At 48.7% G+C, this 69,948-nt stretch overlaps 3 protein-coding genes and 1 non-coding gene across 7 annotated transcripts in view; 3 read left to right on the top strand and 1 right to left on the bottom strand.

Moving 5' to 3' along the window:
- Positions 1-6,193, top strand: part of Lrp10 (LDL receptor related protein 10) — a 6,448-nt gene extending 255 nt beyond the window's left edge. Inside the window, exons 2-7 of one of the 2 annotated variants that reach the window (XM_057786809.1) lie at positions 169-213; positions 1,355-1,490; positions 3,159-3,349; positions 3,643-4,660; positions 4,933-5,062; positions 5,150-6,193. In XM_057786809.1, the coding sequence (XP_057642792.1) occupies positions 169-213; positions 1,355-1,490; positions 3,159-3,349; positions 3,643-4,660; positions 4,933-5,062; positions 5,150-5,737 (2,108 nt within the window). In that variant the 3' untranslated portion in view covers positions 5,738-6,193. Of the gene's footprint in view, positions 1-167; positions 214-1,354; positions 1,491-3,158; positions 3,350-3,642; positions 4,661-4,932; positions 5,063-5,149 lie in introns of both variants that reach the window. The other variant, XM_057786810.1, reaches the window with a different exon arrangement.
- A 5,984-nt stretch (positions 6,194-12,177) lies between these two features.
- Rem2 (RRAD and GEM like GTPase 2) lies at positions 12,178-16,241 on the top strand. 2 transcript variants are annotated; one of them, XM_057786403.1, is made up of 5 exons: positions 12,178-12,323; positions 13,383-13,724; positions 13,887-13,960; positions 14,731-14,938; positions 15,283-16,241. In XM_057786403.1, the coding sequence occupies exons 1-5, from the start codon at positions 12,221-12,223 to the stop codon at positions 15,576-15,578; spliced, it is 1,023 nt and encodes a 340-aa protein (XP_057642386.1). In that variant the 5' UTR covers positions 12,178-12,220; the 3' UTR covers positions 15,579-16,241. The 2 variants fall into 2 exon arrangements, with proteins under 2 accessions (XP_057642386.1, XP_057642385.1); XM_057786402.1 differs by having other exon boundaries at positions 13,380-13,724.
- A 27,173-nt stretch (positions 16,242-43,414) lies between these two features.
- Prmt5 (protein arginine methyltransferase 5) lies at positions 43,415-54,546 on the bottom strand. Of its 2 annotated transcripts, none has more exons than XM_057786666.1 (17): positions 53,481-53,596; positions 52,748-52,866; positions 52,371-52,456; positions 51,449-51,583; positions 50,915-51,027; positions 50,743-50,792; positions 49,488-49,651; positions 48,192-48,353; positions 47,751-47,828; positions 47,598-47,656; positions 47,393-47,515; positions 47,133-47,308; positions 46,328-46,437; positions 45,894-45,987; positions 45,609-45,725; positions 45,319-45,383; positions 43,415-44,461 (listed from the first exon to the last, which is right to left on the bottom strand). In XM_057786666.1, exons 1-17 carry the CDS (start codon positions 53,588-53,590, stop codon positions 44,309-44,311), a joined length of 1,914 nt encoding a protein of 637 aa, XP_057642649.1. In that variant the 5' UTR covers positions 53,591-53,596; the 3' UTR covers positions 43,415-44,308. The 2 variants fall into 2 exon arrangements, with proteins under 2 accessions (XP_057642649.1, XP_057642650.1); XM_057786667.1 differs by lacking the exon at positions 53,481-53,596 and adding an exon at positions 54,529-54,546 and having other exon boundaries at positions 43,416-44,461.
- On the top strand, positions 53,938-54,010 carry Trnar-acg (transfer RNA arginine (anticodon ACG)). Its single transcript has one exon. It is a non-coding gene; the product is annotated as a tRNA-Arg (tRNA).
- Positions 54,547-69,948: the final 15,402 nt, after the last annotated feature.

Raw genomic sequence — 69,948 nt, 5'->3', positions numbered from 1 at the left:
CACAGCCGGGGAAGGCGACCTTTCAGCGAGGTCACGCACCTCCTTCCGGCTCCTCTACCTCTCTCTTCCTATAAACTACCCGGAAGTCTCAGCTGGGCCTCCCTCTGGAGTTGCCCAGGTGAAGAAAACTTGTGACTCACTCTGCTGCCTCTCTCTATCTCCCTCTAGGAGGTGCTCTGGCCCGTCCAGACCGGATCACTTTCCCAAGTCCTGGTGAGTAGAGGGAGCGCCTAGTGTTTCCTACTGTTCTGGGACTTAGGAATGAAGATGAACCCCCGAATTCTGAAATAGACTGTAATTTTAGAATGGGAACCATCCATTGTTTTACAAGAGGGGAAATTGAGGCCCAACGCACCTGAGTACACACCTGGTAGTTGTTATGAACCATCTCAATTTTTACGTGTAATTTCCGTGTTTTGTCTCCATAGTTAGAGTAGGGTCTTCCTGAGAGTAGAAACAGTATTTCTTCTGCCTACGGCCCCGTGGCTGGCACAAAGGCTACCTCAACATTACTTACGGTATTGACATTTAACACGAAGTATAAAAAGCAATGGGGAGGGCTGGAGAGATGGCTCAGAGATTAAGAGCACTGACTGCTCTTCCAAAGGTTCTGAGTTCAATTCCCAGCAACCACATGGTGGCTCACAACCATGTGTAATGGGGTCTGGTGCCCTCTTCTGACCTGCAGGGGTACACACAGACAGAATATTGTATACATAATAAATAAATATTAAAAAAAAAAAAAAAGCAATGGGGAGCCGGGCGGTGGCGCACGCCTTTAATCCCAGCACTCGGGAGGCAGAGGCAGGCGGATCTCTGTGAGTTCGAGGCCAGCCTGGTCTACAAGAGCTAGTTCCAGGACAGGCACCAAAAACTTCAGAGAAACCCTGTCTCGAAAAAAAAAAAAAAAAAAAAAAGCAATGGGGGTGACCCACTCCTGTAATTCCCAGCACTCAGAGACAGAGGCAGGAGGATCAGTACAAGGGCAGTCTCAGCCACATAGTGACTTTGAGGATAGCCTAGGCTACATGAAATTTTGTCTTTAAAAAAAAAAAAAAGGGAACGGGCGGTGGTGATGCACACCTTTAATCCCAGAGGCAGAGACAGGTGGATCTCTGTGAGTTCGAGGCCAGCCTGGTCTACAAGAGCTAGTTCAGGAAAGGCTCCAAAGCTACAGAGAAACTGTCTTGAAAAACAAAACAAACAAAAAGAATGGAGAGGAAGAGAGGGATCATTGGGCTGTAACTGATGGGCAAAGCGAGCTCTCTACCTTCCTGAGGCATCCGGAGGGAGGGAGCCTGGGGAGGGCCCAGTGTGAAAGAACTCTACCAGAGTCCCCACCTTCTCCCTCCAGCTTGTGAGACCCCTCCAGCAGTGCTCTTGGAAGTACAGGGCACTTTGCAGAGACCTCTGGGCAGGGACAGCCGCAGCTCCCCTGCCAACTGCACCTGGGTTATCCTGGGCAGCAAGGAACAGACAGTAACTGTCAGGTAAGAAAGAAGACAAATCCCCATCTCTCTCCCCTGCCCCTTCTGTCTCCCTCGGAAAAGATCACTGCTCGATGGTGTTTGCATCCTTGTCAGCAGAAGACCAGATCTGGGTTTGGTCTGCTGCTAAAGCTTGGCTCCTGGGTCAGCCGTGGCCAATTGAAGCTGGACTGTCGTGAGACGTTTAGCTTGGGCACTGGCAATCTCCAAAAGACTCTAGAAATTATTCTGGGCTCAACTAGGCTTGTGATGAGTCCTTTGATCCATAGCATAGCCTACTTGGCCTTTCTCTGGACCGTGTTTCTAGCTCATTGGTGGAACACTTGTATAGGGTGTGCAGGGGTTCAGTCCCTACCAAAACGACCCTTCCCCAGGTCTGCCTTTCTGCATCGCCCTGCTCCATCCGCACTCTGACTTTCCCCTCTGTCCTACCCTCACCTTTCTCCTGTGCTTCTCGTCTCTTCCCTCATCCCTCCTGTTTTCCCTTCTTTCCTCCCCTTGTATCTCTTTTCTTTCCATTTGTTGTTTTTGAGACAGAATCTCACTATGTAGCCTAGGCTATCCCTAATCTTGTGCTACATCTCATCCTTCCAAGATTTGGGGTTTCCTGTGCAGTCACCATGCCCAGTATTTTTTTTTTCTTTTTTCTTTCTTTTTTTCCTTTTTTTTTTTTTTTTTTTGTTGTTGTTCTTGTTTTGTTTATTTGGCTTACAGAACTAGGATACAGCTCAGGGTTTCACACCCTCGAGGTGGGCCCTCTCTCTTTTTTTTTTTTAATATTTATTTATTTATTATGTATACTATATTCTGTCTGTATGTATGTCTGCAGGCCAGAAGAGGACATTAGACCTTATTATAGATGGTTGTGAGCCACCATGTGGTTGCCGGGAATTGAACTCAGGACCTTTGGAAGAGCAGGCGGTGCTCTTAACCACTGAGCCATCTCTCCAGCCCCCATGGGCACTCTATCTCTAAACAACAGTCTCAGCCCCTTACTCCAAATCTACTAACGTTCTAAGTCTCCTCACTGGGGCCCATGTCAACTGGCGGTGTGCCTCAGATCCTGGCAGTGGTGGTGCGTGTCTTTAATCTCCACACTTGGGTGGCAGAGTCAGGCAGATCTCTGAGTTCAAGGCCAGCCTGATCTACAGAGCTAATTCTAGGACAACCAGAGCTACACAGAGAAAAATCGTGTCTTGGGGGAAAAGGAATATATCCAGAAAGGTGCATGAAGAAGAGAACAATCTAAAGAAGGTGCTGCAACCCAGGACGGCCATGGAGTGCTCAGATCTTAACCTCTCAGCTTGTGAAGCTGAGCTGCTGTGGTTAATTGAACTACAGTATGACGTTGTGTCAGCCAGCTGCTGGGCACTGTACTTGGATAGTGCTGTTGCAGCAGCTGGAGAGAGGTCTTGTCTTATTACTTACTACTTTAACAAGCCTGGTCAGTTCCTGAGCGTAGTCAGTTCTTTCAGGAGGTTCTAGGAGGGGTTGGAACTTTTCCTGTTGATTATATTTACTGCCAAGGGCTCGAATGATTTCATTTGGATCTTTGAATCATGGCTAAGCAAGTGTTTGTGCTTCTTGGGCTGCCAGGGTCCTGTCGTCAAGAGGGGAGGGAACTAGCAAAAATCTAAAACCTCTCATGTCTTGCTCTCTTCTCCCTTATAGGTTCCAGAAGCTGCATCTGGCCTGTGGCTCAGAACACTTAGTCCTGCACTCCCCTCTCCAGCCACCAGTGTCGCTGTGCGAGGCTCCTGCTAGCCCTTTGCAGCTTCCAGGGGGCAATGCCACCATCACTTACAGCTATGCTGGAGCCAGAGCACCCATGGGCCAGGGCTTCTTGCTGTCTTATAGTCAAGGTAGGCTAAACGGGAAAGTGCCCTGGGACCATTAGAAGTGGGCATCCCATGCTGGGCGGTGGTGGCGCATGCCTTTAACCCCAGCACTTGGGAAGCAGAAGCAGATGGATCTCTGTGAGTTCGATGCCAGCCTGGTCTACAAGAGCTAGTTCCAGGACAGGCTCCAAAGCTACAGAGAAACCCCGTCTGTAAAACCCAACAAAAAAAAAAAAAAAGAAGAAGTGGGCATCCCAGGGAAGAGGCCAGGATCCCAGGAGTTCTGGTGCTTCCCAGTCTCTTTGATGCCTCTGCAGATTGGCTCCTGTGCCTGCAGGGAGAGTTCCAGTGCTTGAACCACCGCTGTATACCAGCCGCCCAGCGCTGTGATGGGATCGATGCCTGTGGCGATGGCTCTGATGAGGCAGGTTGCAGCTCAGATCCATTCCCTAACCTGAACCCGGCCCCTGCCCCAACTCCACCCTGCAATCTTACCTTGGAGGACTTCTACGGGGTCTTCTCCTCCCCTGGATATTCACACCTGGCCTCAGTCTCCCACCCCCAGTCCTGCCTGTGGCTGCTGGACCCCCACGATGGCAGGAGGCTGGCAGTGCGCTTCACGGCCCTGGACTTGGGTTATGGAGATGCAGTGCATGTATATGATGGTGCCGGGCCCCCCGAGACCTCTCGACTGCTACGCAGTCTCACCCACTTCAGCAATGGCAAGGCTGTCACCGTGGAGACTCTGTCTGGTCAGGCAGTTGTATCCTACCACACAGTTGCTTGGAGCAATGGTCGGGGCTTTAATGCTACCTACCATGTTCGGGGATACTGTTTGCCTTGGGACAGACCCTGTGGCTTGGGCTCAGGCCTGGGGGCCAGCGAAAGTCTAGGTGAGCGCTGCTATAGTGAGGCCCAGCGCTGTGATGGCTCCTGGGACTGTGCCGATGGCACAGATGAGGAGGGTTGCCCTGGCTGCCCACCTGGGCACTTCCCCTGTGGAGCTGCTGGCACCCCCGGTGCCACAGCCTGCTACCTGCCTGCTGACCGCTGCAACTACCAGACGTTCTGTGCCGATGGAGCTGATGAGAGGCGCTGCCGGCACTGCCAGCCGGGCAACTTCCGATGCCGGGACGAGAAGTGTGTGTATGAGACATGGGTGTGTGACGGGCAGCCCGACTGTACTGACGGCAGCGATGAGTGGGACTGCTCCTACGCCCTGCCCCGCAAGGTCATCACAGCAGCTGTGATTGGCAGCTTAGTGTGTGGCCTCTTGCTGGTCATCGCCCTGGGCTGCACCTGCAAACTCTATGCCATTCGCACCCAGGAGTACAGGTCAGTCAGAGTGAGGCTGGCTGTGGCGGAGTGGGGACGGAGGGTGAGTGGGACCCGTGCTGTTCCCGGAGACTGAGCAGGTCCGCCTTGTGGAGTGGTTCCTATGACCAGTTCGTGAGGGTAGTCTCAAGGAAGGAAGGGACATGACTTAGGACAAACCATAGCATAACTCCATCTGGCCTGGCCGGGGTTTGGAGGGAAGAGGCCTTCTAGGCTGAGCACACTGCCCTCCCTGGGAGGACTAGTGACTGAGCGGTCCTCCTTTCTTCCAGCATCTTTGCCCCCCTCTCCCGGATGGAGGCTGAGATCGTGCAGCAGCAAGCACCTCCTTCCTACGGGCAGCTTATTGCCCAGGGAGCCATCCCACCTGTAGAAGACTTCCCCACAGAGAACCCGAATGATGTAAGTAACTCCTCCAAGCCTGGACCTATGATGCCAGCCTTGTACCCTACTGTGACTCCAGCCGTTTGACCCCTCCTGTCCTTGCAGAACTCTGTGCTGGGGAACCTACGTTCTCTGCTCCAGATCTTGCGCCAAGATATTAGTCCAGGAGGTCCTTCAGGAGGCCGCCGTCGCCAGCGGGGCCGCTCAGTGCGTCGTCTGGTTCGCCGTCTCCGGCGTTGGGGCCTGCTTCCTCGAACCAGTACCCCAGCTCGGGCCCCTGAGACCAGATCCCAGGTCACAGCGTCTGCTGCTCCCTCTGAGGCCCTGGACGACAGCACAAGCCAGCCCTGTGAGGCTGGGGCAGTAGGAGGGCAGGATGGGGAACAGGCCCCTCCACTACCCACCAAGGCCCCCATCCCAACCCCAAGCACACTTCCGGCCCCTGCAACCGTCTCTGAGCCCCCAGGACCGCTACCCTCAGTGCCTCTAGAACCCTCACTGTTGTCTGGAGTTGTCCAGGTCCTACGAGGCCGCCTCCTACCCAGCCTGTGGTCCCCAGGACCCACTTGGACCCCAGCTGGACCTCACCCAACAGTCCTGGCCCCAGAGGATGAGGATGATGTATTGTTAATGCCACTGGCTGAGCCAGAGGTCTGGGTAGTTGAGACAGAGGATGAACCACTGCTTGCCTGAGGGGACCTGGCTGCCTTGGGGCTCCAGACACAATGCTATGATCCTTTGGAAGTGTCTCAGCTTCTGCACTCATGTGTCTTACACAGGAAGTTAGGTGTCCCTCAGGTGGGGAGGAAGCCCCCTGAGAGCCTCTTCTGTGTGTGACTAGAAAGAGACTCAATCACTACCCTCTACCCATCCTCCTGTCCAGGTGGCTGTGTTGGGAAAGCTTCCCGGAGGATCGTAGGCTTGGACACTCCATCCTTTCCACCTCCCCACCCAAAAGTGGCCTTAATACCAGACTGCAGTTGCCTAGAGATCTTCTAGCCCCCAAGGGGAGGATGTGGCCAGGGTGATGGGTTTGCCAGCCTCCATCTTTGTGGTGCCTGGCCCACTTAGAGAACACAAGTGCTTTTGTCCACTCGCTGCATCATTGCCCAGGAAATCAAGGAAAAAATAAAAATAAAAAAATCATAAATTTCAGCCTTGGTAAATTAGCCATGAGCTCCATCCTGCCTCTGCCCATCTCTCCCTCGCACTTGCTCCTCCTCCAGAGGCTGTGGATCATCCTTCTACCTTTGCCCTCTTCTATTTGTTTTTCAACGGCCTGCCTTTCGTTTCCGTGCTACTTAGGAGGCAGCGTGATTCAAGACCGGTGAGGACTAACCGTCTCCACCTTCAGCCTCTGGCCCAGCCCTACACTGACCGCTGTGAGGCTCGGCAGTAAGCCTGACCTCACTGCAGGCCAGAAGCTGGAGCCAGCTGAGCGCGGAAGTCAAGAAAGGGTCCATTTATGGGATACTCTAACACAGAGCACAGCAGCGGTCTGTTCCCTGACAAAACCCAGGAGCCATTTGTGCTCCAGCCAGGCAGGGGGTCTTCCTGGAGGAGGGTCCAAGATGAGTTCTCAACCATGCTGCCAGCAGTAAGCTAAATTCTAAGCAGGACAAACAAATTAAACATGGAGGCTAGACCCAGCCTCCACGGAGCCCAAGCTGTTGGGGACAGTAGATGAGGGGATAAGAGGGTGGGTGTTGGAGCCCTGCCTCTGGTAAGCAAGCTGCCCCAGAGTTTCCCCTCTTAGGACCCTCAACAACTGGGATCAGGGATGCCCTAAACTTTGACCTCATCCTCAGCAGAGATAGCTGTCATCTGTTCTGCGGCAGCCACCTCAGACCCTGCTGACTGATACCTTAATTCCTTGGCCTCCTTCAAATCCTTCCTGGGTATTCGCAATGCAAAACTGGACGGAGATTAAGGTGAGGGTGATCACTTAGGATGCACCCACACATTGACTAGAACCCATGAAAGCAGAGTCCATGCGGGAGGCCTGTAGATCAGGTACCTGGAAGAAGTGTACCCTGTTCCGGTACAAGCAGGAACTGACCTTGTGCAGACAATATAGGAAGATAGGAAATAGATCCAGTCACTAAGTTCTCTTTTTAATAATTTTTTATGTATATGAGTGCCCTATTGACTTTATACAAGAAGGCATCAGATCCCACTATAGATAGTTGTGAACACCATATATATGGCTGCTGGGAATTAAACTCAGGACTTCTGAAAGAGCAGCCAATGTTCCTGACCACTGAGCCATCTCTCCAGCAGACACACACCCCACCTTTTTTTTTTCTTTAAAAAAAAAAAAAGACTATCTCAGACCCACCAAGAGCTGGAATCACAGGCAAGTAATCATACCAGGTATATAGAGTACTGGGGATTGAAGCCTGGGCTTCATACCTGCTAGGTCTGATTGGTGGTTAATCTGTGTTACTGTTACTGTAGCAAACAACAGAGACAACCAATTTACAAAAAAAAGGTAAGAGTGTGCACACATATAACCTTAGCTCATGCAAAGGAGGCAAAGGCAGAATCATCACGCGTTCAGGTTGGAGAGATGGCTCAGTGGTTAAGAACACTGGCTGCTCTTCCAGAGGACCTAGGTTCAATTCCCAGCACCCACATGGCAGTTCACAACTGTCTATGACTCCAGATCTGACACCTTTATACAGATATATATGTAGGCAAAACACCAATGCACATGAAAAAAAAAAAAAAGAAACATCATGCTTTCAACGCCAGTGTAAGCTAATGCAACAAGACCTCACCCAGTTATTTTGTCTTGCAGTAGCCTGGAGAGTTTGCTCTATGATGCTTCCTAATGAGAGGAGCACCACGTCATGGCCGAAACTCAAGGCATAGAAAAGTCACTCACCAATGTGAACTGTAGGGCCAAGGAGGAGACCAGGGAGCCACATCTCCCTTGGAGGCTGTCCTAGTTAGGGTTCCTATTGCTGTGATGAAACACCATGACCAAAAGCAAGTTAAGAAGGACAGGACAGGGTTTATTCAGTTTACACTTCCACATCACCGTTCATCACTGAAAGAAATCAGGAAGCCAGGCAGCAGTGGCACATGCAGCAGCCATGGGGTGGGCTGAGGGGGAGTGCTGCTTACTAACTTGCTTTTCATGGTTTGATCAACCTACTTTCTTTTTTTTTTTTCTTAAACTTTTAATATTTATTTATTATGTATACAATATTCTGTCTGTGTGTATACCTGCAGGCCAGAAGAGGGCAGCAGACTCCATTACAAATGGTTGTGAGCCACCATATGGTTGCTGGGAATTGAACTCAGGACCTTTGGAAGGGCAGGCAATGCTCTTAACCTCTGAGCCATCTCTCCAGCCCCCCTGCTTTTTTTTTTTTTTTTTTTTTTTTTTTTTTTGGTTTTTTCGAGACAGGGTTTCTCTGTGGTTTTGGAGCCTGTCCTGGAACTAGCTCTGTAGACCAGGCTGGTCTCGAACTCACAGAGATCCGCCTGCCTCTGCCTCCCGAGTGCTGGGATTAAAGGCGTGCGCCACCATCGCCCGGCCCTACTTTCTTATAGAACCCAGAACCACCGGTCCAGGGATGGCACCACCCATAATAGGCTGGGCCCTCCCCCATCAATCACTAAGAAAATGTTCTATGCTAGGTGTCGATGGCAACACCTGTAATCCTAGCATTCAGGAGGCAGATGCAGGCAGGAGTTCTAGGCCAACCTGGTCTACAGAGTGAGCTCCAGAACAGCCAATGCTACACAAACCCCGTCTCAACATCCCCCCCCTCAAAAAAAAAAAAAGAAAAGAAAAGGAAAATGTCCTACAGCTGGACCTCCAAGACTGGTTTGAGGAGGCGGCAGAGTCCCAGTGGGACACTCACCAGGTATGCAACTTTTGACTCCCCGTTACGGAGTACCAGAAAAATGAATGCGAGCACCCAAGTGTGTCTGTGGTAAGTAAAGCTTGCGTCTTTAGGAGGTCTTCTGAATTTAATGTTGAGATAGGGTCTCACCGGCTAGGCCCAACTCCATGATCCTGCCTCAGCCTCCAAAGCAGTGTTTTCCAACCTGTGGGTCATGACCCCCTTGAGTTGAATGACCTTTCAGAGGCGTTGCCTAAGAGCATTAGAAAACACAAAATACATTACTATTCACAACTACCAAAATTACTGTTATGAAGTAGCAATGAAAATAATTTGGGGGGCTGGAGAGATGGCTCAGAGGTTAAGAGCACTGGCTGGCCGGGCAGTGGTGGCGCACGCCTTTAATCCCAGCACTCGGGAGGCAGAGGCAGGCGGATCTCTGGGAGTTCGAGGTCAGCCTGGTCTACAAGAGCTAGTTCCAGGACAGGCTTCAAAGCTACAGAGAAACCCTGTCTCAAAAAACCAAAAAAAAAAAAAAAGCACTGGCTGCTCTTCCAGAGGTCCTGAGTTCAATTCCCAGCAACCACATGGTGGCTCACAGCCATCTGTAGTGGGATCCCATGCCTTCTGCTGTGCAAGCAGACATGCAGGCAGAGCACTCATACACATAAAATAAACCTTAAAAATTAAAAAACTAATCTTATGGCAGGGGTAAGCACAGCATGGGGAGCCGTACTGCAGCGCCAGCAGCAGCATAGGAAGGCCAAGAGCCACTGTCCTGGCCGTACAGGCACAGCGCTGCCCAGTGACTTTAAAACCAGAGCTGGAGAAGCAGCTCAATGGTGTCAGGCTTATCTCACAGTTAAGACATCCTAGGGTTGATTCCCAGAACTGCAATATATATATATATATATATATGATAAGCTGAGCTGGTGAGATGGCTGAGCGGGTAGAGGTGCTTACTACCAAGCCTGACAACCGGAGTTCAATCCCCAGAATGCACAATGGAAGGAGAGAGCAGCTCCCAAGTTGTCCTCTGATCTCTACATGAATGCAGCTGTATATGTATATCCATAGACATACACAAAAAGTGAAGAAAAGAAAAACATCCAGGCATGGTGGCACCTGTGTCTAACCCTGACAGGAGGCATGCGCGCGCGCGCACACACACACACACACACACATACACACACGGTGGGGGTGGGGGGTGGAGAGGTTGTTCAGAGGTTAAAAGCACCAGAGGACCTGAGTTTGACACCCTCTTCTGGGCCTCTGCAGTCGCCTAAGTACATGTGGTGCACACACTCTGGAATGTAAGACTTTCCAAAGGGCTGCAGATCCCTGGCTCAGAAACCCATGGCTACCAAGGTCAGGACTCCAAGTGTGCCTCCATCACAGAATATACTTCGTAGACGAAAGTTGTGGATAAAATAATTGTCACGTCAGTTTCAGTTGTCAAAATGATACACCTGGAGCCGGGCAGTGGTGGTGGCTCACGCCTTTAATCCCTCTGGAGGCAGAGGCAGGTGAATCCCTGTGAGTTTGAGGTCAGCCTGGTTCACAGAGCGAGTTCCAGGACAGGCTCCAAAGCTACACAGAGAAACCCTGTCTCAAAAAAACCAAAACAAACTAACAAAAATGATACACCTGGAAAGAGGAACCCTAACCTGAGGGATTGCCTGACATTTTGGTCTGTGGCCACATCTGTGGGGTCCGAGCCCACTATAGGCAGTGCTTTCCTGGGCAGGGGCGCCGGACTATATAAGAAAGTTAGCTGAGCAGTCCAGTAAGCAGCTTTCCTCCATGAATTCTGTCCAAGCTCCTGGCTGTGTTCCTGCCTTGGCTTCCCCTGATGATGCCCTGTAACCTGTTAGCCAAATAAACTCTTTCCTCCCTGGGTTGTTTTGGGGTTCTATCACAGCAACAGCGAAGCAAGCTAGAACAAGAAGTTGATTGGGTGCTCTACAGAGTTAAGTGCGCACTGTGGTAGCTCCCTCAGATCCTGCCCTGGGGCTGATCTCCAGATTAGTGGCACTATAGTATTCTCAGGATTGCTCCTCGCTTCTTCCAAGGAAAACTTCACTGAGAATGCCAAAATATATCGCCAATAAAAGAAGGTTGCAAGGAGGCATTGGAGAGATGACTAGTGGCCAAGAGCACTGACTGCCCTTTCAGAGGACCCAGGTTCAATTCCCAGCACCCACATGGCAGCTCATAAGTGCCTGTAACTCCAGTTCCGGGGAATCCAACACGTCACACAGACATACATGCAGCCAAGACATGAGTGCACATGAAATAAAAATAAATTATTTTAAAAGGCTGCAGATATTACAGAGAAGGCAAGCAGCTTTATGTAGAATTGGGGGTGGGAGTTGTCTTGTCATTGAGAAGATAGGATGGGAAACCTAGTGACACTTGTCTGAGTGCTTTGGGGACAGGCCATTCACCAAACCACTCTAAACCTTTGTCATGAAAAGGAAGACAGTTAACAGAAGAGCACTTGGCAAAATAGGGCGAAGCAAGGAGGTGATTGGGTGCTTAAGGGGATGCAGAACCCGAATGGGAGGAAGAGTCAAGGAGTTGCCTTGTTCCCATAGATGCTGGCTGTCCTCCAGTCTGCTTTGTTTCCACTTCTGCTGTTGGCTAACACTGGCTGCACAGACCTAGCAGAGAGAAGGTGAAGGCAAACCGAAGCTGCACAAAGAGCTTCGTCGGAGCTCTCCTCTGCCTGAGGACTTCCGTAGCTCTTACTCCAGAAGAGGCAGAGTGGAGGAGGCAGACAGAAAGAGGGTGCCATGCCCCAGCTTCCTCCTCTATCAAGTTAGCCTTTAGTCAGTCTGGCACCCTCTTTTTCGCCACTAAGCACCCACCCTTAAGCTGGACAGCGAGATGGGGGCTGGAAACAACAGACAATGTGTATAGTGTTGGACCCTGAAGCAAAAGTCCTCTGGCTCCCAGGGTCCCTGCCCCCTGCCACTCTCAGCTCCGTTACCCACAGCCCCCTTCCTCCACGCCGCCCTCTGAAATCTGCTCTTCTGCCCCTATGGCTGCTCTGTTCTGCTTTAACCAGGCTGTGCCTGTGCGCTGAGTCTGCTCCCAGAGGGAAGCGACACAAAGAAAACGGAGGGGGACAGAAGGAGGGAATCCCGCTTACATCACTCCTCATTAGCATATGTGACCTCATCAGGAGGCGGGACAATTTCCCCAGGTGTCTGGGGAGGGAGGGGAAGGGGGGCGGTATTTAAAGGGAAGAGCTGACTGTGCTGCTGAGTGAGGGACCGGTGCAGGGAGCCGCGGGGCTGCACTCGCACAAGGTCTGATGCACACGGACCTTGACACCAACATGGACACGGACACAGAAACCACAGCACTTTGTTCTTCCAGCAGCCGCCAGGCCTCCCCATCAGGGACACCCACACCAGGTGAGGGCTAATCGGAGTAGAACGTGGCTGAAGCGATGGGTGCGGGAGCTGAAGCTTTGTGGGAAGGTCAGTGCCAAGGTTCATTGAGAAGGGAAGACTCAATGCAGCCAAGGAGCCCCCTGCACTTTTGAGATCTGGACGGCCAAGGGGGAGGGGGAAAGCTGCCCAGGTGCCCCTCCCCCAACACGCCCAGGGCTTTGCTAGAGAAACTAGTACTTGGCCCCTAGGTTAACCTCATCCTTGATGAAGCAGAGCCGGCCAGGAGGGAAGGGGAAAGGAAAGGAGCAGCCCGCAAACCTAGGAATCACCAGTGGCGGGGGCTTCCCTGGGGACCTGTTGTAAGGGTTTCTTCTAGCTCCATCTTTGGCTGCCTGCCAAATATTGATCCTGTGCTATTTATAGCCTCGCTGCATCCCCCTTTGTTGTGTCTGTTGTTGTTCCGCTAGTTACCCCAACCCTTGGGTTGCCATCCTCCTCACGGGCACACTCTCTCCACCTCTACCTCCTCACAAACACAATATTCTCTCCCACTCACTGGGACAGGCAAAAATCCAGGAGGATTCTCCCTCACACACAAACATGCGCTGGGGATGCCCATCTACCTGCGGGGACAGAGGAAACAGCACACTCTCCTTCTCCAGCACCCAGCCCCTCCAACAAGGCCCCTGGAAAGTTTCTGATTCTGCCCACACCTGCCAGCAGCTCCGTTTGAGGACTGCGGTGCAGGAAGCAATAGGAGGGAGGGCCCAGCCGTGGAAGGATGGATTGCTTTGCAGTTCCACCTGGTCCAGAGGCCTAGCCAGGGTGTGCCTACTCCAGGGCATGGTGTGAGTGGTGTGTAACCCTGTGCACAGAGCCTTCCCCACGCGGCATACCTTTTGAACAGGCTGTGGTCGGAATCTACAAGGGGAAACCATCATGCCAGCTCCCTGAGAGTTCCTCACTTTGGGTTTTCTAGGTAATTTTGGCACAAGAGACTGGAGTAATGACTCTCAGTTCTTCTGGGATCCTGGTCTTTATCTGAAGAAGCAAATAAACTTTTCTGTTCCTCTCTAGCAGCAGACACTACACTTTTGAAACAGAAGCCAGAGAAACTCTTGGCAGAGCTGGACCGAGGTGGGCCACCTCCTGTCCCTGGGGCCCCCAGACGAAGAGGAAGTATGCCTGTACCCTACAAACACCAGCTGCGGCGGGGACAAGCTGTCGATGAACTTGACTGGCCACCTCAGGCCTCCTCCTCTGGCTCCTCTGAGTCCTTGGGCTCGGGGGACACAGCCCCCGCCCCAAAGGATGGTGTCTTTAAGGTCATGCTCGTGGGGGAGAGTGGCGTGGGCAAGAGCACCCTAGCAGGCACTTTTGGAGGTCTCCAGGGAGACAGTGCTCACGAGATGGAGAACTCAGGTATTTGGGGGCACCTCGAAGGGCTGAAAGTGTTTTTGGTTTGAACAGACCCCGGAGGGGATTCCCTGCTGTTGGGAGCTACGGTGTTCCTGGTTACCATGCCTCACAGGTTTCGTTCCTGGTTACCATGCCTCACAGGTTTCGTTCCTTCTTTCCCAACAGAGGACACTTACGAGAGACGAATCACGGTGGACAAAGAAGAAGTAACTTTAATTGTTTACGACATCTGGGAGCAGGTGAGGCTGCAGGGACTGGGGAAGGGCATTACCTATCCCAGCTCCAACATGGATGACTGTATATCTTAGCACTGGCCTGTCTCCTGGAGCAAATGCCCACCCTGGGATGCTTATCACAGCTCGTGGTTGTGACACCTACCTTTACAATCTGAATTTGACAAACTCTTCAGTGTCCAGTCAGGGTAAACACCCAGAAACTGACCCATTCGTAAATAGAGCAGCCTGGAAGTCTGATACGACAGGAAGAAGGGCTCCGCGGAATCAGTAAAGGGAGGAGAATGGGGGGCTTCTGAGTGCTTGAACGTGTTTCTGTGGAGAAAGAAAAGGCGAGGTTCTGCCGCTTTTAAAACTTTTAGCTCCTTAGTTTGGGGAACAAGGTCTCACAGTGTAGCCCACACTGGCCTGGAAGGCACAACTCCTCCTCCTGCCTCAGCCTGCTGGGTGACGGATTATAGGTTTGTAACATGCTAGGAATCAAACTCAGGCCTTTGTGCACACTAGGCCAGCACTGTACCAGTGTGCTACACCTCAAGCCTTTACATATTCTTCTACTCTGAGATCCCATTTCCCCAGTTCTCCCACGTGGGACTCACATTCACTAATTTCTCCATCCTCCCCAAGGCCCCTGGGTATCAAAATTCTGCCATTTAACTAGCTCCCAGTACTAGGCAAGTGGCTTCCCTCACATTCGGATTCCTCTTTGCTGAGATGCAGGTGCCAGTCTCTATGCCTCCAGCTCTAGCATCTCATGGCTCTCTGCTCATCTGCAGGGGGATGCAGGAGGGTGGCTGCAGGACCACTGCCTTCAGACGGGGGATGCCTTTCTCATCGTCTTCTCAGTCACAGATCGACGAAGCTTCTCCAAAGTTCCTGAAACCCTTCTTCGTCTCCGGGCCGGAAGGCCCCACCACGACCTACCCATCATCCTTGTTGGAAACAAGAGTGACCTGGCCCGCTCCCGGGAAGTGTCACTGGAGGGTGTGTATCCTGGACCCGTTCCATACTTAAAATCTCAAGAGATGATTCTCCAGGTCATCCTTCCCCAGGAGGCCTTTTACCCGCACTGGTGCACAAGTTCTTGCATTTAGTCCTTGAGTCAGGGAAGAGGCCCACTACCCAGCTCCTGGGGTCCTTCACTAGCCTTCATTGCTCCAAACACCTTGCTCACCCTTTGGCGCCTCTGTCATTGGATCCCAACCCAGTTCTCAGTTGGAATTTGGCGGTCCCACCCCCATCTCCCGCCCCACCTGTGCAGGCTCACCCTAGCCTCGGGCAAAGCTGCCCGTAGGGCGGCGGGCGTCTGAGCTGTTTCCTTCCTGCAGAGGGTCGCCATCTGGCCGGGACGCTGAGCTGCAAGCACATCGAGACCTCGGCCGCACTGCATCACAACACTCGTGAGCTTTTCGAGGGCGCTGTGCGCCAGATCAGGCTGCGGCGGGGCCGGGGCCATGCCGGGGGTCAGAGACCCGAGCCTGGCAGCCCCGACGGCCCCGCGCCGCCCACGCGCCGCGAGAGCCTCACCAAGAAGGCTAAGCGCTTCCTCGCAAACCTGGTGCCACGCAACGCCAAGTTCCTCAAGCAACGCTCCAGGTCGTGTCACGACCTTTCCGTGCTCTGAGCCACGGTCGCCATGGCCACTGCGGTCGCCATGGTCACCATGCCCTCCGCTCGCCCCCTCACCCTTACTCCTGTCCGTCTAGGAAACCAAATATTCCCAGGATGCCCTGGTGTGAGCGGGAGGCGGGGCCGGGTGGCTGGTCTGTCCACCGCCTCCACCGCCCGGTCTGAACTGCCTAGCACCCACAGCGCCTCAAGACCTGCAAGTCAGGGAAGAAATTCGTGCTGCAAGGTATTTTTTATTATTATTATTAATTCGCAGGAGGCCACCTCTCCTGGCAAGAGACTCCAAAAACAAGAACTGGAAAAGTGCTTTGTAGCACTTTTACCAAGGAGCTGACCTCTTACTCTGAACATGCCTTACCTTTAAGCAAACTTTAAAGGTAAAAACCCAGAGATGACTCTTCCAGAGATAACTGAAAATGTTCTCTTATCCGCCACCCAGATCTACTTTGCCGTTAAGAAGCTGTTAAAGGAAAGAGCCTGGAAGTTATTCTTGAGATTGGACTCTGATTTACTATTCTACTATGGCACGTCCCCTCCCTTTCAGGTTATTGAAGTTAAGGTACAGGCAGACTCTTTGCCTTTAGATGCCCCAAAGTAGAGTTGAGTGCTGGCAATCCCTTTGGCCAGGGCCTAGGAGGCACCGGCGAGGGACCCTTCTTTCCAATAAAATTCTTTTCTATTGCACTGTGTTGATCTTGGCTTTCTGTTCTGGTGGTTCCCAGAGAAGGAGATATGAGGGGGAAGCTTCAGTTACAGGCAGTAAAACTGGGAGGACTGGACATCTTTAAGAAAGGTCTGGAGTAGACTTGGTCCTGGGGCAGGCCCTCAACACTGTGACAACAGGCCTGGAGAGAAACACCTTATTAAAAGATAACCAGAGCCCCACGCTCCAGCTCTGGGTTCCAACTCTATCCTACCCCATCCTACAGGGAGCTACCAGAGTCACCCAGCTTTGACTTGGGTTGGTTCAGGGTATAGACAGGGTCCCCCAGGGATGCCCATTAGCTGGGGCATGCTAGGGTGGGCTTGTGCCTTCCCTGGCAGGGCCCTACAGCTCCAGCTGTCACCTGTAAAGCCCGTGTGAGAACTGAAGCTGTCACTGCCTCCCCTGGGGACACCCACGCCTGCTGCTGCCTGAGCCATGAGTTTGAACAAAGAGAGCAGAGGCAGCAGCTCTCCTCACCTCTAGACATTTAGTTCAGCTACTTGAATGCTGGCAAGCCAGGCCTCCAACCCACCCCAGGCAGCATCCTAGAACCTGGTAGAAAGAGGTGAGGAGCCCTTCTTAAGTCCTTGTAGTTAGGGAACAGAGCAGCCCAGCAAAGGATGAGATGAGAATACGAATAATGAAGTTATCCTAGGAACAGATTTAACTTTGTTAATTCTTTAAAGACCTTCTAAGGTGTGGCTGTCTGTTTACAGTGAAGGGAACAGTTTCAGCAGCTTGCCTGCAATTGCCCTGCAAACATTAGGGCGCGGTCTCTACCTGTTAGCTGCTTTGATTCTAGCTTTAAATCTGCAGTTCAACAGCAGAGACGACACGGGGACGCAATGGGCAGAGCCATGGGATGGCCGTGGTGAAAGTCAGGGGTATCGCCTGGCTATAGCAATGGTGCAGCGAGAAGACCTGGAACTCTGGAGACCGTAAATAGAGGAAGTTCAGATTTTAAACTGCAGGCAAACACACGGGGCCAATAAGGGACCAGATGGTTGTGCATTTGGGTTGAAACCTCAGGGACATGAAGAGGAGGGTAAGAGATGAGCATGGAAAGATTTGGAGCCCAACCACAAAGGACCTTAAATGTCAGCAAAGGAGTTTGTGCTTAACTTCAGGAAGTGAGTCCCTGAAGGTCTCTGCATGTGTAGCATGTTAGCCATGGTCCTTGGAGAATACGAGGCTGGGAGAGTTGTGCACGGACGGGGATAGCAGTGAACGGTAAGAACCGTGGAACTGACTTCAGGGGCTAGAAACAGTGATCCACATGGAGGTGATGCTGGGCCACGTCAGGGCCAGAAACAGGGATACACATGGAGGTGATGCTGGGCCATGTCAGGGCTAGAAACAGTGATCCACATGGAGGTGATGCTGGGCCATGTCAGGGCCAGAAACAGGGATACACATGGAGGTGATGCTGGGCCACGTTAGGGCTAGAAACAGGGATACACATGGAGGTGATGCTGGGCCACACTAGGACTAGAAACAGTGATTCACATGGAGGTGATACTGGGCCACGTCAGGGCTAGAAACAGTGATCCACATGGAGGTGATGCTGGGCCACGCTAGGGCTAGAAACGGATACACATGGAGGTGATGCTGGGCCACGCTGGGGCTAGAAACAGTGATCCACATGGAGGTGATGCTGGGCCACGCTGGGGCTAGAAACGGATACACATGGAGGTGATGCTGGGCCACGCTGGGGCTAGAAACAGTGATCCACATGGAGGTGATGCTGGGCCACGCTAGGCGGTGTCAGTAGAAATCACAACTAGCATGGGCTGGAAGGTCCAACATTATGGTACTTAGTCCAGCACTCAGGAGACCGAACAGGAGGATCATGAGTTTAAGTCAAGCCTGATCTACACAAAGCCAAGGGTTGCCTAGTATCCCAATCCTCCTGCCTCTACCTCCAAGTATATCAATCACAGGTGTCAACTACCATGCCTGGCTTTATTAGGTACTGTGGATTGAACCTGAGGCTTCATGCATGCTAGGAAAACATTCTCTCATCTGCATCCCCAGCCTTGGTTTACTTTTTAATTGGTTCCTTTTTAATTGGAACTGGAGAAACGGCTCAGTAGTTAAGAGCACCAGCTGCTCTTCCAAAGGACCCAGGTTTGATTCCCAACACCCACATGGCAGCTCACAGCTGTCTGTAGCTCCTGTTTCAGGGATTGGACACCCTTGTCTGATCTCTGTGGGGAGCAGGCATGCAAGTGGTACAAAGGCAAAACACTCAGGCACATAAAATAATAAACTAATAAAATTTATTATTTTTTTTATCTGTCTGCTGGGGTATAAGCAAACCATGGCATGCATGTGGAGAACAGCTCATATAGCTGGTTTTCTCCTTCTACCATAAGGGTCCTGGGGACGACTGGGCCTGTCAGGCTGTGGCAAGTGCCTTTACCCACGGAGCCATCTCAGCAGACCCTAGTTTTGCTTTGAGACAGGGTCTCTCACTGCAGCCCAGGATGCTCTGTACTTCCAGGAATCCTCTTGTCTCAGCCTCCTGTAACAGCAAGTACGAACCACCACATCTAGTTTTGAATTTTTTTAAAAAAAAAATATTTTATTCTTATTTTCTGTGAAAGGGTGTTTTGCCCAAATGTATGTCAGTGCATCGTGTGCATGTAATGCCTGTGGAGGCCACAAGAGGGCACTAGATGCCCTGGAACTGGAGTTTAGACAGTTATGAGCCACCATGTGAGTGCTAAGGACAGCACCAAGGTTCTCTGGAAGGGCAGTCAGTGCTCTTAACTGCTGAGCCCTCTCACCAGACCAACCCCTGGCTTTGGATTTTCAACCATAGGGTTTATTGCTTGTTCAAAGACCAAATAAGGGTGGACCAAAACCAGGCATGAACTGCATGCCTGTGGTCCCTGGACTTGAAAGGTATTCCTCTCTCAACAAACAAACAGATAATAATAATAATTTAACATAAACTGTCTGGATGAGTGTGGCGGGACATGCATTTAGTCCCAGCACTCAGGAGGTAGAGGCAGGCAGATCTCAGTTCAAGGCCAGCCTGGTCTACAGAGCAAGTTCCAGGACAGCCAGGGCTACATAGAGAGACCTTCTCTAAAACAAAAAAAGGAAAGAAAAGAAAGAAAGAAAGAAAGAAAGAAAGAAAGAAAGAAAGAAAGAAAGAAAGAAAGAAAGAAAGGAAGGAAGGAAGGAAGGAAGGAAGGAAGAGATAAATAACTTATTAAATAATATAAAAATAAAGTGAACTGTGAATGTTACAGAGAAAAGAGGACCATGAGGAGTCCTGAGTAGATGAGAAGGCAGAGAAGCTGTTGCCCACATGTGGTAGAGGGACTAGGATTGGGCACACAGGAAGAGCATCGCTAGTCAGATGTCAGCAAAGGATAAGGAACAACAAAGGCCTGGTACTTTCATGAGAGAGATGCTTCAAGCATGAATATTGCATACTGAAGGCGATGGCAGGACCTCCCCCAGGAGGAGAGCCACATAGTACAAACCTCCCTCCCTCCAACTCAGCCGGTCCCATCAGCCAGACCCATCTGTGTGTTCCCTCCAGACGCCTACGGGAAAGAGCTCAGAACAGATAGAAGCTAAAGCCAGGCTCCCACCAGACTTGGGAGAGGTAAGGTCTTCTCTGAGAGCCCAGCCATCATCCTGTTGCCCAAGGCAAAGTAGAGTTGTTGGCCTGGGCTGACACAAGCTGTCAGCAACTGGTCTTGGGGCCCATTTGCCTGTGGCCAAGTTAGATGCCCACAGAGCTCTCAACCAGGGTAGTCAGGTCTTGAAGTCCATGCTTGCTTCCCATTCCCTACCATTCCTGTAGCTCTGTCCATAAGGCTTCCTCAATGTCCTTGTATGCTTTCCCTTGAGGGGCCAAAGAAAGAGGACAATTCTTTGGTCAAGGAAGGTGTCTTTTCATTTCAGACTTTTGCTACAGTTGCGACTTGAGGCTCTGATTCTTCAAACCCCTTCTAGGGACTAGAAGAGGGGTTCTCCTTTCTGGAAGGATGCCAGCATTGTAGGGGAGAAGTCCTCTGGGAATCCCAGGAAGCCCACACATCTTCTTTGTCAATCTAGCAGTTTCAATCCACACCAGTCTTCAGTATGTTTTTCTGGGAATTTAATATTTCAACCACAAGTGTTTGAAGACATTTTGTTCCCCTCAAGTAGTAAGCATATGCAATATGCCATGCACTGTGCTGGGAAGACAGACACGTGCACGACACTATCTCAGAGCCTCAAGGAGCTTTCAGGTAAAGCTGGAAACGTGGGCACGGTGGTGGCCATGCTATAAACAGGTCAAAAACAGCAGCCACTAGACCACACTTGTAATAGTGGGCTGTGCTTTGTGCTCTAGGTATTCTAGAATTAGGAACTAGACCTAAAAGGATATTCAGGATGTGGGTCTACAGAGTGAGTTCCATGACAGCTAGGGCTGTATAGTGTCTCAAACACACACAGACACACACAGTACAGACTAACAAGAGAAAAACATTCGTTGTAAAATATACAAGTGCCAGGCGTGGTAGCCCATACCTTTAATGCCAGCACTCGGGAGGCAGAAGCAGACGGATCTCTGAGTTCAGAGTCAGCCTGGTCTACAGAATGAGTTTCAGGACAGCCAGGGCTGTTACACAGAGAAACCCTGTCTGGATAAAAACAAAACAAAAACAAAAGAACATAAGAAAGCACATAGAGGAGCTCCCTTCATCCCTGTGCAGAAGGCAATAAGATCTGGGTAGGTGGTCGTGCCAGGTTGTCCAGAATTCTAAGAAACAGGCAGGGGCATCTTCCTTCCCGGTATTTTTTTTTTTTTTTTTTTTTTGGTTTTTCAAGACAGGGTTTCTCTGTAGCTTTGGAGCCTGTCCTGGAACTAGCTCTTGTAGACCAGGCTGGCCTCGAACTCCCAGAGATCCACCTGCCTCTGCCTCCCGAGTGCTAGGATTAAAGGCGTGCGCCACCACCGCCCGGCTCTTCCCGGTATTTTTGTCCTGGCCCACTGATAGATTGCCCAAGGTCTTTCCTTTCCACATATTTGTTTTTTTCTTTTGAACATAGGGTCTGAGACATGCTAGGCAAGCACTCTGCTACTAACCTGGATGTCCCTGTTTGTTATGAAGAAAAATATTAAACAATAAAGTTTATTTTTATTACATTTATTTATTTATTTGGGTGGTTTGTTTTTTGTTTGTTTGTTTTTTGAGACAGGGTTTCTCTGTAGCTTTGGAGCCTGTCTTGGAACTAGCTCTTGTAGCTGGCCTCGAACTCACAGAGAGCCGCCTGCCTCTGCCTCCCTAGTGTTGGGATTAAAGGTGTGTGCCACCACCGCCCGGATACTCTTATTACATTTATTTACATGTGTGTGGGGGTTGTGGGTGGGGCTGTGTGTATGCATGCACACATACATGCCATGGCACACCTGTGGAGGTCAGAGGATAACTTGTGGGAATCTGTTCTCTCTTTCTACCATGTGGTTCCCTAGGATAGAACTCAGTCCTCAGGCTTGGTAGCAAACACCTACTTGCTGGACCATCTGGTTGCCCTATATGTCTCGTTTTAATTTCTAAAGTTTTATTTCTAAGTTTTCAAAATTTAGACCGGGTCTAACTAACACTTACCTTGTAGCCCAGGCAAACTTTGACTTTGCAAAAATTCTGTCTCATCCTCCAATCCCTGGGATTATGGTTTATACCATCAGCCTGACTTCACCCATTTGAATACAAATGTCAGGTAGCCATAGCTTGCTGGCTTTGTTAAAACTCAAGCTTTAAATATGAATTCAGAGCCGGGCGGTGGTGGCGCACGCCTTTAATCCCAGCACTCGGGAGGCAGAGGCAGGCGGATCTCTGTGAGTTCGAGACCAGCCTGGTCTACAAGAGCTAGTTCCAGGACAGGCTCCAAAACCACAGAGAAACTCTGTCTCGAAAAACAAAAAACAAAAAAAAAATATGAACTCAGTTCAGCCTTGCAGGCTTCTCAGTTAGCACTCAGGATATTGCCTTCTTTACGCTTCTCAACTTCATCTATACCACTGTGAGTATAACATGAAGAAGGGAAGGGGCCTATTGGAAGGGTAGCGATGAGCAATAAATACAAGCGCAGTGGGGAGGGTGGCGTCGAAAGGAATGAGGCAGAGACAGGTGGATATGTGGGATTTGCTGGCCAGCCAGACTTATTAGTAAGCTCCAGGCCAGTGAGCAGCCCTGCTCAAAGGTCAAGATGGGAGGCACTGAAGAAACAACAGCTGTGCTGTGGTTGACCTTTGGCCTGCACATATGGACACACACACACTCTCACGCACATGCGCACACACATGCACACACATTCACACGCACGCATATGTACACATAGAGACTCACACAGATGCACACATGCATGCACAGATGCACACACGCACACATTCACATGCACAGACACACACACATGCACAGACACACAGAGAATCACACGTACACACACACAGACGCACACAGATGCACACACACATGCACAGACGCACATGTACACACACACGTGCGCACACACATGGCTGGGGATATAACTCAGCTGGTACAGCACTTGCCTAGCTGCTGTGGGACAATGGTCTTTTATCCTGTCACTTGTATTATTTTTAATAAAAAGCTGATTGGCCAATAGCCAGGCAGGAAGTAAAGGAGGGGCAACAAGAGCTCTGGGAAGAAGGTTCTGCAGTCTGCAGTCATGACCCAGCCTCAGAGGAAGCAATATGTTACTGCCTCGCTGAAAAGGGTACCAAGCCACATGGCTAACTCAGACAAGAATTATGAGCTAGGAGAGATGGCTCAGTGGTTAAGAGCATTGCCTGCTCTTCCAAAGGTCCTGAGTTCAATTCCCAGCAACCACATGGTGGCTCACAACCATCTGTAAAGAGATCTGGCGCCCTCTTCTGGCCTTCAGGCATATATGCAGACAGAATATTGTATACATAATAAATAAATAAATATTTTAAAAAAAAAGAAAAGAATTATGAGCTAATGTGAGTTATAAAAATTAGATAATAAGAAGCCTGAGCTAATGGGCCAATCAGTTCATAACTAATGTAGACCTCTGTGTGATTCTTTGGGACTTAATGGCTGCAGGACCAAGTGGGACAGAAAACCTTGGTCAACACCTACCATGCACTGACCCTGGGTTTCACAGAAGCACTAGGAGGGTAAAAAGAAAAAAAAGAAAAGAAAACAAGTAAAAGAGCAGAGATCTTAGCTGGGCGGTGGTGGCACACGCCTTTAATCCCAGTGTTTGTGTGGGGGGTGTGTGTGTGTGTGTGTGTGTGTGTGTGTCAGCAAGGCAGTCACATCTTGCTTGCTCTGTGTCTGGATCATGACTGCAGACTGCAGAATCCTCTTCCCAGAATTCTCTTCTTCTCATTGCCTCGCCTCTAATTCCTGCATGGTCGCCCCACCTATACTTCCTGCCTGAGCCAATCAGCATTTTATTAAACAAGTACAAGAAACAAATGTTTGCAGGATAAAATCACTGTCCCACAGCAATTTGTAGAAGGAGGCCACTTGTTTGTCCCAGCCGCCCAGAACCGAAATAACCACACAGAAACTGTATTAATTAAATTACTGCTTGGCCCATTAGCGCTAGCTTCTTACTGCATATCACCACGAGGCCATGGCCTACCAGCAAAGTTTCAGCACGTCTATCTATCTCCAGCGGCTCCACGACGTCTCCTTGACTCCACCCTTCTTTCTCCCAGCATTCAGTCCAGTCCTCCCTGCCTACCTAAGTTCTGCCCTATCAACAGGCCAAGGCAGTTTCATTATTCATTAATGGTAATCACAGCACACAGAGGGGACTCCCACATCATCCCAGCACTCGGGAAGCAGAGGCAGGCAGATCTCTGTGAGTTCGAGGCCAGCCTGATCTCCAGAGCTAGTTCCAAGACAGCCAGGGCTGTTACACAGAGAAACTCTAATTCTAAAAACCAAAACAAATAGAAAAAATTTGCCAGGGTAGGACCAGGCTCTGGGAACTTACAGGCAGCGCTGTATGTTTGTGGAAGGTGCGCAGGCTCCTAGAAAAGGACGGTAATAGTACTCTAGACTTCTTCCTTCATGGTCAACCAAAGCAGACACGAGATATGAGGTGGGCTTTACCTTGAGTTTTCAAAGCCTTCCTTGTGATCTGCCTGTACAGAGTTTCAGGCATAGAATGGTCAGGTTAGTGGGATTTGTTTTTTTATCAATTAGTCTGGCTGTACACATACAGAACTTGAGATTGTAACCGAAACTCATTAATTTCATATTCCCCATCCACCCTTCTCTCCTTGTAAATTTTGAGTATTCTCTTTTTTGTTTTGTATTGTTTTGTTGAGACAGGGTTTCTCTGTGAAACAGTCCTGGAACTCACTCTATAGACCAGGCTGGCCTCGAACTCACAGAGATCCGCCTGCCTTTGCCTCCCAAGTGCTGGGATTAAAGGCGTGCGCCACCACCACCCAGATATTTTGCGTATTTTATGAAGGGAGAATGATGTTCAGTGGGCAGTCAACTGAGCGAGCATCCAGAGGAGGGGACGACGACCGTACCAGACTAGCACATTCTCAACGCTGTGTACTGAGCGTCTCTCTTTATCCTCAGAACAAACACATCGATGAAATAGGCATGACCACATTTCCCTTTAATCTGAGATAAATGAAAGGTTTGAGCTTAGTCAGCTACTGGCGACAGAAGAGGACCCTGAAACATGCAGTTCTGGGTGCCTGCGAATGACCCTGCAGGCGGCGTTTTTCTGCAGGGCTATCATAGGCTAACTGTCTTCACTGTGAGGCTGAAGAGGAAGCTAAACTCCAGCATCCTCTACCTAAACACTGAGCCTTCTGAATGCTCAAGCACTGACTGGGAAGTATACTTTCTAGAACGCTGGCACACATTTGACGAGTGTCTGATTTCCAAGGTCATGGTTTCGCCTTCCTAAGCCAACGCTGACTGGATCCTTTCCAGTCTTCAGGCGGCCTCGTCCATCTACCCATTGCTCTAAAAACAACAGTGCCTAATGGCTCTGCGGTGACCTCAGCCGACTGCCCAGGACTCCCGATCATCTGGAACAGGCAACAGAACACCCAGCTTTAAAAGTGGTTTTGAAGCTGGTGGTGAAGTAAGCCTTTAATCCCAGCACTCAGGAGGCAGAGGCAGGTGGATCTCTATGAGTTCAAGGCCACCCTGGGCTACAGAGCAAGTTTCAGGACAGCTAGAGTAACACAGAGAAACCCTGTCTCGAAAAAAAAATAAAAAATAAAACAGGAAAAAAAAGTCGCAAAAGCAAGCCAGCTCTGGATGCTGCAAACAAGGAGAAAGGAAGACCGGAGCTAGAAGATTCAGACACACAACTCAGACCAAATTCCTTCCTGTATCCAGCTCATCCAGCAAGTGCCTTCACCTGGTTGCCATGGAAATATCAGTCTCTGGTGGATGGCAAGCAGCACTTTAGAAGTATCACAAGCTACCATGGTAACACCAAAAACAGTAGCGATGTATCCTCTCTCCTGGAGGAAAAGGAATGGCTGAAGCTTCTGGGGGAAACAAAGCTAGAAGGGAGTTTTTGGAAAGCCTGCCTCTAACTTTGAGAGGGAATCAGTCCAACAGACATATCCATATCCTGTGCACGTAGCAGAAGACATAATGAAAAAGATGTGTACATCTTAAGCAGACTATAATTATTGAAGAATAATTTGCAGAGAACTGTAAATGCTCACACCTGTAATCCCAAAACTCAGGGGCCGAGGCAGGACTCCTGCTGAATGTTTGAGGCCAGCCTGGGCTGCCATAAAACTGTACCTCAAAAATTCAAAATGGTCCAGTGAGGCGGTCCCCTTGGTAATATCCCTGACAACCAGAGTTTGATGCCCAGTGCCAACATAGTAGTGGAAAGAAAGAACTGACTCCCACAAGTTGTGCTTCTGACCCCCACACGTGTTACCCCATCTTCCAGCACACACACACACACACACACACACACACATACACACAGACAATTATTGGCTGGCAGCTTAGCCCTGTGTTCAGTGGGAGACCATATCTCTATGGAATAAGGCATAGAGTGATAGAACAGGATCCTGGGCCATTCTCTAGTCTCTACACACGTGCACAGGCATGCATAGCCACTTGAACGCATGCACGCACATGCATGCACACACACACACAAACCACAGAAAAGTGCTTATGAGGGGAGCTATAGGTAGTTAATATTTGCTGGGGAAAAGAGAGACATTTTCCTCAGTGGTGTAGCTAAGGTGAGGTACCCGTGCTTCTGTAAATAACCCCTCACCCATCCATAACATAACACTCATTAAACTCATCAGCTCATAAACAAAACAACAAAACTCACCAGCAACTAACCACAGAATGAGGCCCAGGATAGGACAACACTGGGAAGCCATAGTAACTCCAGTTAGGAGTTGTGTTCGTGCAGGACTGGATTTTGATCAGCAGAGGGTGGAGCTTAGTGCGCGAATGCCCATTTATCACGTGCTGAGGTCCTGGATTAATCCACGGCACAGGGCGGGGGAGGAGCTGGGCATTGGTTCAGTAGATAAATGCCTCTGCTGCCATCCCTGAAGATCTGAATTTGAAGTCTGTGGAAGGAGAGAACTGACTCCCCAAGCTCCCCCCCCCGTGCATGCACACACACACACATGCACGCACGCACGCACGCACACACATGCACTCACACACAAAGTCAACCAAGAGCAGTAGACGTAGATAAATGTGACACTGGCCCCGTGGCCACAAGGCTTCTCGAACTCAAGAGATCCACCTGCCTCTGACTCCCTAGTGCTGGGATTAAAGGCGTGCGGCACGAATTACTGGCTAGTTAGAGGATCTTAAACCAGACCGATTGGAATCAAATCTGCCAACAGATTGTGGGGCAAATCGCTGTCTGGTTGTCTCTCTATATCTCTTGCTGGTGAAGTTTTTATTAAATCCACAGAACATTTTAAAGTTAATCTATTCACACCTGTTTCCTTGTTTACACTGTAGAAAAGACAATTTTCCTCAGCCAGTTGTGAAGATTAAGTGAATAAGCACAGTGGTTAGAATTATTCTCTTAGCAGTGCAAGATGGTGCGCACCTTTAATCCCAACAATACTTGGGAAACAGGCAAGTGAATCTCTGTAGTTTGAGGCTAGCCTACTATTCATAGCAAATTCTAGGACAGCCAGGACTGCATAGTGAGACTCTGACTCAAAACAAACAGACAGAAAATACAGCAAGCCAGACGGAGCGGCAAACAGCTGTAAACTCAGCATTTGGGAAGCCAACACTTGTCAATTGCAGCAAGCTGGGAGCCAGCCTGGGCTACACAGTGAATTCTATGCAGGCTTTGGACTACAGTGTGAGGCTCTGTCTATACATGCACATGCTCACACACACAAACACACAGCAGAAGCCCAGCCTAGGGAACCATCCCTGTAATCTCAGAACTCAAGAGGCTGAAAAGATGACTCAGCAGTTAAGAGCACTGGCTGTTCTGGCATAGGACCTGAGTTTGGTGCCCAGCACCCACATGGTGTCTCATAACCATCTTTTTTTGTTTGTTTTTTTTGTTTTGTTTTGTTTTTGTTTTTCGAGACAGGGTTTCTCTGTGGCTTTGGAGCCTGTCCTGGAACTAGCTCTGTAGACCAGGCTGGTCTCGAACTCACAGAGATCCGCCTGCCTCTGCCTCCCAAGTGCTGGGATTAAAGGCGTGCGCCACCATCGCCCGGCTCTCATAACCATCTTTAACTCCAGTTCCAGAGGATCCCTTCTTCTGGCTTCCTCAGGCACCAGGTTCACACATGGTACACAGACATACATGTAGGCAAAGTACCCATACATATAAAATGAAAAACTTTTAAAGAGGCTGGCGTAGGACTGCTATGAGTTTGAGGGCAGTCAAGCTACACAGCAAAATTTTGTCTCAAACAAAAGAACATAGTTTTTAAAGATTTGTCGTGCGTGTGTGTGTGTGTGTGTGTGTGTGTGCTACATGTGTGTGGGGTACCCTAGGAAGTCAGAAAAGGGCATCAGATCCCTTGGAGTTGGAGTTACAAGCAGTTGTGAGCTATGCACCATGGTGCTAGGTAGGCATCAAAGTCAGGTCCCTGGAAGAACAGGAAGTTCTCTTCCGTGCTGAGCCAGCTCTCCAGCCCCGGCACACAGCATACATGTGTAGTGGCTGCCTTAGAGGAGATGTGAACATAGACTATGAGACTGCCCTGGTTAGTCTGGCCAGCCACTTCACACGCCCAGGAAGAGGAAAGTTCAACTGAAGAATTATCTGGATCAGACTGGCCTCTAGTTATGTCTTTGAAGCATTTTCTCAATTGCTAGTTTAGGTAGGAGGGCCCAGCCTGCTGTAGGTCATGCCATCCTTAGATAAATAGGCCTGGCCTGTATAAGAGACGAAGCTGAGCAAACCAGGGAAGCAAACCAGAAAGCCGTGCCTCTGTGGTTTCTGTTTCAAGCGCCTGCCTTATCTCCCCTCAATGGTGGATGACGTCATTGAAGAAATAAAACCCTTCCTCCCCAAGTTGCTTGCGGATAGTGTTTAATCAAAACAATAGTAAGCCAACTTACAACAGCCCAAAGTCAAGTGAGAAGCCTATTTAGAACTGAGAATTCATGGGGAAAAAAATTCTCACCCTGCTGGGAAAGGATCTGGGTCACAGTCCCACCCACCCTTACTCAGGTGGGAGAGCTGGAGGGAGGTTTCTTCCATCTTAGCCTGGACAGAAACTGCTCATTGCCTGCCTCCCCTACTCTAACCACCCCTATGGAGGGATGAGTAACAGCACTGATTCACACGCCATGACACCAGCTGTTCCCGACTAGACATCGCCACCTTATATGGGGTAAAAGTACAGCAAGAGTCGTCCTGAAGCTTTCCTTACACCCTTCTCGTCTTTCTCTCCGCAAGAAGCGCTGAGATGGAGTAATAACAGGATGAAGTAGACGACCCAGTGTTCAGAAAGGACAACTAGCTGGAGATGGGGACATTAGGGAAGTCAAACAGAAATGGGGCAGGAAACATGCCCTGTGAGTCTAATACTTCAGAAGAGTCTAAGTCAGCCTTGGCTCAGGTTCATGGCCCCAGGATGACTAACAGAAAATGGTCCCTGGCACCACTCAAGACACATTAGCTTCCAAATCAATAACTCTAGGGGACTGGGCCATAGCCAGCAGCTCCTACCCCAAAATAGCGTTCTTTTGTTCCCTTCCCATAGGGTAAAGTAGAATATGACTGAGCAGGGGAGGGGGCGGGGAGAAGAATAGCCACAGGTGAGATTGCCGACCAAGAGTCAGGAGCTAACCAAGTCCAGTCAGAGCTAACCTATGTCAGCAGCCAGCTCCTGGTACTTCGTGATTTAGCGCAGAAAGCAATTCCAGAGGCTAACCTCTCCACATAAGCATCACCCCACCCAGAAGCCTGAGAACTGACAAATTAAAAGCTAACGGCAATTATCCATATTTTTAGCATGATAAAGTCTTAGCATTCTGTTGCCATAGAGATCAGTAAAGAATGGAGGAACCCCACAGAGCCCTGCCCCTGAATTCAGGTCCTCTCCTTTAGGTTGGCTCCTAACCCTGCCATGCAAAGCAGAAAGAGGAGGATGCCCCTCTCTTGAGCAGACCTAGTCCTGGAACACTCAATGCTCTGGGCTTTACTGGCTTCCAAATCTGTTATCCCAGGTAGCGCTACACGAAAAGCAAGGGTTGGGGTTAAGTTCCAATTCTCCATCTACAATTAGGTTAGTAGGCAGCTGTAGGGGCTGGAGAGATAGGTAAGAGATCAAGGGTACATACTGTTCTTCCAGAGGACACACCTACACCCCACAAACTTTTTACAAAGAGGAAACAGTTGTAGACATCAATTAAGTATGGGAGCCCTGCTGTACAATGCCCAAGCCTTTTTGGATACTGAGCTGGGATTCTCACTACAGGTCAAAAGTAGGGCCTAAAGGCAATCTGGGTAAGGAGCCTAAACTGAGGGACGTCTCTGGCTCGCAGAGCACCACACTGCCACCTGGTGGAAAGACAAGATTTGTCCTTAGGCCCCGAGGAAGAGACTGGGAAGTGTCAAAGTGTGCAAAGACGGTTAAAATAATGGAGGGAACCAGGAGGTTGAGAATGTAAACCCAGATGCCAATGGGAAACTCCACGTGGGTGTGAAACCTTTGTCCACTCTTCTTCCTAAGGACTAAGCACAACGAAGAGGGTGAAATGGTATTACCAAAGCTTTTTTTTTTTTTTTTTTTGGTTTTTCGAGACAGGGTTTCTCTATGGTTTTGGAGCCTGTCCTGGAACTAGCTCTTGTAGACCAGGCTGGTCTCGAACTCACAGAGATCCGCCTGCCTCTGCCTCCCGAGTGCTGGGATTAAAGGTGTGCGCCACCACCGCCCGGTTTACCAAAGCTTTTAACACCCTAACCATCAAGATTTTAGCGCAGAAGTTAACATCAGATAGGTATCCCAACTAAGACCACACCCAGGTGGACAAGAGCCATCGCAAGGGGAGCCAGTCGGCCTGTTGTGGAAATCTCGCCATGTTTGTATGCATGGATGTGGACCCCTGGTTTAACATACAGTGGGAAGAGCTCACAGAGAAGAAGGGATGGCTTTAGCTGCTAGGATTGAGGCCACCGGAGAGACACAGCAGGTAATGGAGAATGGCAGCCCCACTCAGCCCTCCGACTCTGGGTCAAATGTCGGGCTGATGAAGAAGGGCAAGTGTGCACAGGAAGGAAGACAGATCCCACCTTTCACTAAACTCCTCAGATCCCCCTAGGCACCAATTGCTTGGCAGAAGAGGAAGCCCAGCCTACAGCAGGCTTCTGGATGGATACACAGGTCCATGGTGTCAAAGCACAACCCCGTGTTCCAATATCTTTTCCATTCAGAAGTCCTACAGGCTTTTCTTGATAGCCTATAGGATAAAGGCTAGTTTCCTTAGTTACTGATCATGATCTTAGCAACAGGGGGAAATGAAGAAACGGCTGGGATGTCGTCATCTTTGGAGACGATACGCGGGGACAGACATGTGTAGTGGAGGTGTAGACCCCATTCTCCTCATCCAGACACTGTGTTAAGCAGAGTTCATTCCCAGAGGTGCATGGCTCTTGGTGTCTAAAAGTGGCCCCATGGGACTGGAGAGATGGCTCGGCAGTTAAGACTATATAGACTGCTCTTCCAGAGGATCAGTGTTCGATTCCTAGCACCCCCGTGGCAGCTCAACCCTTTGCAACTCCAGTCCCAGGAGATCTGGCCTCTGTGGGTACTGGGCACACGTGGCACTCAGACAGACATGCAGCCAAAACATCACAGACACAAAATTAAAATAAATAAATCTAAATACTAAATAAATGAAAGAGGTCCCCATTCTTCAGATGGCCTTGCCCTCAGAATGGCTTGGTCCTCAAAATGGAAGGAAAGGCAGTAGGAAAGTCCATAAAAAGGAGCTGTGAAACCCAATGGGACCTTAGGAGGAGGGGTGCCGTCCAGGCGCTGAGAAGCCCAATGGGACCTTAGGAAGTGGGGTGCCGTCTGGGCGCTGTGAAACCCAATTGGACCTTAGGAGGAGGGGTGCCGTCTGGGCGCTGTGAAACCCAAGGGGACCTTAGGAAGTGGGGTGCCGTCCAAGCGCTGAGAAGCCCAAGGGAACCTTAGGAGGTGGGGTGCTGTCCCTGATTGCTGCTTACATGCAGTAAGAAAACTGCTGGATGGGAGCTGAGACAGAGACCATGAGAATGAGAATAACTGGAATAAATGATCCAATCCTGAGGCCCCTGTGTCTGCGCTGTGTATAGGCTGGAGAGCTGGGAGCACTGGGAAGGAACTGCCTGAGTGATGATGTTCAGAGCTGATCAAAGCTAAAACAGAGAGGTAGAGTGAGCACACAGCATCCTTTCTGTCTAGGCCCAACCCTTCTCTCCCTCTCCCAGTTCTAGTAAATCTGCCAGTTAGAGCCACATGGGTAAGCCAGGTGAAGAGACACACACCATTAATCCCAGCACTCAGGAGGCAGAAGCAGGAGGTCTCTGTGGTCATATTTTCTTTGGACCACCAGCTCACAACGATAGAGAAACATTATTAATTCTGAAAGCTTGGCCTTACCTTAGGCTTGTTCCCAACTAGCTCTTAAAACTTAAATTAATCCATTTATATTCATCTATGTCATACCATGTGGTGTTACCTTTCTCCATCCTGTACCTCGTTTCTTCTTCCATCTCTTGTTGGCTATTAAAGCCTTTTCCCCAGAGTCCTCCACCCCCACTCCACCCCTGGAGAGCCCACCTATCCTCTCTCCTGCCTAGCTATTAACCATTCAGCTCTTTATTACACCAATGACAGCAACCCATCTTCACAGTGTGCAAACAGGACATGACGGATCTCCGTGTGTTCGAGGTCATCCTGGTCTATACAGAGTTCCAGGACAGCCAGGGATGCACCGAAAGACCCTGTAAAGAAAGGATCCACTGGGGTCAGCGCCCAGGGGAACTGCTCCACTCAGATATAAACGACAGCAGTGGCAGGAGCTTAGTCCCAGGTCTCCATCTACAACCCCCCCCCCATGTTCCTCACCTGGCGGGAACGCTCTACCTTCCGCCAGTTTGGCCACAAGCTACAAATATCTACCTGCTGACACCAGATCTGGTCCCTGGTCCCCATCAGAAAAGTGATGTCTGTGCCATCATCCACCCTCTTAGTCATTTGGCCAACTGTCACAGGTCGACCAGCAAGTTCAATTGTTGCAGGGCTCCTTGGCACACTCAGGATCAGGAACCATCTCCCTGGCCACACAGATTCTCCAAGCCCATTTAACTTTCCTCAGCCCCAATATCCTCAGCACAACTGCTCACCCAAGCAAATCCTTGCTATGGCACAAACTTTCTGTTCCCAGGAAATGTAGCCTCAATTTTCCATTGCTCCATAATGGTTCCCTGAACAGGACCTGTCTAACTGTTGCACGAATAATAAAAACCCAGAGACAGATACTGGGGTTCAACCTGAACATCAGAAAAGCAAAGCAGACACACTACCAGAGAGTTTTACCTCTATGAAATCTTCAGACTGAAAGAGAGTGAGTTTGTGTCTCATCCTGCCTTATACTCTTCTCTAGTGCTGGGATTAAAGGCGTGCACCACCACCGCCCAGCCTCTATGGCTAATTTAGTGTGGCTGCTGGGGTTAAATGTGTGTGCCATCACTGCCTGGCCTGTATGGCTGACCAGTGTGGCTGTTTTGCATTCTGATCTTCAGGCAAGCTTTATTTATTAAAATACAAAGGAAATATCACTACATCTAACCAATACGGTGACAATCACTTTCCATTCCTCCAGCTCCACTGAGACCCTAAACAATGAAAAAAGACTATCGACCTGCAAGAAATCTAGTCTGCTGGGTTGTTTTCAAAGTAAGTATACAGGGATTGGAGAGGTGACTCAGAAATTAAGAGAGTATTACTTTTCCAGGTGACCCAACCAATTTTCATCACTATTTGTAACTCCACAGGCAGAGTATCTGATGCCTCTGGCCTCCTAGGGCACACACACACACATATATGTCATTTATTCACACAGACACGCACGCACGCACGCGCACGCACACACACACACGCGCGTGATGAAAAGTCAGATCTTTGGGGCCTGGGGAGGTGGCTCAAAGAGTAAGGTTCTTGCAGAGGAACAGAGCTCAGTCCCCTGGTACCCATACAGTGGCTCACTACTGTCTCTAACTCTAGTTCCAGGGATCTGTCTTGATGTTCTCTTCCGACCTCTCAGAGCATCTGGGAAACTGACATACATACAAGCAAAAACCCTCACACGCATAAAATAAATCTGACAAAATAAAATGAAATCTTTTGGGGATGTGGAGGCATGAGCCTTTAATCCAAACACCTGGGAGGCAGATTCAAGCGGATCTCTGTGAGTGAAAGACCAGCCTGGTCTACAGAAGGCCAGCCTGGTCTACAGAAGGCCAGCCTGGTCTACAGAGGGAGCTCCAAGCCAGTCAAGGCTACAGAGTGAGACTATGTCTCAAAAATTAAAACTACAAGCTGGGTGGTGGTGGTGCACACCTTTAATCCCAGTACTCGGGAGGCAGAGGCAGGCTGATCTCTCTGAGTTTGAGGCCAGCCTGGTTTGCAGAACGAGTTCCAGGACAGGTTCCAAAGCTACACAGAGAAACCCTGTCTTGAAAAAACAAACATTAATTAATTAATAGGAGGAAGACACGTGGGGCCTATGGGTAGAGTGCTTGCCTTGAATGCACAATGCACAAAGCCTTGGGTTCAATCTCAGCACTGACATACATAAACGAGAAACAAATTGAAAGCCAAAAAGATCCCCAGGCTTTTAATTTATCTCTAAGGACAATTAAGTTTCAGTACTCAATCAAGTATCAGGAATCTCCCAACTCAAGGTCTCAGACTCAAGGGTGCCAGACCTCAGCTACTACTCGAGCTCAGACAGCACCCGCCCCGACGTGCACACATGTGCTCTCCGATCAAGCGGCTACAGAGAGCTTTTCCTCATTAGTCTGTCACAGCAACAGCAACAGCAACCTAGTGTGTACTGGGACTCCTGCTGATATGTCAAGGTTGCTGACCTAAGAGGCAAAACCAGAAGCCTTTCCACATCCAGGTCACACAGAGAGTTAAACGTACTTGCCACTCTGGAGCAATTAGCCCAACAGACGGCCTTGTTTACTCTGGTATTACCTGTTCCCAGGCTGGCATGTAGTACTGGCGGTTCCAGGTTGGGTGGGATATATGGCTTACCTACCGGATGCTTCTGAGGTGAGCAAGTCTTACAATATCACACAGCCTACCTTGTCTCCCAACCCTTAGACTTGTAAACAGCTGTAGGGATGTACGCTCCCTAGATTAAATCCAGAAAGTAGATCTGGTAGCTGGCAGCCTGTGAACAGAAATGAAAACAGTTCTGCTATGGTGCTGGGGAAAGATGAAAGGTGTCCAGCACTGATCTGTCTCTCTCGTCTCATCTATCATGTTTTTCTAATACAAAGGTCCTGCAGGATGAAGGGACTGCTTCAATGTGTATGTCTGAGTGGATACCAGCTGTGTGCGGTCCCCACAGAGATCAGAAGAGAGCACTGAATTCCTACAGGCAGTTGTGAGCCATCTAACATGGGTACTGGGAATTGAACTCAGGTCCTCTGGAAGAATATCAAGCTGTCTTAACCACTGAGCCATCTCTTGAGCCCCACAATACACCAATCCTATAAAAACGTGTCTTTAAAAAACCACCCCTAAAGTAGGGTGTGGTGGTGGCGCACACCTTTAATCCCAGCTCTTGGGAGGCAGAGGCAGGCGGATCTCTGTGAGTTCGGGACCAGCCTGGTTGCCTAAGTTAGGGTTTCTATTGCTGTGAAGAGAGACCATGGCCACAGTAACTCTTAGAAGAATATTTAATTGGGGTGGCTTACATTTTCAGAGATTTAGTCAATTATTTTCATGGAGCAACATGGTGGCATACTGCTGCGGGATAATCCTTCTGTATGTTGTGAATATGGACTCTTCTCATTGGTCAATAAAGAAGCTACTTTGGCCTATAGCAAGGCAGAATAAGGTCAGGTGGGAAAGCCAAACAGAGATCCAGGGAGAAAGAAGGGCGGGGTTGAAAGAGGCAAGTCAGCCACTGGAGAAGGAAGATGCTGGAAAGCAGGTAAAGCCACAAAGCCACATGGCAAAAAGTAGATTAATAGAAATGGGTTAATTTGAGTTGCAAGAGCTAGTTAGTAATAAGCCTGAAGTATAGACCAAATATTTTGTAATAAATATAAGCTTTTGTGTGATTATTTGGGACCAGGCTCAGTCAGAACAAAAGAAAAACTCTACCTCCATTTACAGCATGCGGGCAGACATGGTGCTGGAGAAGTAGCTGAGAGTCCTACATCTTGACTCAAGAATGTGGCTTAAGTGTATATGAGACCTCAAAGCCCATCTTCAGAGTGACACACTTCCTCAAACGAGGCCACACCCACTCCAATCTCCTAATGGTGCCACTCCCTTTGGGGACCATTTTCTTTCAATTGGTCTCTATAGAGAGTTCAGATTTCGTCTCAAAAAGGGTGGAGGGCTAAAGAGATGACTCAGAGGTTAAGAGCACCCACCTCGGCCCGGCAGTGGTGGCGCACACCTTTAATCCCAGCACTTGGAAGGCAGAGGTAGGTGGATCTCTGTGAGTTCGAGGCCAGCCTGTTCTGCAGAGGGAGTTCCAGGACAACCAGGACTATTTCACAGAGAAACCCTGTCTTAAAAAAACAAAAAGGAAAAAAAGAGCGCCCACCTTATGTTCTAGTTGCTTCTCCAGAGTCACAGCTGTCCCCTCCCCATTTTTTTGACCACACTGGCTGTTTGTCTCCTCAGTAGTGGAGCTCCCCGAGCCATTCCTTGCAAGTCCCTCGAGACGCACGAGTGCTTGGTAAGGTTCGTGGTGCACTGTGACTTTGTGGTAGCCTTGGCTCCCAGCTGCCAGGGTATCTCCCCATTGGGTTTAATGCGATTACAGTACTGCCTTGCAACTGATGCTGCTGGGGGTCAGCAGTGGAGAGTTGTTTGCAAGCTCTGGCCTTTGCCGCTCATCCTGAGAAGAGGGCCAAGGATGTTTCACCACCACTAACCCACTGAGCAGAGAACAAGGATAGGCAAGGAAAAAAGTCAGCGCTCTCAACTACCTAACAAGTTCCCAACTGCCTCACAGAAGAAAACAGCCCCCAAAGGAAGATATCAGAACCGTAAACTTTGATGTTAGCCATCTGCTGTGGAATATTATTGAAGATGTGTCACACTTGTTTATGCTGTGGCACATTTATTTAATGATGCAAAGATGTGTTGTATTCTTTTGTTGCAGATAACTCTGCGAAGCCGTGTTGCTGTGCCCGTTTAAAACACCTGACTGATCTACTGAAGAGCTGAACAGCCAATAGCTAGGCAGAAGAGAGAAACAGGCGGGGCTGCCAGGCAGAGAGAACAAGAAGAACAAGAAGAGGGAGGGGGAAGGAGAAGGAGAGGAAGACTCTGGAGGCTAGTCACCCAGCTAGACAGCCAGACTTGGAGAAAGAAATAAGGAGGAAAGGAAGGAAAAAGGAAAGGAAGGAATGTAGAATATAGAAAAGTTAAAGCCCAGAGACAAAAGATAGAATAAGTTAAGAAAAGAAACAAGCCAAGATAAGGCCAGGCATTCATAAGTAAGAATAAGTCCCTATGTATCTGTGTATTTACTTGGGAGCTGAGTGGCAGGTCCCAAAAATAGCAAAGAGGGGGAAAAAAGACATCTACAGCCATCAGCTACCAATATCCACTCCACTGACATTCTTTCCCAGGAGAGGGAAACACCGGCAGTAGGTCTGGGGTAAAGTGACTTTCTGTTTTCACCAGGTTACTGACAAAGCACACATTGCCACGACCACACATTGTGTTTCCCCCCAAGTCCTCTCCCATTCTAAACGCACGGTCCTTCGGCATGTAGGTGCCTGGCAGGACTTGCTGAGATGGTGCTTTGCTTACTGTTTGTAAAAAATAGTCAGCTGCCCAGCACTCGGGAGGCAGAGGCAGGCGGATCTCTGGGAGTTCAAGGCCAGCCTGGTCTACAAGAGCTAGTTCCAGGACAGGCACCAAAGCTACAGAGAAACCCTGTCTCGAAAAACAAAAACAAAAACAAAACAAAAAAAAAAAGTCAGCTGGGAGGTGGTGGTGTATGCCTTTAATGCCAGAATTTGCAAGGCAGAGGCAGTCAGATCTCTGAGTTGGAGGCCAGCCGGCTCTACAGAGTGATGAGATTCTGGAAAGCCAGGACTATAGAACACAGTGAAACCCTGTCTCCAAAAAAAAAAAATGGGGGGGGGGGAGTCACTGGACATAATATATAACAGGGAAAAGATAAGCACTGCAGCTCAGATGGAAGAGTATTCTGGCAATCTCCAGTCAGAAGTACTGCAGGTCACAGTAAGTGTAGAACTTACAGCCCTGCTCTGGGGAAAGATTTCCCCAGTGTGACAGCCCTGCTCCAGCAGGGAGCAGGGGAGGGCTTTCCTGGTGAAGCTCTAACAGTTCTGCTCCGGTGGAGGAGTGTAACAACTCGGTGTTGCTAGGGAAAAGTTTTCCCACCAAGAAAGTGTTACAGCTTTGCTCTGCTCTGCCCAGGCTGGGTCTCTGATCTGGTCCTTGCCCAAATCTCATTCAAGAGATTTACTGGGAGGGAAGAATCCAGGAGGGTGTCTGCCTCTGCAGAGGTGGGAAAGGCAGCAGCAAACTGAACAGGTACGGGGCTTATAGAGGGCTTCTTAGGGATGGAGTTTTTCCAGGGAGGAGATTTTTTTTTTAGCGTAGAAATTGGTCAGATTTCAGATTGGCGAGATCTCATGTTCAGGGATTGGTTGGTTTTCTGCTCAGGCGGACAGCAAGAGACCTGGGCCTGTCCTGGGCTCTTGGAAACCTCAGACCCACCCCCAGTGAGTTCCAAACAGCTCCATTCCCCAGTGACTAAGCACATGGTGGCCATTCTCATTCAAATTCAAACCAGCACATCGTTAAATGATGCACCAATGTAAAAGTCAAAACAGACACAGAAAGCAGATCGGTGATTGCCACAGTATGGGAGCGAGTAGGGAAAGGCTGGGAGAAAAGGAGTTTAAAGGCCATAAGTAAACCTTCTAAAGAAATTGTTTCACGGGTCTTTATGTGTATTAAAACCCATCAAACTGTAGACTTTGACAGGCGTGGTGATGCACACTTTTAATTCCAGCTGGCAGTTCTCCGTGAATCTGAATTAAGTCTGGTCTACATAATGAGCTTTGGGCCAACCAGGGCTACGTAGCGATACTCTGCCTTTAAATAAATAAACAGGAATTTAAAATAAATTATCAACTTTAATGTAGAAAGTTTTAATGTATGTCAACTACATATAGCTCAAAGACACTGGGTGGGGGAGTGGCACACGCCTTTAATCCCAGCACTCAGGAGGCAGAAGCAGGAGGATCTCTGTGAGTTCAAGACCAGCCTGGTCTACAGAGTGAGTTCCAGGACAACCAGGGCTACACAGTAAAACTGTCTCCAAAAAAAATTTTTTTTTAAGATTTATTTATTTATTATGTATACAACATTCTGCCTTCATGTATGCCTGCACACCAGAAGAGGGTGACAGATCTCATTGCAGATGGTTGTGATCCAACATGTGGTTGCTGGGAATTGAACTCAGGACCTCTGGAAGAGCAGCCAGTGCTCCTATCCTCTGAGCCATCTCTCCAGCCCCAAAATTTTTTAATTAAATAAAAAATGGACGGACAGGGCTGGAAAGATGGCTCAGAGGTTGAGAGCACTGACTGCTCTTCCAGAGGTCCTGAGTTCAATTCCCAGCAGCCACATAGTGGCTCACAACCATCTGTAATGGGGTCTGGTGCCCTCTTCTGGCCTGCAGGGATACACACAGACAGAATATTGTATACATAATAAATAAATAAATCTTTAAAAAAAATGGACGGACAGATAGATATAGATTGTTTGTGTGTATGTGAGTGTTTGCCTTCATGTGTGTCTGTGCACTGTGCATCAGGTGTGAGCCATGGCCTCAGAGTGGTGTTGGGATCAAACCCAGGTCCTCTGGAATAGGAGCCAGGCTTTTTTGTTTGTTTGTTTGTTTGTTTGTTTGTTTGAGACAGGGTCTCTCTGCTTAGCTCTGCTGAGATTCAAGGGGCATGCCACTAGCTCAGCCATTGCTCCAGCTCATTAAAAGTAATCTTTAAAAAAATTCAAGATTTCATCAGTTACACATCAAGTTCAATGTCATGAAATTCTGTCAACAACAACAACAAAACAAAAACCAGGGGTGACCGTGTGGTATCTCAGTGAGTAGGAATGCTTTCTTAGACTGACAGTGGTGGCGCACACCTTTGATCCCAGCACTCAGGAGGCAGGATAGGCGGATCTCTGTGAGTTAGAAGCCAACCTAGTCTACAAAGTCAATTCCAGGTCAGCCAAAGACACACAGAGAAACCCTGTCTGGGGTGTGTGTGTGGGGTGCTTTCTTCATAAGCACGAGGAACTGAGTTTAAATCTCCAGCACCCACATAAATTGGCTGACGTGACTACACTTTCCTGTAACTCTGTCGTTGGAGGAATGGAGACAGGCAGATCCTGAGACCCCATAGCCTAGCTGAAGCAGGGGTTTCCGGCTTTTGAAGAGACCCTGTCTTAAAGCAGCTAGGACACCCTGCTTAGTGCAAACAGCACACACAACACATACAGAACAAGTTATCTCTCTCTAAATAAAATGCTTGTGACGTCAAGAGCTGGTCTTCTCTAGCCAGCGTGGTGACTCCTGCCTATTATCCCAGCATTCTGGAGGCCGAGGCAGGATGGCCAAGAGTTGAAAGCCAGTCTGGGCTACAGCATAAGAGTATCTTAACACATGCACAAAGTGTTCAATCGAAGAAGCTAAAGACTGACTGGGGGCTGGAGACACAGCTCAGTCAGCAGAGTTTGTCCAGAGAGCAGGCAGAAAGCTTAGGTTCCATCTCGAATACTGAGCAGACTTGGACACCATGTCCCACGCAATCAAACACTCAACAGGGAGAGGCAGGAGAATTCATAAGTTCAAGTCATGGGCAGCTACATAGCAAGGTCAAAGCTAGAACTTGGGCTACAAGAAGCCTTATCTGTAATTAACTAAAGGAGATATGCGACTCCATGTGTTTATAGTATGCTTGAGACTCTGAGCAATCCTCCCAAAAAAATGTCTCACCGAAGCTGACAATCCTACATACGTGTCGTTTTCATTCATTCCTAGCAATGTAAGCACAGACATAGATAGTCATGCACCACGTCATTTCTGTCAACCAGTGAGCCCAGCTTATGTTGTTTAGTGAAATAGCTATCGTAGATAAATACACTATGATGTTCCAATGAGTAGGAACTCCTTTGCTGCTAGTTCGAAAAAACTGGCATGCCAGACATGGTGGAACACGTCTTTTTCAGGTAGATCTCTGAGTTCAAGGCCAGCCTTGTCTACACAGTGAGTTACAGGACAACCAAAACTACACAGGAAAACCTCATCTTGGAAAAAAAAAATCAGAAAACTCATTAAATTTTTTTGGTTTTGTTTTGGGGAGACAGTATCTTACTATGTTGCCCAGGTTGGAGTATAGTGACCGTTCACAGGCACAGCCCTACTACTGATCAGAGAGGACAATTTGAACCCGTCTTAGTTACTTTTCTATTGCCACGATAAAACACTCTGACCAAGGCAACTTACAGAAGAGCTTATTGGGGCTTACGGTTTCAGCAGGTTCGTCCATGGCCATCATGGTGAGGAGCATGGTAGTAGACAGGCAGGCATGGGATTAGAGCAGTAGCTAAGAGCTTACTTCCTGATCCACAAATAGGAAGCAGAGTTAGCTGGGAATGGCGCTGGTTTTGAAACCTCAAGGCCCACCCTCAATGACACCACTCTCCAATGAGGCCACACCTACTAATCCTTTCAAATAGTTCCACCAACTGGGGACTATTCAAATATGAGCCTGTGGAGGCCAGTCTTCAAACTACCCCTGACCCACTCTGCTGCTGGTCCCTCCTTAGGCAATGCTAGTGGTCCTTCTCTCCCAGGAAGTTACCACCAAACTGATGCTGGAACTTGTGGTCAGTAGCAGAGTGCATTGTAGCCCTGAACTCCAGGATTCATTCAATCCTCCTCCCTCAGCCTCACCCTGCCTGAATCTGATAATCTCATTGAGTTTAGTTGGGTTTTTCTAGAACTCCTAAAAGCAGTAACGGTCCAAATATTATACATCTTAAGGTGGTAATTGTCAAGAGCTCTCAGCGCTTGACCCTAACTTATGGGTCAAGATCCGTTAATTATGTGTATGGGTGTTCTGGCTGCATGTGTGTGCCTGTTGCCTATGAAGCTCAGAAGAGGTACGGGAACAGGAGTTATGGAAGGTTGTGAATATCATGTGGATGTTGGAAATTGAACCCAGGTCCTCTGAAAAAGCAGCTAGTATCTTTAACTGATGAGTTATCTCTCCAGCCTTTCAAGGGGCATTAAATCGCATCAAAGCACTGCAGGCTATTCTTCCACCCCTGCTCCAAATACCACACTAACCACCCGCCATAGCAATGCCTGGACTCTGACAAATGAGGACCACATTGCTGAAGGGACGAAGGAATGCTTAAAAACCAATCTACCACTTCAGGAAGAACTTACCAATGTCGGCATTTGAGGGATGGTGGAACCTGGGCCAAGTCACTGACCTGGGCCAGACACGTCTAAGGTGCTTTGGCAGGTATCTTTTGGTAGATGCTTTGGTGGTGGTTCTGGCAGGTGCTCACCACTCACCCCTTGGCTAAGTGACTTGCAGAAGTAAGGGAAACAGATGGAGGAAAGACTCACTCATTCCCCAATACAGATGCTGATGGTACCTCATTCAACAGCTTGGGCACTTGAAGAGGATAGAATCTGTTTTCTTGGAGATGGTTTTGTAGCGTCCCACATCTCCATCCTGGGTGGGCAGCTACCCAACCCTCCAGACTGCCCCTCCTGACCTCACTACATGGGACTTGAATATTGCCACAGGTTCCTAGGCTATACTGCTGTCTGAACCAGCACCCCATACTGCCCCCTACTGCAAGCGTAAACTGAGGTCATTCCTCGGTGACACGGATGCTGCACTAAGTATTCTCTATGAACTGATGGTGCCAACCCTCACTCCAAAACTCCTGGGGATTTCAGTGCCCAATCATGCACTACCTCCAAGTCACTGCTGTTAGAGCCAAAGTTAATTCCCCTCTGTGAAATGGACTAGAGATGGCCGGAGTCCATCCAAGGCAGGCAGAAGCTTTACACATACCACGCTCCCCCAGAGTGGCAAATGTCATTTAGAAAAAGCGGTGCAAGGGAGAAAGATGCCACACGCAGAGCTCGGGTGGAGGTTTTTTTATTGGGTGAAAGTTAACGGAAAAGCGGAGAGGGGAGGGGGAGACCAGCCTCTGGGGACAGGAGTGACAGAAGAGCAAAGAGAGACAGAAAGGATGGGAGGCAGGCAGGGCCCTTTTAAAAGGGACCGTAGTGAATGTGCACAGGTAGCGCTCTTATTGGCTACAGCTAAGGACAAAGACTCCAAGGGCAGGCCAGTGCAGATGCCTGAATACTAACAGCGAAGGCTGTATCTCTTTCCTAGAGAAGAGACTGATGGGCCTAATGGACCAGTCAGAAAGCCTACACCCAGAAGCCCCAGGGGAGGGGTGTGTGGAGGTGTGGGGGCAGGGGACGCGCGGACACAGACCCGACTCAGGACCTCACAGGTTACCACCAAATACTGTGTGCTCTACCAGCTCTCACTCAGCTTCTTAGGTCCTTTGGATCCTAGGTAAGGCAGGAGCGCAGACCTGGCATGCCCAGATTTAAGGGAAGCGGAGGAAAACAGGCAGAAAGTAGCAGAGGCCATAACTTCACTTTATTTGTGTTTCCTCCTTACACAGAGCCATCCAAACAACAACAGAATAAGGCAAAGGCTGGAAATGTGCTCAGTGCACGTTCTCGGGGCTGCTCCACAAACCTTGCTTCCCCAGAGCCCTGCTCTGAAGGCTGAGTTCCTGTCCATGCTGCTTCACACCCTGCACTACTAATCCTTCCTGCCCGAGCCAGAGGCCTTTGAGGTCCGTGCTTTGTGTCCCGTTCTTTTTTTTTTCCTTTTGAGAAACAGGGTCTCACTATGCCGCCCTAGTTGGCCTGAAACTCGCTAGGCAGACCAGGCTAGCCTTGAATGCAGAGATCACCTGCCTCTGCCTCCAGAGTGCTGGGATCAGAGGTGTGCACCAGCATGCTTAGTCCTGGAATGCCTACCCCTCGCCCACCGTGACATAAGGTAGGAAAGCAGACTGAAGCGGTCCTCTCTGACGGGCGGGCAGGGGGCTCACAGGTGAACCGTACAGCAGATGTCCTGCACCTCTGTGCTGTGGGGACGGAACTCAAAGCGCTTCCACGGCTCTGACACCGCACACAGGGCTAGAGACCGATGGTATAGGAGCGGCCCGTGGGGTTGTGAATAGAAGAACAGACCGGTGCTGTCACCGCCCACTCGTACCACACCTTCTTAGAATTGCTGCATCGCCAGAAACGCACGCAGATGCTCTGCCCTTCACGCACCGTGATGGGCTGCTGTAACAGGAAAGACAGGGAGGGTTAGGGGGATGCTTGGTAATAAAAATAAATTAGGATAGGCAAAGATTAGATGACAAATGTGGGGTACAAACCTATAACCGCCAGCCTGGTCTACAAGAGCTAGTTCCAGGACAGGCACCAAAGCTACAGAGAAACCCTGTCTCGAAAAAAAAACCAAAAAAAAAAAAAAACCTATAACCCTAGCGCTCAAGAGGCTGAGGCAGAAGGATCAGGAATTCAAAGCCAACTTGGGCCATAAAATTTCAAATCCTATCTCAAAACCAAACAACAAAAGATAAACACAGCAAAATATTTTGACCTTCACAACTTACCTGCTGTGTTAAAATATGGAACATTTAGCGACAACGGGTGATTCTATGAGCATGGACAGGACGCCATGAAAACAACTAAGAGGAGGCCTGGAAAACGATCTGACAGTAGGAATGTTCCCAGAAACCTAGGTCAGTTAGCAGGGCGGCGAGATGAGCAAAGACCCTCACCGGCAAAGTTGAGAGGAATAAACGCTAGAGACGACAGCTGGGAGACAGGAAAATCCACTAAACCAACCCTTAAAACATCATTCCAGATTTTCACCTGAGGGCAGCGGGAAGGCACTGAAGGGGTTAAATAGTGAGGCAAATGCAAATTACAGTTGTAAAAAGTGATTCCTGTCCCAGGTAAAGACTGGGCAGGAGTGGTCAGAGATGCCAGGAGTCCAGGTAAGTCACTTAGGTAACCCCAACCAAGATGTACCAACTTCTCAGAGCAAGTGACAGAGCAGAGCATGGGTTACAGCCAACTAGCCGAGGGGCAGGCATTCTCCCTTAGCCTACAGCCGGAGAGGTGATTCCTACCTTAATGGGGAAGAGGATGGGGAACCATGAGAACATCCCAGGAGAGTGGGTCTCTGGACGGATACCTGTGGAGACGAAACAACGGAATCCTCGAGGCTCCACTTTCCCTCCCACCTACGATCTTCTGTGATCACGAAAGAAAGAATTAAAGATCTCCACTCCCCGACTCTGGGCCCCTGCTAAATTAGTGTGCTGGACCCGAAGGAGTATTCTGGAGCAGCCCCAAGAAGTAAGACTGAACAAATGCCACCCATGCCGTGATGCCCTCTGATACTGTCCCAGTCACTCACTCAGACTGATGTCCCGATAAAGCACCGTCTCAAAATAGCCTGCAAAGCCATGCAGCACCGTGTTCACCTCCACGGGAAACTCCAGGGTACAGTAGCGGTTGTTGTCAATCATAGGATCTGATAGGAAAGATGTGGGGGGATGACAAGGAACCAGAAACCCTAGACGACTTGGTGAACGTAGAGTAAGATCTAGCCCCAGAGGACTAATGCACAGACTTGGATAACAAGGGAGGAAGCAGGACAGCTCACACCCTTCCCAGTCAGGATGGCCATGCAAGAACCTACCTCGGTTGGGATGGCTGAAGGTGAAACAGGGCTGTGGTGCAGACAGCTGATGGAAGTTGTGCAGACGAACCACGTAAGGCATCTCAAACTGTGCCTGCACAGAGTAAGAACCACATAAGGCATCTCAAACTGTGCCTGCACAGAGTAAGAACCACGTAAAGCATCTCAAACTGTGCCTGCACAGAGTAAGAACCACGTAAAGCATCTCAAACTGTGCCTGCAGAGTAAGAGAACAAGAACCAGAGGACACCGACAGGAGGTACCAACTTCCCCAGAGTGAGCTCAAACCCCAGGATCAAAGAAACAGACAAAATCACTGCTTCTCTTCAACCACCTCCTTCAGTCCCAATTTCTTCCACTTCTTCATCTGCTCCACAGAAGAAAATAGAGAAGACTAAAGAATATTTCCACCTTCCAGAAAAGCAGCTCTTTACCTCAGGGTCACGGTCCTTTTCCCGACAGGCTCGGACCTCATTGTACAACTTAGAGGAAGAAATGGGAGCCAGGAAGGAGGTGTATTCTCCAGGGATGCTCACACCATCATCTGCAGAGCAACAGGGTCAAATCAGTTTCCAGATGGAGGGAAATAGCATGTTTGCACTGACTGAAGGCTCCAACAATAAAACAAGCCAAGTCAAGGCTGCTATGGGCATGGCAGGAAGACAGGTTGATGTGCCATAGGGATTCCACTCTTAGACTAATTTAGAGCCACAGAGTAAACACAAAGAAATGTGTCATAGAGTCATGCACTACTTAGTAACAACAAATTCTGCGATGACTGCTAAATTACTATGGAAAAACAACAGTCCTTACACAAACTAAGGTGACTATGTCCTGATGACATAATCCTATGGGACCACGTCATGTACATAGCCCACCGCTGACGGATATCTGTAATCTGATGGTTTTGAAATTTTGTGGGGATCATAACACCCCATGAAAGTTCGCAATGAACATTAAGCTCAAATACCACCCTATGGTAGAGGTTGTACCCTGAGCCTCATTTCAGGTAAATGCTCTAAGGCTAGATCCTAGTGCATACACATTATGATAACTCAAGGAGTCCACAGACCGCAGGTAAAGAATCTCTAGTTCCCCCCATTTTTAGCTCTCTGAAGCTTTGATAGTGGATATCATTTTCTAATCTAGCAAGCAGCAGTTTGCGGCCATATAATTTGATCTGATTCCCCAGGCTGCTTCCCAGACCAGCCAACTGCCTCCAACCCGACCTGGACAAACCTTTCAGGAAGTGCTGTGCTCCATCCAGACACTCAGGGGACAGCTCGTTGTCGGCAAAGGAGCCCAGAAGCTCGCTGACAATGATGTCCGCTTTCTCTGGAGCCACCCATTCCCGCATGTCTGAAGAGACAACCGTCACCTGGCTCCCCCATTCTTCAAACTGCCAGTTCTCCAGCCTGAAACAGGTGATAAAACAGGAAGCATTGGAGCTGGACACTGGGACCCAGGACAAGCTGCCCAGCAAGCAGGCTGCTACTCACGTCACCACAGCATTGGGGTTTTTCTCCACGGCATACAGCCTTATCCGCCGGTCAGCCTGCTTGGCTGCCCGGAGAGATGCATTCACCAGAGGACCCCGGCCTGCACCTAGCACCATCAGTACTCTAAGGAAAGAGAGAGTCAAGCAAACTGAGCAGATGGAGATACAGGCCCAGAGTTCCCCGGGAACATAAGAAAAGCACTCACTGGACATTGGTCTCCTTTTCTTCTTCTGGTACTCGATCTAGCAAACATTTATAGATAGCCTGGGGGGAGGGAGGGGACAGAAAAGCTCACAGCTATGATCCCTTCTTCACTGATCTTACCCTGTGCCCTGCCACCCTGAAGCCAACACTATACCTGCTGATACTGAGAGTATTTGATGGGGTCCTTTTCAAATACTTCGTATGTCTGAGATTCCAGGTTATCCATCAGTGGCTGATAAATGAGAAGAGAGAACAAATGGCCAAAATATCAAAAAAAAATCTCCCATTGCTTCCTAAATTTTAAGTAGGATCCTGGATCACCTACTCTCAAGAGATAGCTCTTGCTATTATTATTATGGCTTTGAGAGATTATTTTTTCAGTTGAAAAGTATTTGTGTATGGGTCTTCTGCCTGTATGTATGCCTGTATACCACATGCAGGCAGTGCTTGAAGAAAGGGCACCCGAATCTGGGACTGGAGTCATAGCTGTGAGCCACCAGGGGAGTGCTGGGAATCAAACCAGGTCCTCCGGAAGAGAAGCCAGTACTCTTAACTGCTGAATAACCTCTCTGGTCCCTTTTCTCATCAAACCTACCTGAAGTGGGGACTGCAGGTAGTCTTCATAGCCTTTGGCAAAGAGTTCATAAGCATTGGGTGGAGGACGATTTTGGCTTAAGTATTCCAAGTACTGGAGGTAGGAGCAGAACTCCTTCTCTGCGTGGTGGTTGGTGCCCGTGATGATAAACTGCACCTCCAACTGTGAGGAAGTCAGAGCGTTAGGCCTAGTTCACAAACCATGATCCTTAGACATTATGGCTTATGATCAGAAGCCCTAACATAAAATAAGATCCACACCCCAGTTCTCCAGCGACATTCCTGGTGCCAAAAAAGGTGGAACTTTGATAAATCTATGAAGTCCTCATATGCCAAAAAAGCATCATCCTGACTCAAAGAACCACAAGTGAGGGGGGTCCCTGCAGGGACATGGCAGGCAGGAACACAATCCCCAAAGAGGTAAGAATGAAAACTCAGTTCAGCCTGACTTAGGCTGCATCAAACTTTGGGAGTCTGACGCCAGGTGGTTCATTGCCAGCATATTTAAACACAGTAGAATTTGAGAAAATGTTTGCTGGGATAATACAATCCCTGGTGCACAAGGAGGAATAATTACATCAAAACTCAACTCAAAGTATCTGTCGTTTCTTCCAAGAAGACGGGTTCTAGAGATAGGCTACCTGTACTAGCTTAAGGGCCTAAGGAAGGATCTGGCCTGGTCTTGGTCATACAGAGAGTGCAGAGGTCATTTGGGCTGTTAGCCACATCTGGGAGCTTGGGGAAATCCCTGGCTACACAGATAATGTAAGGGTCGTTTGACTACTAGTCACCGCTAGTCCTGGCTGTAGAAGTTTGATATGGTCTGGCCCAGCATTAACATAGATCTCCAAGCTATTGATCACTTATATTCCAAGCTTTCTGAATGGGAAACAGGTTGTATGTCCTTCACTCTGAAAGGACAATCCTGCATGCTTAACATTACGGGTTTCTCTGGTGATCTGCGAGTACAATGAGCTTCACACTCCCTACACACCAAGGACCTTTAACTTCTTACTTGTTTGCCTGTTTATTTGAGACAAACAGGGCCTGGCTGGCCTGGAAGGCCAGGCTGACTGAAAACTCAGAGATTTGCTTGCCTCTGCCTCCAGTGCTGGGATGAACGCTGTATAAGTCACCACACCCAGCCTCTTACTTTAAATACTTGCATAACACATTTCTTCTGAAGTTTGGTTCCTTCTCCAGAAATCACAAAGAGAACAATCACCCTGTCCCTCTTCCAGAGGGAAAAAAAGACAAATACAAGTGAGTGATCAGGCGATACCATTGGGCTACCCACCTTGAGGAGCCGGAAGATCAGCCTCTGCTGCATCTTAGAAAGAACAGGAAACCCCTTCTTGTTGGTCAGGAAGATGCTGGTGGGGAGAATGGCTGCTTTGATGGGCTCTCCAAGCCAACGGTCGATGACATGATTAGACGGGAGGTCAGCCCCAATCTCAAGAGCTACACAAAGGAAGAAAAAGGCCTATCACCTGGGGTTCGGCAGGGAATCCAGCCTTACACAAAAGAAGGGTTCGGCAGGGAACCCTGTCTTACTGGGTACAAGTTTTTCCTTCTGTTGAAAACTGGTGGTTGAGCCCAAGGAAAGTAGCCAAAATGTCCAGTACACACACAGAACTCACTCCCTTTTTTTAGACAGTTCTCACTGTATAGTCTTAGATGGCCTCAAACTCACAGAGACCCATCTCCTATGTTCAGGGATTAAAGGTGCATGAAAATAGGCCAGGCGGTGGGAGGCAGAGGCAGGAGGATCTCTCTGAATTCGAAGCCAGCCTGGTCTACAAAAGCTAGTTCCAGGACAGTCAGGGCTACACAGAGAAACCCTGTCTCAAAAACTGACACCCCCCCTCAAAAAAAGGTGCATGAAAATAGAATGGCCAGTTCTGGCTCTGTTCTCAGAGCAGGTCTCAAGTAGCCCAGTATCACACTGAACTCCTGTGAACTTCTGACCCTCTTGTCTCCATCTCCTGAGTGTTAGAACTACAAGCACGTGCCTTTACATCTGGTTTTGTGTGTCCTATGGATCTTACTTAGGGCTTCATGTATATAAGCAAGCAAGTGCCCTACCAACTGACTTACACCCCCAACCTCACGAGACTGTTGATCTTTGTTTTTTTATTTTTACGTATGTCACAAGCGTATATGTATGTACACATACCATGTGTGTGCAGGTACCGTGGAGGCCAGAAGAGGGCATCAGGTCCTCTGGAGCTAGGGTTAATATGCAGTTGTGAGCCATCCAGTGTGGGCTCTGGGATTTGAACTCTGGTCCTCAAAATAGAGCAGTAAGCACTCTGAACCACTGAACCATCGCTCCAATCCTGAGACTGTTGGCTTTTGGTTTGGGGGTTTTTTTTGAGACAGGGTTTCTCTGTGTAACAGCCCTAGCTATCCTGGAACTAGCTCTGTAAACCAGGCTGGCCTTGAACTCAAAGAGATCCACCTGCCTGGGATGAAAAGCAGTAAGCCACCCCCAGCCTGCTGATCCTTACTCCTAGGAGGTTACTCCTAGCCCAGGACCCTTGTGGACTTACCTACTGCAATTCTCTTGCTATAGTCACACAGAGTCCGGAAGTTATGCCACCTGCCCAGAATCAGAAACAAAAATAGTGTCAAATGCGTGACTCACAGCTCAAGGAGCTCGTCCTCCAGTCCCCCATAGTCCTTCCCAACCCCATGCAGGATGAGCAGGAAGAGACGACACACCACATCCACGTCTTCTCTTCTCCACTGTACTCCTCCGTATGTGAAGTTGGGACATTCTCAATGACATCATCTCTCAGGTCCTCTGGAGCCACCAAGGGCACCCTCATCCAGAACTGCATACGAACAGGTACCATTAGTTAGAACACTGTTTTCAACTAATTGGGTCCAGAAAGCTTCCTCAAAAGACCTTGATCCAGATCACAATCTCTTCATATGCTTTTTTAAATTTAATTACATCTGTGTTTAATATTTTTCACATGTCCTTAAGCAGACGCCTAACTTATCTTTTATTTTAACTAGAAACAATCAAGTATTTTCTATGACTTACTTTTGTTTTACAGTGTAAGACTCACTCAGAACCACTCGCCCCACAGATTCTGTTCTGAAACTCTCTACACCACTTTGAGGCTGGAGGTGGGGTGGGACGTGGAAGGTGGGCAGTACTGACATTTCAATTCAGCCAAACGCACTGGGACATAACTAGCAAAAGTACGACTCACAGCTGACTATCACAGCACACACAAGAAACCATACCATGGAAGAATGGTGGCCGGTGTGGATATGGTTGGTCAGAACTCTGGCCAGGTTCGTGTTATCTTCCTGCTTCAGGGGCAACAGGAAAGCTGGAAGACCCAAATATGCCCCAAAATTCAGCTCCTGTAACATGGCCTGGAACACAGGGAACAAGAAAACCATTGAGAGCTAGGAACCAAATACTTTTGAGGTAGGGAGGAGTTAAAACTGGATCCAACATTGTGGCCCAGGCTGTTCTGGAATTCACTATTCTAAGTCAGTCTGACCTTGAATTGGAGGCAATCTTCCTCACTCAGCCGCCAGTCCTGAAACTAGTTCTGTAGACCAGGCTGACCTCAAACTCAGAAGAGATCTGCCTGCCTCTGCCTCCCAAATGCTGGGATTAAAATAGTGCACCATCCCCACTCAGTGATTTTTGTATTTTTGAGACAGGGTCTGTCTACATAGTCCTGGCTATCCTAGAACTATATAGAGCAGGCTAGCCTTGAACTCAAACTTTTTCATTTTTTTGAATCAGAGCCTTACGCTTACTTCGGCAGCACATATACTAAAACTGGAATGAAACAAGGTCTTAGAACGTAGCCCTGACTGGCCTGGAACTCTATGTAGACCAAGCTAGCGTCCAACTCAGAGATCTGCCTATCTCTGTTGAGTTACAGATGTGACCACTACAGCCAGCATTTAACGGTACTCTGATTCACCGGGTTCTAGGGAGTGGCAGTTACTCTAACCCAGTCTGATGGCAGAACTAATTTCTTTTTTTTTCTCCTTTTCTTTTCCTAGCTTGGAGCTCTCAATCCTCCTTCATTATCTCCCCAATGTGGAACAATCTTCCAAATGCTGAGATTACAGGCAAGTGCCACAATACCTACATCAGACCTAATCTTCAAAAGGACCCCAGAGAGAAATCAAATTGCCTTACCGCCTCTGAGTTCCTTCGGATCTTCTCTACTTTCGAGTCGGGATGGATCCACGGAGAAAGCTTTCCCACAATTAGCGTATTCCAATCTGCACATCCCCACCCAAGAAAAGACAAAGACTCACTGAGGTCTGGCATTTTCTTGCTCAATTTCTAGTTCTCAGCAGGAAGGAACGAGTAGAGGGGAAACCAAGCCTTTTCTCTCAGATAAAGATTGGGGACTGCAGCTTTTACTAAGTAAACACGGAGAAACCAAGAGTTACCTATGTCACAGGACTAACCAATATAACCAAGTCAGAAAAGGAGGAAAATGAAGGCCTATAAAGCAGAAGCCATTGCTGCCTCTAATAATGATTAAGGGCACATGGCATGGTCCCTACCCCTTCCCGACAGCAGCAGGTCTGATCGCGTCTGGGGGCCAGGCCGGTTCTTAGCAGGCTCCTGAATGAACTCCCTCTTGAAACGCGGGTGGAAGACAGGCATGCAGAGGAAATCAAACCTACAACCGCGAGAGACTCAGAATTATGTAAAGTGAGGACCCGGAGATCCAACCAACCGGGTTTAAACTGTCTTGATTTTTGCACAGTTCTATAAAGTCATCAATCACCCCGCGGGCTACTAAGTTCAGCCCAGCCTGGGGCACACACTTTTCACTACACTGTATGTTCATTTCTTCCCAAACACAGTCGTGAGAAAGATGAATGAGAAAAGATGGACAACCAAGTCAAGTAGCATTCTTTCTTCCCTGATAACACTGGCTTTCCAGGACTGTGGAATCCAGATTTGTTTCAGTAGTGCCCATGCCTCCCCAGCCAGATCAACCTCTTCTCTCGCTTGCCCCTTGATACTTCCCTCTACTCTCAATCTTGGCCTCCAAGGCCCTAGATGGGCTGACTTGCGTCCCTTTTTTAATTTACCCATTAAGTCCCCTGACTTTTGAACTCGGTGACCACACGCCTCCCCGAGTTTCATCCTCTCGTTCTCGGGGCCGAAGTCTTCCCCACTCAAGGAGTAATGGTGTCTCAAGCCCTCATCCCCAGCGGGGGACTAGTCTGCCCTCCTTGGTCCCCAAATTTGGATCCCGTATTCCTCTGGCGGAGGCCCAGCCCTCACCCCTGCTTGGCCACAGCACCCAGTGTATCAGCTATTTCGGGGACGCAATTCAGGTCCCTGCCGCTGGACACGCGGCTGCCACCGGCACCTCCGACTGCCATCGCCGCCATCTTTTCCCTCGCGCGGCCCACGCCGGGATTCCTTGATACTAAGGACCAATCACAGAGCTGAGAAGAGTCCCCGGGAGGCGGGACAAGTCGCCCTAACAACCAGAGCGTCTTCACAGCTTCAGAGCGGAGGCGGAGGGGACCCTGAGGCCGCTCCCGCCAATCCACAGGCCGCACGGTGACGTAGCTGTGGCTCCCTGGTTCTACCAATGACAACCTCGCACTGGTGACGTCCTGCAATCTCCCAGAATGCCCTGTCGGTCTGAAGCGCTCCAGAGAGACTACAGGTCCCATGCAACCCTGCAGCATAAGCCTGAAGGATCATCATTGGGCAAAGACAGAGTGTCTGCGGGCCAGTGGCGCAATGGATAACGCGTCTGACTACGGATCAGAAGATTCCAGGTTCGACTCCTGGCTGGCTCGTTGGGACTGGTACTCCTTTATTTTTGCATCCCTTGCAAATAGATCATATTGTTCCTAAACAACGAGTTTAGACGTATTTTTCTTTCCTTGTCTCTCAACCACTTTATTTCCTTCACTCTGCTCACGCTGTCAATTTCAGGTTTTAACGTGCTTGGGTGTTGCAGCCAAAGCATGCTGGCGTTTCTCGCTCGTCTTTTCAAAGCGGCTTATATAATTAAGTGAATCTGAGCATGAACATTTCAGTGAATGGACTATTAAAATGAGCTTTGTCTCATTACTATGCTACACTTAAAAATAGACCGTAGTAACTTAGCCACTAATTCCTAGTGATTCTGTCTCAAACACGGATGTAAATAAACATCTTCGCGTGCGCACTCCCCTTAGAGAAAAAGAATTCAATGGAGGTTACGATGCCCAAGAATCATGAAACTGTTTCGCATTTCCTCCAGTCCACAGCTGGAAAAGAAGGAAATGACAGAGGAAGGAAAGACCTAGGGAAGGAAATAGGAAACACATACCTGAAGGCAAGAAGCCCACAAATGTTGAGGGCCCTCGAGGCCAATCTGGTGGAGGCATTTTCTCAGCTGAAGTTCCCTCTGCCTTGTGTCAGCTTGACAAAAACAAACAAACAAACAAAAAAGAAACACACAAAAAACAAAAAACTAACCAGGACAAGGAGGCGTTGACAGAATTCAGGGACTCACTGAGTAGCAAGGAACCGAGGAGTAGGGGTGGAGGGGAGGGGGTGCGGGATAGGGATGACACACCCAGCGGTTTGTCCTTGCAGTGGGAGCATTCAGGGAGAATCAGATCTGGGGTTCGGGTGTGTAGAATTGGTCATCAGGAGGATGCTGTGTAATAGAGAGGTGCATGAACAACGATCTGGACCAGACAATATTTGGAAGTTTCCAGACGAGAAGGCTTGACTAGTGAGATCATCGTGGATTCTGGGAGACAGTGCCCTTGGCAACACAGGAAGGATGCGGATTGGATGTGCTCTAAGGAGCCCTGGGTAATGGAAGTCTCACTCCCCCGCACCTCTAAGGATGGTCAGGAACCAGAGAACCAAGAAAATGGACCATGAAAGGCCAGGATGTTTTTGTATAACTACACTACCAGCTGCACACCATATGACCGCCACACCACACCACCACACACACCACACCACACCACAGCACACCACACCACAGCACACCACAGCACAGCACACCACACCACACACACCACACCACACCACAGCACACCACACAGCACAGCACACCACACCACACCACAGCACACCACACTGCCACACCACAGCACACCACACTGCCACACCACACCACAGCACACCACACCACATAGCACACCACACCACACCACACCACACTACACCGCCACACCACACCACACCGCCACACCATACCACACACCACACCACACCACACCGCCACACCATACCACACTGCCACAGCACACCACACCACACAGCACAGCACAGCACACCACACCACACCACAGCACACCACACTGCCACACCACAGCACACCACACTGCCACACCACACCACAGCACACCACACCACATAGCACACCACACCACACCACACCACACTACACCGCCACACCACACCACACCGCCACACCATACCACACACCACACCACACCGCCACACCATACCACACTGCCACAGCACAGCACACCACAGCACACACACCACACCACACCACAGCACACCACACCACACTGCCACACCACAGCACAGCACCACACCACAGCACACCACAGCACCACACCACAGCACAGCACACAGGCACACTGTAAGATGCCCCTTCTATTGGAACTTGTCTTGTGTTGTTCTCATGATCAGTCTGGGAAAGAAAATCAGAGATAGGAGACTCAGAGACTCCCTCCTTCCCTCCCTGGCTCTTCCCTCTTTCTTCTCTCCCTCTCCATCCCTCCTTCCCTCCATTCCTCCTTCCCTTCTTTCTCCCCTCTTGGGTTTTTGGAAAAGGGTTTTCCTCTGTAGCTGAGGCTGACTTTGAATTCACCGTGTAACCCAGGCTGGCCTCAAACTTCCAGCAAGGACCCTGCCTCGTGCCATTTCCATCCCATAATAATAGCGGTGAACTCTTTCAGCATGTGCTGAGTGTCAGCATTGCCGGGAGAAGCGTTCCACTGTCTCCCACCGGGTGCACTTGTGTACCTACAGCCCCTGCTCTCTGGGAAACTGCGTCTGGAAGATCTGGAAGATCTCTTGAAACCAGCCCCCACACACACACTTACTCACTCATACACACACTCATACACACTCTCTCTCACACACACACACTCATACACACACTTACTCACTCATACACACTCATACACACTCACACACTCATAACACTCTCTCACACACACACTCATACACACTCACACACTCATAACACTCTCTCACACACTCATACACACACTCACACACTCATACACACTCTCACACACACTCATACACACTCACACACTCATAACACTCTCACACACACACTCACACACTCATAACACTCTCTCTTACACACACTCATACACACATTCACAAAAACATACTCACTCATACACACACTCTCACACACTCATACATACACACTCATACATACACATTCTCTCACACACATACACACTCTCACACACACTCACACCCACAAACACACTCTCAGACACACTCACACATACAAACACACACTCTCTCACACACAATCACTCACACACAAAACACTCTCACACACTCATACACACAAACACACACTCATCCACACACTCTCTCACACATACACACAAAAACTCTCTCTCTCTCACACACACACACACAAAAGGTATGACCTCTTTTTTTCTTTTCCACCTATGACACTGTCCCCACTATACTTTCTGGAAGGACCTCACTCCGTGTGTCCCTGCCCACACCCCGAGTACAGAGCTCCAGTTCCTCCCTATGGGGACCAGATCTGTAGAATTTATGTGCAATTCCTCGCTGCAGATCTTTCCTCCATAGGTGGATGTCTGTGGGAAGAGAGTGCGCTGCCCACAGCCCAGGACATAAAGCCCCTGCTAAGGAGGGCTCCTTTCTCTGCCTCAGCTGTGCCCAGCAAACTACATCCACAGAAGGCCTGGGAAGTATTTGTTTTGGAGAAGCTAAGGGTCTAGTTGTGGACCATCTCTGTCGTTTCTGGGGTCTCACTCCTGATAGCAAGGTAGTGGTTGCTCCACTGACTGTTAAAAATCCATAGGTGAAGCCGGGTGGTGGTGGCGCACGCCTTTAATCCCAGCACTCGGGAGGCAGAGGCAGGTGGATCTCTGTGAGTTCGAGGCCACCCTGGTCCACAAGAGCTAGTTCCAGGACAAGTTCCATAGCCATGGAGAAGCCCTATCTTGAGAAACAAACCAAAAACCTGACTTTGTCGCCTCTTGGATATGATGCTGAGAGCTCCTGGGAACTCTGTCCCCAGCCCTGCTCTTTCCTACAACTTTTTCCTGTGTCCCTGGGGAGGGAAGCAGAGCATGTGACTGCGGGTTTGTGCCTAGCAAGAGGGAAGGACTGAAAGAAATGAGAGCTTAGGTCAGCTCGGTGGCTCCGTGGGTAAAGCCCTCGCCGCACAAGCCTGGTGACCCAGAGCCTTAACAAAGAGGAAGAAAAGAACTGACTCTCAGGGGCTGGAGAGATGGCTCAGCGGTTAAGAGCACTGACTGCTCTTCCAAAGGTCCTAAGTTCAATTCCCAGCAACCACATGGTGGCTCATAACCATCTGTAGTGAGATCTGGTGCCCTCTGATGGCCAAAGCTTGCTTGCAGATCTCAGCTGTATAACAGGACTTGGGTGGGTGGAGGTGGGCACTGGCTTTGCTGGGATGAAGACAGGCATGAAAGAAGAGGCCAAATAGGAGAACAGGGAAGAGGAAAGGCTCAGTCTGCAGTCATTACCCAGACTCAGAGGAAGCAAGATGAGAATGCCTCACCGATAAAAGGTACCAAGCCATGTGTCTAACACAGACAAGAATTATGGTTTTATGGTTTTAAGATGTAAGTTAATAAGAATCCATCTGTCTTGTCTTTGTTCTTTGTTAAAATTGACTTTGGTCAGCCGGGCAGTGGTGGTGCACATCATTAATTCCAGCACTGGGGAAGAGGGTGCAGAGGCAGGTAGATCTCTGAGTTAGAGGCTGAGGCCGCCCTGGTCTATAGTTTCAGTGCAGCCAGGGCTACACAGAGAAACTCTGTCTTGAAAAACCCCAAATAGAAAATAAATAAATATAAACGAGCAAAAAATAAATTAATTAATAGAGTTACCTTTCCAGTAGACAATAATGACAACAGATCAGAGCATTAGAGACCTTTGGGAATGGAAGGGAAAGAGGAGTGAAGAAAAAGGGAAGAGGTGCCCACTCCCAGATAGCACCCACTCCCTGCTGCCAGTATTCTGTCTTCAGGCTCAGTTTTATTTGACCGAGTTTACTGTGTTTGTTTAAATGCCACCTGCCGAACTTAACTGCGCTGCTCTTTCCATTGTCACTGGCTGTCACCTCTGCGCCAGCTCCCCCGCACTTTCCAACACCTCCAGAATGGCCTGCTTGACCCCCCCACTGCTCCAAATTGCTTCTTTACAATTTCTGGCTGTGAAAGTGGCAGAGTTACTGAGGCAAAATAATCTGTGCCAATTTGCATTTCCTTCCTTGTCATCTCTATTATACAGTATTAATCTGCCAAGACAAATAGGAAGCAGGGGCTGTTCTAAACATAGAAAAAGAAAGCGACTCAATTTATGTATGAAGCAGAAACACAGCCAGTACCAAAAACTGTCAAAAGCAGCACCCAAAAAGGCTCTAGGCCAGCTTTATCTCATGGATATAAAACTCCTGAGATATTTAGAATGATTAAAATCAATATATTGCTGTAGTGATTATATAACACAACCAAATAGTGCTTATCCCAAAAACTAATACAAAATTTGGTATTAGGATATATAGATATATGAGATACATAAATATACATAATTATGTATATCTCTTATTGTTTTTGAGAACAGGCACTGGCAAGGGACTCAGGAGGCTAAGGCAGGGGAATTGCCTTGAGTTTAAGGCCATCCTGGGCTACAGTATGAGACCCTATCACCCTGTATCTCTCTCTCTCTCTCTCTCTCTCTCTCTCTCTCTTTCTCTCTCTCTCTCTCTCACACACACACACACACACACACACACACGTATATAATATGTGATGCCAAGGACCAGGGCTGTAGCTCAGTTGGTAGAGAGTCCTAACATGGGCAAAGGCTCAGCCTCTGCTCCCAGCACAACATAAACAGGGCACGGTGGTGTGTACAGCAATCTCAGTACTCAAGAGGCTGAAGCAGGAGGATCAGAAGTTCAAGGTCATTCTCCGCCAGCAAAGCAAATTTGAGAGCAGCCTGGGATACATGACATACTGTCTCAAAAAATAAAAACACCCCCTGAATATTAACCTTCATCAGGCGATGAAAGAAGACAGAGACAGAGACCAACATTGGAGCACTGGACTGAAGTCTCATGATCCAAAGGAGGAGCAGAAGGAGAGTGAGCACGAGCAAGGAACTCAGGACTGCGAGGGGTGCACCCACACACTGAGGCAATGGGGATGTTCTATCGGGAACTCACCAAGGCCAGCTGGCCGGGGACTGAAAAAGCATGGGACAAAACCGGTCTCGCTGAATATAATGGACAATGAGGACTACTGAGAACTGAAGAACAATGGCAATGGGTTCTTGATCCTATTGCACGTAATGGCTTTGTGGGAGCCCAGGTAGTTTGGATGCTCACCTTAATAGACCTGGATGGAGGTGGGTGGTCCTTGGACCTCCCACAGGGCAGAGAAACCTGCTTCCTCTTTGGGCTGAGGAGGAAGGAAGACTTGATTGGGGGAGGGGGAGGGAATGGGAGGTGGTGGCGGGGAAGAGGCAGAAATCTTTAATAATTAAATAAATTAATTAAAAAAATACTATTGAAAAAAAAATAAAAAAATAAAATAAAATAAAAACACCATGTTCTGTATGTTCACCTGTATGTCAGCACACGTGTGCCTATGACCTACGTGCACGTGTATGTGCCTATGACCTACATGCACGTGTATGTGGAGATGAGAGGCTGATGTTGGGTGTCAATCACTGACCACTTTTCTGAGTGAGGTTGCTGAAACTTTGCTGGTAGGCCATGACCTCGTGGTGATATACAGATTACTAGAAATGGGTTAAACTAAGATGTAAGAGTTAGCCAGAGCTAATGGGCCAAGCAATGATTTAATTGATACAGTTTCTGTGTGATTATTTTGGGTCTAAGCTAACTGGGTGGCTGGGAACCAAACAAGCAACCTCCTTTCTACAGGGCTACACAGAGAAACCCTGTCTCAAGAAAAGAAAATAAAAAGGAAAGAAAACAAAAAAGACACACCATCTGGGATCCCTTTAAGTTCAGCACTCACAAAGCATAGGCATGTATATCTCTGTAAGTTCCAAGACTGGCTAGCCCACATAGCAGTTTCCAGGGCAGCCAGGGTCTAATAATGAGCACGCGTGTATATACACACACATACACACACACGAGTTACAAGGCAGTCTCCATCTCTGCCCTCTAGGGTCTCCTGACTTCACTCTCACCCTTCTCTGCCCAGCGCCAGACCAGTCAACAACAGTCTGTTTGGCTCAGCCTCTGGCTTTGTAACCAGCAGAACCACAAACACAGATGACTTCAGTCCAGCAAAGGACACTGAAGTCATTAATGTCTTCTCCTCATGAAGCATCATTGTCTTCCAGCCTACCCGTCTCACAGGGGAACTTCCTATTGCAGGACTGTGGGATAATGAGGTTTGCTTCTGAAAGTTCAAGACAACAAGCAGACCATTCCCAAAGCCCAGCAGATACACCTGCTGGAGTGAGAGAAGGAGCAACATATTCATGGCATCGTGTGATAAGACAGGCCAGATGTGGGATCTGAGCAGCACCCAGAGTAGGGCCACCCAGATCATAGTATAAACACTGGATCAAAGCCCCTAACTACAGTGATCACCAAGAGCTGGGATAAGATTGCCAAGTTTGGGATAACTGACTATCAATTACTACGATGGTCTGGCAGGTACCGTGTGATATACCTGATGGCTGCTGTGGCCACTACCAAGAGGCATTTGACTGTCTATCAGAGAAGTAGCCTTTAACATTCAGGGAGTCAGAGTCCCCACTGAAATGCCAGCATCCATGTGTGGCTATTTTTAAAAACAAACACAATAAATCAATTGGTTTTGGAGAACTGTAATTTATGACATCAACTGCCCAGATCCAGTCGAAGGTAATTTCACCTTCAAATGTCATTGATCCAATGGAACCAGTAATTCAGCTCTTTAAGACACCTATGTGGGGCTGGATAGATGGCTCAGCAGTTAAGAACACTCGTTGCTCTCCCAGAGAACCCTGGCTCAACTCCCAGCACCTAGTTGGCAGCTCACACCTGTCTGTAACTCTAGTTCCAGGGCATCCAACACCCTCACACCGACACACATGCACTACGCAGGTGAATGAAGGAATTCATTGCCTTCCATCTGGTCCACAGCATCTCGCAGCTGTGGATTCTAACGGTAGGTTCAGCTTTTGGGGCAAACTAAAGACTTTCTGCTCAATACGGAGCAGCCTGCGGATTCAATCACAAGAGAAGCTCACTTGCGAACCCTTCTTCCAACTGTGACTGGTCCAGATAAACATCTGTAAACACCAAAAGAACATTTCCCTGTACAGCACAGCTGAAGAGCTGAAGCCAAGGAATCCAAAGTAGTGCCCCGCCCTGGGGGCCGTTGGGATTTTCTCTCCACCCTGCCTCACTTCTGCCTGGCCGTGGGTGGGCCAGCACCCTCGGACGCCTGCCTTCCTTTCTACTCCCCATTGCAGCTTTCCTAGAAGTCTAAGGTGACTGAAATTCTCACCAAAGCCACATCCTGGTGACAGCGCATTGCTCAACAGTGTTTATTCCCAATAATGTTGAAAAACTATCTATCGGTCTACAGCACATTTTACAGTAAAATATTTTGAATATGGCCAATAAAACGCAAATTGTCGGGGGCTGGAGAGATGGGTGGCTGAGTGGTTAAGAACTTGTATGCCGCGTGGTGCTGGCACTCGGGAGGCAGAGGCAAACTGATCTCTGTGAGTTCGAGGCCAGCCTGGTCTGCAGAGCAAATTCCAGAACAGGCACCAAAGCTATATAAAGAAACACTGTCAGCCGGGCGGTGGTGGCGCACGCCTTTAATCCCAGCACTTGGGAGGCAGAGGCAGGCAGATCTCTGTGAGTTCGAGACCAGCCTGGTCTACAAGAGGTAGTTCCAGGACAGGCTCCAAAACCACAGAGAAACCCTGTCTCGAAAAACCAAAAAAAAAAAAAAAAAAAGAAACACTGTCTTGAAAAACCAAAAAAGAAAAAAAAAGATATATTATCTTAGTTACTGTCCTCTTGCTGAGAAGAGACAAGGAAACTCTTTTAAAAGAAAGCATTTAGTTGGGGGCCGGCTTACGGTTTAGAAGGCTTCGTCCACTATCAGTATGGTGGGAGCATGGTGGGAGCACAGAGGCGCACGCATGGCCATAGAGCAGCAGCTGAGAGACGCTGTGCCTGGTGTGAGCTTTTGAAAACCTCCAATCCACCCATCCACCCCCCCACCCCCCACCCCCACCCCCCCGCAGTGACACTCTTTCTCCAAGGTCACACCTTCCAGCCCTTTTAATCCCTCTCAAATGGCTCCACTCCCTGGTAAGTATTCAAATAACTGAGCCTACTGGGGGGGGGGGACACATCCTTATCCAAATCACCCCACGTATATATCTTCTATAATTTGCTTCTAGAAAGATAGCCCCAGTGGTCTTCACACACGAGAACAAAAGGTTGACCAAGAGAAATGCTTAGTGCCGCTTTACTAACCTATTTGCATGTTTTATCTACATGTTCATCTGCACACCAGAAGAGGGACTACAGTCAGATGGCTGTGAGCCACCACGTGGGTGCTGGGAGTTGAACTCAGGACTTCTGGAAGAGCAACAGTGCTCCTAACCACTAAGCCAACTCTCCAGGCCCTCATTAAAGGCTTTTTTAAAACCACAAAGCTGTTAGAGAACAGAGACTGGCGATGGTTAAGTCAATCACCCATGCAGTGACGTCTCAGGTAGCCATTAAAGTCAATGTTGCCAGAGAAAATTGAATAATGCAGGGAAGTGCTCATAATAGTGCCATTACGTGACACAGATTACAAACCGTACGTGCAGAATGACCTCAGCTGTGTGGGGAAAATAATGTTACCCGATTTTTCAATGGTGAGCGTGTCTGTATTACATTGACAACATTTCTAAAGGTATGTATGAACACAGGCCTGGCTCCTGGCCGTTCTGCCTTGCTCACCCCGTTCCTCTGTGGGCGTCTGTGGCTGTCTGACCTCAGCCGTTAAGAACACGATCATCCCCCAGATATTTATTGAGCTTTACCATGTCAGAAATTTCACAAATTTGCCCGTCCTCTAGATATAATTGTGGAGGTCAGAATTGTTAATGTCCATCTCACAGGTAAGAAAACAGAGACACGTGAACCCTGAGTGAAGCGGTACTTAGCTCTGGAAGAGCCCGATGGGAAAGAGTCAAGCATCTGATTCAAAAGCCAGTCCTTTTTTTTTTTTTTTTTTACAGCGGCATTTGTCAAAATGTGGTCCAAGAAGCCAGGCAGAGGTGGTACACACCTATAATCCCAGCCTAGGGAGGCAGAGGCAGATCTCTGTGACTTTGAGGCCAGCCTGGTCTAGAGTGAGTTCCAGGATAGCCAGGGCTACCCAGAGAAACCCTATCTTGGAAAATATTAATAATAGTAATAATAATATTTTCAGTACATCCGCAGCACTTTGACATCCTAGGTGCTGTGGACCAAGAGCTTCCGGGAGGTGCTGGCACGTGCGCTTTGCTCTGTCTCCCCAGGAGTGCGTCCGGCGTTGGGCGCTGGGCCTTTGAATAGTCTCCACGCCCTGCTGTCTCTGACCCCAGCGCTCACCACTTATGGGTCTTCTTGGTTCTCTTATTGACAGTTAGGCTTCACAAGAGGTCTCGTGACAACCATGATGCCAAAATGACAACCATTTCTCTAGGTAGCAATGAGGAAGAAGGTACAATGGGCTTTTTAAAAAGGAAGTAGTAAGAGGCTGGAGGGTGGAGGGTGGTAGAGTGGTTAGCAGCGCTTGTTCCTCTTGCAGAGGACCCAGGTTCTATACCCACACGCTGCTGTCTGTAGCTGTTTCCCAGGGTGGGGTTGGGGTGTCTGATGCCCTCTATCAGCCTCCTCCAGCACTGCATGCACATGGTGCACAGACACCTGCAGGCAAAATATCCATATGTATAAAATAAAAATAAATACATATAAACGAGAAATGAATTAATAAGCAAATTTTGGTTATTTTGTTTTTTAAGTCAGCCTCTTGCTATGTAGTCCTGGCTGGCCTGAAACTGACTATGTAGCACAGGCTGGCCTTTAACTCACAATGATCCTCCTGCTTCTGTCTCCCAAATGCTGGAACTACAGGTATGAACCTCTATATCCAGCCTACAAACATCTTTAAATGTTCTCAGTTTGTTGTTGGTGGTGGTGGTGGAGATGGTGGTGGTAGCAGAGGTGGTGGTGGTGGAGGTGGAGGTGGTGGTGGTGGTGGAGGTGGAGGTGGTGGAGGTGGATTGATTGTCTACTGATAGAGTGTGCAAGATGGGGATAGTGGCTCATGTCTGTAGTCCCAGGATTTAGTAGGTTGAGGCAGGAGGATTACTACAAGTTCAAGGCTACCTTAGACTACACAGAGAGACATTGTCTTGAGCAAAAACAAAAATAAAAAGTATATGGAACCTAATAAAGTTTCAAAGCCTTAGGCTTGTTATTTGCTTGCTAGGTTTATTTAGTTTGTCTTCTGTGTGTGAGTGTTTTGTCTCATTATGTATGTGCACTGTCCTCCGAAGGTCAGAAAAGGGCATCAGATCCTTGGGAACTGGAGTTACAGACAGTAAGCTGCCATGTGGGTGCTGGGAACTGAACCACGATCTTTTGCAAGAGTCACAAGTGCCCTTAACTGCTGAGCCATGTCTCCAGCCTCTTGAAGCCTTGCTTAATGGAAAGAGATCACAACCAAGGCTTGTTCTGGCCCCGGTGTAACCACAGCTACATTCCCAGTGACCCTAGCTTGGTATCCCTTTCAAACTTAGGGTCAAATGAAAACCAGAACCCTGTGTGTGATGATGAAATTTAGAACCTTGATTTGGCTAACCTGTAATACAAAAATGTACAGAGTTAGCTATGCACAAGTACGGCCTGCTTCCTTTTCCCCCTCCTTTATTTTTCTTGTGTATTAAATTTATTCTATGATAACTTTATACATGTGTACACTATACCTACATCATACTCAACCCTCATCTTCCCTCCTGGCGTAACTTCAAACTCACGATCCTCCTGCCTCAGCCTCCCAAACGCTAGGATTACAATTTGAGCCACCAGCCTGGCTATTGAAGTCCTTTCGGTCCTAGCTGCCTTACTCACCCCAGAGCTAGTCTGCGTGATTTCCAAGCAAACTCTGAGCTGCAGAGCCCTTAGAGTGGGAACTGTGCAGCCACACCCGTCCCAGAAATGCTCCTGATCCTTTGATAATAGCTTGAGATAACCTAGCAAGGTTGAGGTTCCTTTGGTCCTAATCCACTAAGAAAACGCCTCTCCTTCAGACTCAAACTGTGGCGATCTAGTTGGTCTTCCTGGTGCTAGGCCACACTTTTGCTGCTAAGGCCCCAAATAAATTGAATTTTGTGCAATTCTATATCTCTCACGCAATGTATAAGGAAACCTACTTGTTTCCTAAAAGCCCGCTGAGGTCCCTCAGGATTGATGATACAGTGTCTTCCTGGGTGAGAGGCAGTCCGGGTTAGTGGACCCCCCCCCACCCCCCAGAGATCCCGCTCACCGTTGAAGATAACCAGGCTGACCTCTAGGGGGCGATGTTTTCCTACCTTTGGTGACTGGAATCCTGCAGGTGGAAGCATCAAATTCAACCTTCCTTGAGAACACGTTATTTTACGTGTTTTCTTACCTGTGTGATCTTACTCCACTGTCTGGAGGTGATTTCCTTCCCTTGACAGGCAGGAGGCGAGTAAAGGGATCTCAGACCACCGGAGAGTGGAGGGGAAACAGCACATGCTTCCTGAGCACTGTGAGGAGACGGTGGCTATGAGACCTTAGCTGTCTGCTTGCCTGCCAGGTCCCTTTTCACTAGCCCGCGACAGCACCACAGGGCAAAGCGTGGAAGAGCTGAGAGGAAACAAAGCCGTGCTTCCTTCGGGAGCAGGCACGCCTTTTGTTCCTCTGATTTTCTGGAAGGATTTTGTTTTGTTTTTCCTACAAAACTGAATTCATGTCCGGCGCGGCTGCGTACACCCTTAATCCCGGTACTTGGGGGGCAGGAAGATCTCAGTGAGTCTACAGAGCGAATTCCAGGCCAGTTAGAGCTACATTGTGAGACCCTATCTCAAACACAGACACAATCCCCTCCCCGAATAACCATATTCATACGCTCAGTAATAATTTTTCCATAAAATAAATGAACACATTAATGCATAATACCTCCAAAGAGCAAAAGGCAGGGGCTAGGGAGACGGCTCAGGCACTAAGAGCACTTGCTGTACAACCATGTGAGTTCAAATTTGCAGCACCCAAATCAAAGAGCTGGAGAAATGACTCGGCGGCTAAAATCCTGGACAGCTTTTCCAAAGGACCGGAGTTCGGTTCCTAGCACCACATCCGGTTCCTCACTATCACCTATGACTCCAGTACCATGCCCTCTTTTAACCTCCGTGGGTACCAGGCACACAGTTTTATATAAGCATACGTGTAAACAAAACACTCATACCTACAAAATAAATATTTTTAAAAATGTATGTGTGTGAGTGTGAATAAGTGTATACCATGTGTATTTGTGTGAGTGTGAATAAGTATATACCATGTGTATTCGTGTGCTCATGGAGGCCAGAAGAGGACATCGGATCCCCTGCAGCTGGGCCGACAGGCAGCTGTGCCTTCTCAGCTTGAGTGCTGGGAGTCTGCCAGAGCAAGCACACTGAAGCATTTCTCGGGCACGCCCATTTTTCTTTTAAGTTTTCATCCTTATTATTTCAAATACCAAAATCTAGTTTGATTTAGGATACCATCTAATTAAATTGGAAAGCTTCATGCTGTCAGAATGGCAGGAAGAACTAGTGTGGGATTTGGAAACTGATTTCCAGATGCTACTAACTACCAAGAGAAATTGTGTTTGGGCTTTTTTTTTTTTTTAAGATTTACTTTTTAAAAAAAAAATTATATGTATGTGCTCTTGTGTGAGTGTCTGCAGATGCCCTAAGAGATCAGAAAAGAGTCTAGACTCTCTGCGAGTAAGAGTTAGGGAAACAAAAAAACAAAACAAAACAAAAAAGAGTTAGGGAAACACAGTCATCTGGAAGAGGGTGCCCATCTTCCAAGCCCCAACAAAGTGCTTCTCCCCCCTCTTTTTTTTTGAGACAAGGATGGAACTCACAACCATCCACCAGCTTCTGCCTCCAAAAGTTGGCATTAAAGGTGTTTACCACCATGGTAGGCTCAAGAAAATGATTTCCTACACTAGAGAAATCCAGCAGGGCATGGAGGTGCACACCTTTAGTCCTACAGGGAGGTAAAAGGTGGATATCTGGAGCTCGAAGCCAGCCTGGTCTACAAGGTGAGTTCCAGGTCAGTCAGAGGTGCATAGTGAGATTCTGTCTCAAAAACAAGAGCAGAAGTTAAGATTGCCAAAAGTCAAGATCAGCCTGACCACATGAGACTTACCTCAAAAAAACAGAAAAGAAGAAAAAAGAACTCAAGGAAGGGAGGGAGGGAGGAAGGGAGGAAGGGGGGGAGAGAAGAAAGAAAGGAAGGAAGGAAGGAAGAAAGAAAGAAAGAAAGAAAGAAAGAAAGAAAGAAAGAAAGAAAGAAAGAAAGAAATGCTAGAGAGATGGCTCAGGAATTAGGAACACTTGCTGCGCCAGGCAGTGGTGGCGCACACCTAGAAAGAAAGAAAGAAAGAAAGAAAGAAAGAAAGAAAGAAAGAAAGAAAGAAAGAAAGAAAGAAAGAAAGAAAGAAAGAAATGCTAGAGAGATGGCTCAGGAATTAGGAGCACTTGCTGCGCCAGGCAGTGGTGGCGCACACCTTTAATCCCAGCACTCAGGAGGCAGAGGCAGGTGTGTGACGGCATAAATGAATGCAGACAGATTATAAAAATATATACAGCTTTAATAAGGGAATAGACTTACAGGACCTCAGGTTCTCGCGGAGAACAGGAAAAGCAGAGAAAAAGGGCTGCTGGGATCACGCCCAGCAGATTTATCCGTAAACATTAGCCCGAGGCGAACACGCCCCCAATGGGTGGGGCTATATCCCTACAGCAGGTGGATCTCTGTGAGTTCGAGACCAGCCTGGTCTACAAGAGCTAGTTCCAGGATAGGCTCCAAGACTACAGAGAAACCCTGTCTCAACAAACAAACAAACAAACAAAAAAGCACTTGCTGCTCTTCCAGAGGACCCAGGTTCTGTTCCAGCACTCACAGGACAGCTCACATCAGGTCCAGGGGATCTGACGCCCTCTCCTGGCCTCCACACGCACTAGCCACAGATGTGGCACACAGATAGACGTGCATACCAGCAAACTAAAGACAAGCCTCTGCCCTCCTCCAAAGAACAACGCCCCCAAAAAAGCTGTTTGCAGCTTGCTTAGCATGCGCAAGACTCTTGAGTTCACTCCCTAGTAGAGAGGGGAGGGAGGAAGGAGAGAAGGAAAGTTAACCAACAACTCCACACCTATAATTCCAGCACATAGCAGAGGCAGGAGGATAAACTGAAGGTTGGCCTGGGCCACATAGCAATACTTTTTTTTTTTTTTTTTTTTTTTTTTTTTTTTGGTTTTATGAGACAGGGTTTCTCTGTGGTTTTGGAGCCTGTCCTGGAACTAGCTCTTGTAGACCAGGCTGGTCTCGAACTCACAGAGATCCACCTACCTCTGCCTCCCAAGTGCTGGGATTAAAGGCGTGCGCCACCACCGCCCGGCATAGCAATACTTTATTACATTAAGTAAATACATGAACAAATGGGAGGAGAGGAATTACATGCACACCACTCCAATTCTAGGAGCCTGAGGCAGGAGGACCATGAATTTGAGACCACTCTTGACCACATTACACTATTTTAAAAAAGAAAAAGAAGCCGGGCGGTGGTGGCGCACGCCTTTAATCCCAGCACTCGGGAGGCAGAGGCAGGCGGATCTCTGTGAGTTCGAGACCAGCCTGGTCTACAAGAGCTAGTTCCAGGACAGGTTCCAAAACCACAGAGAAACCCTGTCTCGAAAAACCAAAAAAAAAAAAAAAAAAAATCCATGAAACCTAATATCCAAGTGTAAGACATTAGATTGTACTGGATCTGAGATCAGGAAGAGAAGTTTGAGAAATTTGATGACCTGGATAATAGTCGTTATGGAATTATTAACTTTTCTGAATAATAATTTTATCATACAGAGGAACGCCCTAATTTTTAGTAGTTGCCTCCTGAAATCTGTAACTTCCTGTAAAATGGGTCAGGAAATATGCATTTATATCTGAATCTTTAAGAGAAGGGGGAAGAAATGAGGACTGGAGAGATGCTGCAGTGGCCAGAAACAACAGATGCTCTTCCAGAGGACCTGAGTTCAGTTCCCGGCAACCACGTGGTGGCTCACAGTTCCAGGGGATCCAACAGACTCATCTGGCCTCGCCTGCACCAGGCGTGTACACGATACACATACAAACATGTTACATGCAGGCAAAACACCCACGTACGTAACAAGAATAATTGTTTTTTGGTTGGTTTTTTTTTTTTTT

Source organism: Chionomys nivalis, chromosome 12 (assembly GCF_950005125.1).
Source record: "Chionomys nivalis chromosome 12, mChiNiv1.1, whole genome shotgun sequence".
Classification (NCBI taxonomy): domain Eukaryota; kingdom Metazoa; phylum Chordata; class Mammalia; order Rodentia; family Cricetidae; genus Chionomys; species Chionomys nivalis.
This window is presented reverse-complemented; position numbering and strand designations above follow the sequence as displayed.

What these genes read in the sequence shown, in the direction of transcription:
- Rem2 (XM_057786402.1), top strand. Translation starts at nt 12,221, where the DNA reads ATGCACACGGACCTTGACACCAACATGGACACGGACACAGAAACCACA. An exon ending in TCACGAGATGGAGAACTCAG is followed by an intron (nt 13,725 to 13,886) that starts GTATTTGGGGGC and finishes CTTTCCCAACAG; the next exon opens with AGGACACTTACGAGAGACGA. An exon ending in TTTACGACATCTGGGAGCAG is followed by an intron (nt 13,961 to 14,730) that starts GTGAGGCTGCAG and finishes GCTCATCTGCAG; the next exon opens with GGGGATGCAGGAGGGTGGCT.
- Prmt5 (XM_057786666.1), bottom strand. Translation starts at nt 53,590, where the DNA reads ATGGCGGCGATGGCAGTCGGAGGTGCCGGTGGCAGCCGCGTGTCCAGC. An exon ending in GGTGCTGTGGCCAAGCAGGG is followed by an intron (nt 52,867 to 53,480) that starts GTGAGGGCTGGG and finishes TCGCGGTTGTAG; the next exon opens with GTTTGATTTCCTCTGCATGC. An exon ending in TAGCAAGAGAATTGCAGTAG is followed by an intron (nt 49,652 to 50,742) that starts GTAAGTCCACAA and finishes TCCTTTGTGTAG; the next exon opens with CTCTTGAGATTGGGGCTGAC.